The 72089-nt window shown below is 43.3% G+C and overlaps 3 protein-coding genes across 8 annotated transcripts; 2 read left to right on the top strand and 1 right to left on the bottom strand.

Annotated features, from left to right (window-relative positions):
- The first annotated feature begins 36203 nt into the window (after positions 1-36203).
- On the top strand, positions 36204-40057 carry LOC127322111 (NADPH-dependent aldo-keto reductase, chloroplastic). The gene is made up of 8 exons (XM_051351073.2): positions 36204-36397; positions 36630-36776; positions 37113-37163; positions 38355-38431; positions 38518-38605; positions 38942-39214; positions 39346-39597; positions 39710-40057. Exons 2-8 carry the CDS (start codon positions 36660-36662, stop codon positions 39791-39793), a joined length of 942 nt encoding a protein of 313 aa, XP_051207033.1. The 5' UTR covers positions 36204-36397; positions 36630-36659; the 3' UTR covers positions 39794-40057.
- A 526-nt stretch (positions 40058-40583) lies between these two features.
- LOC127322117 (NADPH-dependent aldo-keto reductase, chloroplastic) lies at positions 40584-44043 on the top strand. 2 transcript variants are annotated; one of them, XM_051351078.1, is made up of 8 exons: positions 40584-40800; positions 41087-41224; positions 41588-41638; positions 42381-42457; positions 42554-42641; positions 42899-43171; positions 43314-43565; positions 43810-44043. In XM_051351078.1, exons 2-8 carry the CDS (start codon positions 41114-41116, stop codon positions 43891-43893), a joined length of 936 nt encoding a protein of 311 aa, XP_051207038.1. In that variant the 5' UTR covers positions 40584-40800; positions 41087-41113; the 3' UTR covers positions 43894-44043. The 2 variants fall into 2 exon arrangements, with proteins under 2 accessions (XP_051207038.1, XP_051207048.1); XM_051351088.2 differs by lacking the exon at positions 41588-41638.
- Positions 41426-45885, bottom strand: LOC127322097 (uncharacterized). Of its 5 annotated transcripts, none has more exons than XM_071822960.1 (3): positions 44105-45885; positions 42862-42968; positions 41426-41696 (listed from the first exon to the last, which is right to left on the bottom strand). In XM_071822960.1, the coding sequence occupies exon 1, from the start codon at positions 45717-45719 to the stop codon at positions 44403-44405; it is 1317 nt and encodes a 438-aa protein (XP_071679061.1). In that variant the 5' UTR covers positions 45720-45885; the 3' UTR covers positions 41426-41696; positions 42862-42968; positions 44105-44402. The 5 variants fall into 5 exon arrangements, with proteins under 5 accessions (XP_071679061.1, XP_071679062.1, XP_071679063.1 ...); XM_071822961.1 differs by having other exon boundaries at positions 44298-45885; XM_071822962.1 differs by having other exon boundaries at positions 41426-41693; positions 44298-45885.
- Positions 45886-72089: the final 26204 nt, after the last annotated feature.

The raw sequence follows: 72089 nt of genomic DNA, 5'->3' as shown, positions 1-72089 counted from the left end.
AGATGGTAAACCTAGAGGGGGGGGTGAATAGGTTTCTACAAATTTTAATTCTTTCTTTGCAATATTAGGCTTTGCGGAATATAAAGATGAGCCTAATGCAAACTAGGTGAAGCAACCTATATGAGGATACAACTAACTCGAGCACGAAGGCTCTCACAGGCAGTTAAATCACAAGTAAGGAGTTCGGTTAGAGATAACCGATAGCACGCGGAGACGAGGATGTATTCCCGTGTTCCCTTGCTTTGCAACAAGGTACGTCACGTTTGGAGGAGTGGAGGTCCCACGAAGGATTCCCCGCGCCACGAAGGCTCACCCTATTCTCCGGAGCCTATCCCACGAAGGAATAGCTCACTCACTTGTGGTAGACTTTGAGGTAGCCTCCAAACCTTCACAATCTTGCCCGGAGCAAATCCACAGCCCGGATGCTTCCGGACTCCTCTTGCCTACCTAGGGTTTCCAAGAAACCCTAGGAAGCAAGCTTCTCAATGAATACAAGGGGGAATGAGATTTGGCTTGGTAGAACGGTAGATCGGGTCCTCCTCTAATGATTCCCCGGAGGGATTTGAGTTTGAGTGGAGGAGGAGGGAGATCTGAGGCTTTTGGTGTTTCTAGCAATGGAGTATGAGAGAGAGAGCTCAAGAACAGCTTGTAGTGTAGTGCCTAACTGTCTAGAGGTAGGAGAAGGGCTATTTATAGTGTTCTTCGAAATATGGCCGTTTGCCACTTGCCACCTCAGCTTTTCCTCGACAAACCCGGTCGACCGGGCCACAGACCGGACAGCCCGGCTGAGAGGCCGGTCTGATCGGGCCGATGGACCGGACGCCTTTTGCTGGTCCTGGAGCTCCTCCGGTTGGCGGCCGGTTGGCGCCCGGTTGCCGCCCGGTGGACCGGACGGAGCACCGGACACGCCGGTCGAGAGCCCGGTTGACCGGGCGCAAACCGGATCTGCTGGCTCCTCCTTTGGAGCCCGGTTGCCGCCCGGTTGGTAGCCACCACGCCGGACTGGCCGGTTGCTGGCAGTTGGACCGGCAGGTGACCGGATTTCTCCTGTAACCCCTTTTTGATTGTTGTTGAAATGGGGGGTCACCTTTAGCCTTCTTGTTCCTTTGATACACCATTTACGCCTCATTGCCTAATACCTGAGATTGTACTTATAAACATATTAGGCCAAATACTTTAGCACGGTGTCATCGTTACCAAAATAGTGGATAAGGGTGAAATACCCTTACAATCTCCCCCTTTTTGGTATACGATGACAAACCGAGCTAGAGTCACAAATAGATATTATGATAAGCTCTAAACCTTGATTCCATATAAGATATTACGAAAGCTCCCCCATAATGTGTGCACTTGGAGAATTTGCGTTTGAATGCAAAGTGCACCATTTGAGAAACATGAGAAGCTCCCCCAATATCTTTAGGAAACAAGCATGGTATGGAGATGTGCATATCAAGATATATAAGCATAGCATAATCATCCTAACATGGAGTAGCACACATAATAGTCATCCATACATATCCATACACGAATAGCAAATGGTTCTTGGAAAACTCAAAGTAATCTAGCACAAGCCATATAAAATCCAAATAAAGCAACTCCCATGGCTTGTGGCGATCAAAGAACCCCCGTGGTCTAGACTCTACTCTCTTCTCCCCCTTTGGCATCGGAACACCAAAAAGGCGAAGAAAAGAGGAGAGATGCTATCGCACCCATCAGTAGTGACCAAACCCAAGCGAGGAGGAGCTCTCGCGTGCATCATCATCACCGGCACCATCATCACCGGCACCATCATCACCCTCATCATCATCAGCAGAGTCAGCAGGAGGAGCACGAGCAGGCCTAGGGAGAGCACCATGAGCGTACACAGAGTAGTCGAAGTTCTGGAGCATCTCATCGGTAAGAGGAGGCATCTCCCACTGAGGTGCTATCACAGGCTCCATCTCAGGGCCAGGAGGAGGAACAGAGTGGTTCTTTGAGGCCATGAATTCATTCTGGCGCCTCCGTGTCTCTTGGACCATAGTAAGGGTCTGATGGGCAACATCATGGCTTCTCTTGCACATTTGGAACATGCATGTGAAGAAACGAGCGGCCCCATGCTGGGAGCGCCGAGAGTGGACCGGAGCTAGCATCATGATCATGGTGTGCCTTGGAGCGGCGCTCAGTGGTGGGCATCATGGAGGGAACGTCTGAACGAGTGGCCTCCTGAATGGGGAACCTGAATGGATCCATGATGACTTTCTCACCAATAACGTTCCGAGGAGCAGGAACAATGTAGTTGATGAGCCGCTGAACATATTGGGCGTAGTTGGGAGTCATGCGGTCCATAATTGCCCTCTTCAGTTCACAGTAGATAAGATCACAGCCATCAATCTTCCTCACCCTGTCAGGATGACAATAGTACATCAAGTTGAGGTGATAGTTCCGGACTTCACTGTGGTCTCCAGACTTGCTGATGAGGTTCTCCCGGAATAGCTTGGCAAGTACCAAATAGGAGTAGTACATCCCAGAGATGGTGGGAGGTCCAGGAGTAGGGTTTGGAGGATAGCAGAAAGAGATGTCACCCCTAGTGAGCCTGGACCGTGAATGAATCTTGTACCCTGGATCACATCATCACCACAACCCATGGCTGCACGGAATCGAGAGTAGGAGCATGAGTACTTTGTCTTGCCGGTCATCCAAGTGAGGGTGCGGTCTTCATCATCATGGAAGAAGACGGTGCGGTGGCGACGGACAAGGAGGGGACAAAAGATAGGATCATCTTGAGTATCATCAGGCTTGAGGCACACAAGGTCATACAATCCCAGACTCCTCAAGGTTTGAACCACAAACCGATACTTGGTGGCTTCATGCAAGGCCAGTTCTTCAGGATTGATAGCCTTGGGTGATACAATATTACCATGCTTCATAAACTCATGAGAATCATAGAAACCCTCCCAGAGGGCTGCCTGTGTGTTGGTCCAGAATGCCTTGTCCGAACGAGTGTAAGTTGGCTTCTCAAAGCGATACGGATTCAGTGTCCTCCACTCCTGCCACTCAAGACGATTTGCAGCCCCATCATTGATGGTTGGTACTACCTCATCATCCTCTTGGACAACATTCTTGTCCTTGCGCTTGGTAGCAACAGACTTGGTTTTGCCCCGAGCTGAGCTGCCAGTGTCAGTACCTTGCTGAGCTTGGGGGGGTGCACGGCTACTAGAACGGCGGGGAGGATCAGCCATCCTACCTCGCTTGGCAACATTGCCACGTGGTGGCTCACCACTCCAACTTCCCGAAGACATTGTCCTCCTTGATCAAGGGAACAAGAAGAACACAAGGTAGGGCTTGAAGACCAAGAACTCCAAAAAATCCCAAGCTAGTTGGAGAGGGACCAAATCCTTCGGTGGAGATGTTCCAATGGACCCGATCTATGGTGTGGTGAAGTTTGGGGAAGTTCTTGTGGTGGGAAGTGCCTAGATCTTGGTGGAGGTGTTGAGGGCGCCGGCCATGGAGGTTGGGAATTGGGGAACAATGGGGAAGATGACCCCAAGGGGTATCTCTTCCCAATATATAGTGGGCCGCGCGCCCGGTCAGATATCCGGTCGGACCGGGCTGGTGACCGGCTGACCCGGCCCAGTCCCCGGTTGCCGCCCGGTCCACCGGACCTTCCGGTCAGGGACCCGGTCCGACCGGGCCAGCGACCGGCCAGCCCAGAATTGTCTAATTTTGCCTCGTTTTTGCCCCTATGCTGTGTGTAAGTGTGTGTAAGTGCTCAAATGATGACATGTACATATAGATAGATAGATGATGATGAGATGAGCATAGACATGGGGTTGGAAAACACAAAGTTCTCTAGGCATACCCATTGGAGTGAAAATGCCAACAAGATACAAATAGCTACAATGGGCATGATTCGAAGTATATCAAGAATCATAAGAGCATTTTGGAATAGTTTTTGCAACAAGATCATTTGGCCTTATATAGTCAAATCAAGTTGTAATGAAGGCACAATGAGGGGCGGGGGATTACTCCCCCTATGTGAAAGCACAAATGTCATGTGACCGCGAAGAGACATGCTTGGGTCCATATAATGACATTGGGTCTATTTATGTTGCACACATAGGTATGCATCATACCAAGACATGGTAAGATGACTATCCCCATATGTGCTATACCTCTAAGCTAGATAGCAAGATAAATGCAAGAATATAGTGCAAGAAGGTAATCAATCCAAGTTTTTAGGATCAAGAGTACCAAGTTCTCCTCTCAAGTTAACAAAGCGGGCTTCATCCAAAGGCTTAGTGAAAATATCCGCCAATTGGTAGGTTGTTCCCACATGAGTGAGATCAATATCCTTATTGGCAACATGATCACGTAGGAAGTGATGGCGAATGTCAATATGTTTGGTGCGACAATGTTGAACCGGGTTGTTGGCGATCTTTATTGCACTTTCATTGTCACAAAGAAGAGGCACCGTACCAAGAGACACACCATAGTCTTTCAAGGTTTGCTTCATCCATAACAATTGAGTGCAACAAGATGCCGCGGATATGTATTCGGCTTCGGCGGTGGATAGGGCGGTGGAGTTTTGTTTCTTGGATGACCAACTCACCAATGACCGGCCAATAAATTGGCAAGCCCCGGAGGTAGACTTCCGATCAACCTTATCACCGGCCCAATCGGAATCCGAATAGCCAATGAGTTCAAAGGTTGACCCCTTTGGATACCATAGCCCGAGAGTAGGAGTGAGAACAAGGTATCTTAGTATCCGTTTGACCGCCACTAAATGGCTCTCCTTGGGAGCGGATTGAAAACGAGCACACATCCCTACACTTAGCATGATATCCGGCCTAGAGGCACAAAGGTAGAGCAAGGATCCTATCATGGAGCGGTATACCTTTATGTCCACATCCTTCTCACCGTCACATGAACCAAGTTGCCCCTTTACGGGCATGGGTGTCTTCATTGGACTTGCATTGGTCATGTTGAATTTCTTGAGCATGTCCTTCACATACTTTTCTTGAGAGATGAAGGTGCCTTTTGCAAGTTGCCTCACTTGGAAGCCTAGAAAGAACTTCAACTCTCCCATCATGGACATCTCAAATTTCCTAGTCATCAATAGCTCAAAAGCTTTGTTATGATTGGGGTTAGTTCCACCAAAAATAATATCATCAACATATATTTGACATATAAAGAGGCCACCCCCTTTAACCCGCTTGGTGAAAAGGGTGGAATCGACCGTACCCATGCAAAACCCATCATGTAGTAAGAAATCCCTAAGGAACTCATACCAAGCACGTGGAGCTTGCTTGAGACCGTAGAGTGCCTTATGGAGTAAATACACGTGGTTGGGTCGGCATGGGTCTTCGAAACCCGGGGTTGAGCCACATATGCGGTTTCTTTTAGGGGACCATTCAAAAATGCACTTTTCACATCCATTTGATATAATTTGAAATTGTGGAAAGATGCAAATGCAAGCAAAAGACGAATAGCTTCAAGACGGCTGCGGCGCAAAGGTATCCTCAAAATCCATACCTTCTATTTGGGCAAACCCTTGCGCCACTAACCTTGCTTTGTTTCATATAACAATGCCATTCTCATCTTGCTTGTTCTTGAATACCCATTTGGTCCCAATGACATTGATGCGATGATCCTTGGGTCTCTCAACTAGAGACCATACTTCATTCCGAGTGAAACACTCCAATTCTTCTTGCATGGCAATTACCCAATCCGGATCAACCAAGGCTTCATGTACCTTAAGTGGTTCAAAACTAGACACAAAAGCATGATGTTGACAATAAGTGATAAGTAATGCATGGTGTCTACGAGTTACCACTCCTCTTGAGATGCTACCAAGGACTTGATCCACTTTCATGTCACTTGCCCTTGTAGCGGCCTTGATCTTCCGAATGGTTCCTTCATGATCAATGAATTCATCTCTTGCTAGTACTTGATCATGAGGGACCACTTGAGCTTGATCATGAGTTGAGGATGTTTCTTGATCGTCATCATGATCTTGCTCCATGGAATGAGGATCTTCTTCTTGTTCTTCGGATTGAGACTCATCTTGAGTGGAGGGTGGTTCTTGAGTTGCACTTGATGGTTCGGCTTGAGTTGAGCTAGGCTCTACTTGTGGCGTGCTTGAGACATCTACTCCATCATCTTGATCATCATTATGAACCTCCATGGGCATGCCCATATGCTTGATGGCACTAGATGGATCAACATCATTACCTGCAACACATGGAACAACTTGCTCCACTTGGGAGCCATTATCCTCCAAGAACACCACGTCACAAGATACTTCAATAGTCCCGGAGGACCGGTTGTAGTATCTATAGGCGTGAGAGTTCTCCGCATATCCAACAAATATACCCTCTATGGTTCTAGTTTCAAATTTACCGAGCTTTCCTTTGTTGTTCTTAACAAGGCATTTGCATCCAAAGACACGAATATACATGACATTAGGCTTGTTACCGGTAAGTAGCTCGTATGGGGTTTTGTTGTGGAGGGGACGGAGGAAGAGCCGGTTGGAGTAGTGGACGGCCGTAGAGATGGCTTCTCCCCAAAAGTTGTGGGGTGAGTTGAATTCACTCAACATGGTTCTTGCCATCTCAATGATAGTCCGGTTCTTCCTTTCAACAACACCGTTTTGTTGAGGGGTGTATGGCGCCGAAAACTCATGCTTGATGCCCTCATCATCCACAAACTCTTGCATAGTGTAGTTCTTGAACTCGGTGCCATTGTCGGTCCTAATTGCCTTGATCTCGGATTCATACATACGTTGAGCTTTCTTGGCGAAGGTGATGAACTCTCTATGGGTCTCGTCCTTAGACTTAAGGAGAAAGACCCAAGAGTATCTTGAGTAATCATCAACAATGACAAGTCCATACTTGCTTCCACCAAGAGTATCATAGTGTGATGGCCCAAAGAGGTCCAAATGAAGGAGCTCCAAAGGCCTAGATGTGGTAACAATACTCTTGATGGGATGCTTCTTCTTGAGTTGCTTTCCGGCTACACATGCAATACAAACACGATCTTTCTCAAAAGAAACACCGGTTAGTCCCACAATATGCTCACCCTTTAGGAGTTGTTTAAGATTCCTCATGTTAACATGACCAAGGCGGCGATGCCACAACCATCCTTCGTCATGCTTGGCCGCCATTAGACATGTGGAGAAGGAGGGGCTCTCTTTCGAGAGGTCAACCACATAAAGGTTGTTCTCCACAAATCCAACAAGGACCAATTTGAGATTGTCACTCCTAAAGACTTGCACATAATATTTAGTGAAATATGAATTGTACCCGGCATCGGCAAGATGATATATAGAAAGTAAGTTATAGCCAAGGTGTTCAACAAGCATAACCGTCTCAAGGCACAAGTCCTTAGAGATTGCTACCTTGCCATACCCAAGTACCTTTCCCTTTGAGTTGTCACCAAAGGTAATGCTTGACTTCTTGTGGATATCTTCAATGAATTGATCAAGCACACCTTTTCCTCCGGTCATATGATTGGTGCATCCACTATCAAACACCCATTTTGTACCACCTAGAGGAATACCCCTACAAAATCAAGTAGAGGATTTAGGAACCCATCGATTAATGGGTTCCTTTGTAATGGCAACAATATCTTTTGGTACCCAAATTGAGTACTCTCTATAAGCATAGCCATTAGGAGGGCCAACATAGTTAGCATAGACATCACCATAATAATCAACAAATAATGCATAGTGATCATTTGGCCCCGTGCGGGCACCACTAGTGGCTTTGCCCTTTGAGGCTTTGCCATTGTTAGTGACCTTCTTGTTCTTATCTTGAGCGGGTTTCTCCTTCTTGTAGTTGTTCTTCTTGTGGGACTTGGGAGTATATCCAAGTCCATACTTTTGATTGTTTGACCTTTGCTTACTCAAGAGGTCATCCAATCCCATCTTGTTCTTGGCGGTGGTGAACTTTGCAAGTTCCTTTGTTAGCCTAACATTTTCCTCAAGAATAGATGCATGCTCACAAGAAGATTCATTAGGATGATAGTCAAGACCATATTTGGTCACCAAGGACTCAAGATATGCATTGGTCTCAACATGCAAAGAAAATTCCTCTTGTAAACGAACATGTTCCTCAACAAGTTTAGCATGCTCACTAGTAAAGGAAATGGAGGAACAAGCAAGCTTTTCAACATCAATGGGATCCCTCATTGATCCAAGAGCCTTTTTGTAGGATTCTTGAAGTAGATCATGATTCTCCCCAAGTTTCTTGAGCTCATCCTTGACAAGCTTGTTAGCTCTTTCAAGGTGGTCAAGATCCCTAGTGAGAGAAGCATGAGCAACTTCAAGTTCCTCCTTTGAAGCATTGAGCTCTTGGGTCAATAATTGAGCCCTATCAATAGTTTCTAGGTCCTTAACTTTATCAAGTTCATAAGTTTTCAATTTGTTGCTTAAGGCCTTGAGATATGCACCTTTCGGTTTTTAGCTCTTGTCTTAGGAGATTGAATCTCCGTTCCTTCTCATTCAATTGATATTCTAATTCCTCAATGGACTCATCCTTTTCTTTGAGTGAGTCCATCAAGAAATCAAACTTGACAAGAGCTTCACCACGAAGGGTGCATCTAACATCATATAGTTCCTTAAGCATAGTTAATTCTTCTTGATCTTCGTTTTCATCATCAAGAACACTAGATAGGGAAGGTGGAGGTTCCATTACCTTGGTTTCCCTTGCCATAAGACAAGAGCCAATGATTGGAGAGGAGGGAGAGTCATCGGAGTCATCATCTTGAGTTGTTCTTGCCATGAAGGAAGAGCCAACATCATTCTCCGTGGAGTAATCTTTGGAGTAGTCATATGTGAAGAGTGACCCGGGCTTAGAGTATGCTAAACCGGCCACTCCGGCCTCCTTCTCCTCATCTTCCTCTTCTTCATCGGACAAGTACTCGGCCCCAACAAAAGCTCTTCCCTTGTTCTTCTTGTACCGATCGTTGATTGGGTTCGGCTTCAATCTTGGCTTGACCCCTTTGATGAACTTTGGCTTGTCTACCCTTTTCTCATAAGGGCACTCATTTGCAAAGTGGTTATCTTCATCACAATTGTAGCAAGTTCTCTTCTTCTTCTTGTCATTGAGGAGCATTGGGAACTTTGCCTTGTACTTCTTGGCAAAGAAAGCAAAGTCGGTAGCAATGTCACTAGTTGAAGTCATCTCTTCATCTTCTTCAATCTCATAGTCTTCTTTGCTTTCATGGTCGGCTCTAGCTTTGAGAGCAAGGTTGTGTGACGCTTCATGGTTGTGTGAGGCTTCATCAACACGGTTCATTGCCTTGAGCCTCTTTCCGGCTTTGGCCATGCTTTCATTGGCGGCCACATAGGAGACTAGATCATCGGAGTTGAGATCGGCACTCTTGGTCATGATTTGCAAGTTGAGTCCAAGGTTGGTGTCTTCTTGTTTGACGGCAATCATAGCAATGACCTTGGATTTTATGAAGGCTTCGTTCATCTCAAATCCGTCATTGTACTTCTCAACACCAAGTCCCTTGACCCTTACTTTCAGAGCACCAAGCCTAGCATAGGCATCAAATATGGATTCTCCATCTCGAATCATAAATTGGTAGGCCTCTTGCTTTGCGGTCTCATAGAGAGCTGATTGGATCAAATCGGTTCCCTCTTGTAGTACTACGATCCGATCCCACAACTCTTTAGCGGAGACAATGTCATCGACTTGATCAAGAAGCTTGCGGTTGATGCCACTTCTAATCTTGTCACGTGCGGATGCATTGAGTTGACGGTTGTAGAACTCGGTGGAGGTCAACCGAGTGGGATCTTGTGGCTCCCGATGTCCATGAACAATGAGCTCCCATAGCTCCACACTGCAGCTGCGAATATGAGATTCCATAGCAGATTTCCAATGTGGAAAGTGAGTTCCATCGTAATGGGGAACGGTCCCACTATGGTTTATATGAGGCATGGGTGAAGTGTTTCTAGGATAGTTATAGTTAACATCATGGTAGGACTCCTTAGAGACCGAAGCCCCACTAGAAGTTCCACCCGCAGGTAGGTTCTTAAGCATGGCAGTCATTTCTGCCATTTGGTTTGTAGCTCATCCTCCTTTTTCTTCTTCTCGGCCTCATATGCCAAGAATCTAGATTTCATCTCTTTAACCGAAAGGTTAGAGTCTTCATCTAGACCCTCGAAGAGTTTATCCATCTCACTCTTAAGGCGGTGAAGCCCTTAATAAGAGTCCATGCTCTGATACCAATTGAAAGTATAGAGATGGTAAACCTAGAGGGGGTGAATAGGTTTCTACAAATTTTAATTCTTTCTTTGCAATATTAGGCTTTGCGGAATATAAAGATGAGCCTAATGCAAACTAGGTGAAGCAACCTATATGAGGATACAACTAACTCGAGCACGAAGGCTCTCACAGGCAGTTAAATCACAAGTAAGGAGTTCGGTTAGAGATAACCGATAGCACGCGGAGACGAGGATGTATTCCCGTGTTCCCTTGCTTTGCAACAAGGTACGTCACGTTTGGAGGAGTGGAGGTCCCACGAAGGATTCCCCGCGCCACGAAGGCTCACCCTATTCTCCGGAGCCTATCCCACGAAGGAATAGCTCACTCACTTGTGGTAGACTTTGAGGTAGCCTCCAAACCTTCACAATCTTGCCCGGAGCAAATCCACAGCCCGGATGCTTCCGGACTCCTCTTGCCTACCTAGGGTTTCCAAGAAACCCTAGGAAGCAAGCTTCTCAATGAATACAAGGGGGAATGAGATTTGGCTTGGTAGAACGGTAGATCGGGTCCTCCTCTAATGATTCCCCGGAGGGATTTGAGTTTGAGTGGAGGAGGAGGGAGATCTGAGGCTTTTGGTGTTTCTAGCAATGGAGTATGAGAGAGAGAGCTCAAGAACAGCTTGTAGTGTAGTGCCTAACTGTCTAGAGGTAGGAGAAGGGCTATTTATAGTGTTCTTCGAAATATGGCCGTTTGCCACTTGCCACCTCAGCTTTTCCTCGACAAACCCGGTCGACCGGGCCACAGACCGGACAGCCCGGCTGAGAGGCCGGTCTGACCGGGCCAGTGACCGGACGCCTTTTGCTGGTCCTGGAGCTCCTCCGGTTGGCGGCCGGTTGGCGCCCGGTTGCCGCCCGGTGGACCGGGCGGAGCACCGGACACGCCGGTCGAGAGCCCGGTTGACCGGGCGCAAACCGGATCTGCTGGCTCCTCCTTTGGAGCCCGGTTGCCGCCCGGTTGACCGGCCACCACGCCGGACTGGCCGGTTGCTGGCCCGGTTGGACCGGGCAGGTGACCGGATTTCTCCTGTAACCCCTTTTTGATTGTTGTTGAAATGGGGGGTCACCTTTAGCCTTCTTGTTCCTTTGATACACCATTTACGCCTCATTGCCTAATACCTGAGATTGTACTTATAAACATATTAGGCCAAATACTTTAGCACGGTGTCATCGTTACCAAAATAATGGATAAGGGTGAAATACCCTTACAGACATGCTACTTACATAACCTTGATCATACTATTACAAAGCATATGAAATGAATGAAGTGACTCAAGGCAATGATCTATAGTTGCTAACAAATAGATAACATATAGCAAAACTTTTCATGAATAATACTTTCAAGACAAGCATCAAAAGTCTTGCACAAGAGTTAACTCATAAAGCAATAAATTCAAAGTAAAGGCATCGAAGCAACACAAAGGAAGATTTAAGTTTCAGCGGTTGCTTTCAACTTTTAACATGTATATCTCATGGATAATTGTCAACATAAAGTAATATGATGAATGCAAATATGCAAGTATGTAAGAATCAATGCACAGTTGACACAAGTGTTTGCTTCTAAGATGGAAGGGAGTAGGTGAACTGACTCAACATAAAGTAAAAGAATGGCCCTTCTACGAGGGAAGCATCGATTGCTATATTTGTGCTAGAGCTTTTATTTTGAAAACATAGAGAGAGCATAAAAGTAAAGTTTTGAGAGGTGTTTGTTGTTGTCAACGAATGGTAGTGGGCACTCTAACCCCCTTGCCAGACAAACCTTCAAAGAGCGGCTCCCATGAATTATTTTTATTTTTGGGTGGCACTCCTTCCAACCTTTCTTTCACAAACCATGGCTAACTGAATCCTCGGGTGCCTGCCAACAATCTCATACCATGAAGGAGTGCCTTTTTATTTTAGTTTTATTATGATGACACTCCCCCCAACCTTTGCTTACACAATCGATCGATAACCGAATCCTTCGGGTGCCGTCCAACAATCACATACCATGGAGGAGTGTCTATTTAGTTTAATTAATTTGGGACTGGGAATCCCATTGCTAGCTCTTTTTGCAAAATTATTGGATAAGCGGATGAAGCCACTAGTCCATTGGTGAAAGTTGCCCAACAAGAATGAAAGATAAACACCACATACTTCCTCATGAGCTATAAAACATTAACACAAATTGAGAAGCATTTTGAATTGTTTAAAGGTAGCACTCAAGCAATTTACTTTGGAATGGCAGGAAATACCACATAGTAGGTAGGTATGGTGGACACAATTGGCATAGTGGTTGGCTCAAGGATTTTGGATGCATGAGAAGTATTCCCTCTCGATACAAGGCTTAGGCTAGCAAGGTTGTTTGAAGCAAACACAAGTATGAACCGGTACAGCAAAACTTACATAAGAACATATCGCAAGCATTATAATACTCTACACTGTCTTCCTTGTTGCTCAAACACTTTACCAGAAAATATCTAGACCTTAAGAGAGATCAATTATGCAAACCAATTTTAACAAGCTTTACGGTAGTTCTCCACTAATAGGTTTAAACTACATGCAAAAACTTATGATCTACTTGAGAGCTCAAAACAATTGCCAAGTGTCAAATTATCCAAGACATATGAGGCATTTTCTGTTTCCAACCAAATAATAATAAGTGCTATAGCTTCCAACTTTTATCATTGAACATTAAAGGTAAAACGAAGAACAAGTGTTCATATGAAAAAGCGAAGCGTGTCTCTCTCCCAAACAAGGATTGCTAGGATCCGAATTTATTCAAACACAACAAACAAAAAAGTAAACACACAGACGTTCCAAGTAAAGCACATATGATGTGACCGAATAAAAATATAGTTTCAGGGGAGGAAACCTGATAAGTTGATGAAGAAGGGGATGCCTTGGGCATCCCCAAGCTTAGACGCTTGAATCTTCTTGAAATATGCAGGGATGAACCACGGGGGCATCCCCAAGCTTAGACTTTTCACTCTTCTTGATCATATATCATCCTCCTCTCTTGACCCTTGAAAACTTCCTTCACAACAAACTTCTCATAAACTTCATTAGAGGGGTTAGTACTCAAAAAAATTTGAATCCACCTTGGTCCTGTAGTGGCACATTGCAAGAACTCAATAAAACATTAGCTACAGCTCTCTATGTCTAGAAAAGCTCGCTTAAAGCCCACAAGAGACAATGCAAAAAACAGAGACAGAATCTGCCAAAACAGAACAGCCAGTAAAGACGAATTTTAAATAAATACTTCCGTTGCTCAAATCAGAAAACTCAAAACTAATGAAAGTTGCGTACATATCTGAGGAACACGCACGTAAATTGGCATATTTTTTTGATTTTTCTACAGAGAAAACAGCCCAGATTCGTGACAGATAGAAATCTGTTTCTGCGCAGAAATCCAAATCTAGTATCAACCTTCGATTAGAGGCTTCACTTGGCACAACAAAACACAAAACTAAGATAAGGAGAGGTTGCTACAGTAGTAAACAACTTCCAAGACACAAATATAAAATAAAGTACTGTAGCAAAATAACACATGGGTTATCTCCCAAGAAGTTGCTTTCTTTATAGCCATTAAGATGGGCTCAGCAGTTTTAACGATGCACTCGCGAGAAATAGTATTTGAAGCAAAAGAGAGCATCAAGAAGCAATTTCAAAACACATTTAAGTCTAACATGCTTCCTATGCAAAGGAATCTTGTAAATAAACAAGTTCATGAAAAGCAAAGTAACAAGCATAGGAAGATAAAATAAGTGCAACTTCAAAATTTTGAGCACATAGAGAGGTGTTTTAGTACCATGCAAATTTCTACAACCATATTTTCCTCTCTCATAATAATTTTCAGTAGCTTCATGAATAAACTCAACAATATAACTATCACATGAAGCATACTTTTCATGATTTCCAAACACATAATTTTTATCAAGTTCAAGAATAGTGGAATTAAAACTTTCAAACTTACTTTTATTAATAATATAACAAGGTAGTTGATCAATCTCAAGAGATATGGGACTCATAGAATAAGTCAAGGACTCTCCAATCCCATTTTCATTAGTAGTACAATTAATAGTATCAAGTAACATAGGACCATCATCTAGAGCTTTATCATAAACATTTGCTAAGCAAAATTCTTTAGTACCATGCATTTCGACATCAGGCACAAACAAAGCATTATCATAAGATTTATCAAAGTAGCATGGATTATCATAGATAACAGTAGCATAATTATTCTCACAAGTTTTACTCATAGGTAATATTTCAAGAGAATCCACAGGAACATAACATTCAACCTCTTTCAGTAAGCATGGAGGACAATCAAATAGTGTAAGAGATAAAGAGTTACTCTCATTAGAAGGTTGGCATGGGTAACTTAATCCATTGTTCCTCCTTTTGTTCGTCGCTCTCCTCTTCTTTTTCATCCAATGAGCTTTCAGGTTCATCAATTTCCTCCTCTTTTTCATCCAATGAGCTTTCAGGTTCATCAATTTCTTCTTCCACCGGTTCCTGCAAATTGTGAGTGCATTCTTGTGCATTAATGAGTCTCTCTTTATAATCAATGATTTAAGGATTATCACCGAAGCATTCTATGCAACAATTAAGGATAGAAGAGACATAATCTTTAAGGTCCTTACAAACAACACAAGTTTCATAATTCTCAACCATGAAGGATTCGATCTCAGAAGCTCCCATAAATACGACAAATTGTTCTACCTCTTCGAACCCATAATGAATATAGCAATTCCGATTATAGTTCTTAATTAAAAATTCCTCACTAAAGCCACATTGAAATTTAAGATGTTTATCCTGTTGAGAGCAACAGTTTATATCATGGCGTTTAAGCAAGATTTTAGCAATTGTATTCACTTTTTCTATCATAGCACTCATTACTTCACCAGCTCTTGATTTTCTATAGTTATTATAACATTCTATAAGCTCCAAGTAGGTTGTTGGTTCTCCCATAACAGCAGTTTTTAATTTTTTTGGTTTTTCAAATTTTTATGCATTTTTGGGTATATGAGACAAATAAAACAAGACAAAAATAAACTAAGCAGAAGTAAACTACGCAAAACAAAATAAAACAAAATAAAAACAGAGAGAGAGGTAGAGTGTACTCCCCAGGTGAACTTATGAGTAGAGCTATGCCTCCCCGGCAACGGCGCCAGAAAACAGTCTTGATAACCCACAAGTATAGGGGATCGCGATAGTCTTCGAGGGTAGTATAACCCAAATTTATTGATTCGACACAAGGGGAGGTAAAGAATACTTATAAGCCTTAACAATTGAGTTGTCAATTCAGCTGCACCTGGAAAAGCACTAGCAACAGGGGTGATGTGAAAGTAGCAGTAATATGAGAGCAGTAGTAACAGTAACACAGTAGCAGTAATAGCAATATGAGAGCAATGGCACCAGAAAATAGTTGATACTACTTCCAATGACATATAGAACGAGTATATGATGATGAAAGATGGACCGGGGTTCCCAGCGATCTACACTAGTGGTAACTCTCCAATAAGTGACAAGTGTTGGGTGAACAAATTACAGTTGGGCAATTGATAGGAATCAAAGCATTAAGACAGAACATCCAGATTATTAATTATGTAGGCATGTTTTCCAATTATAGTCATACGTGCTCGCAATGAGAAACTTGCACAACATCTTTTGTCCTACCAGCCGGTGGCAGCCGGGCCTCAAGGGAAACTACTGGATATTAAGGTACTCCTTTTAATAGAGTACCGGAGCAAAGCATTAACACTCCGTGAAAACATGTGTCCCTCACATCACTACCATCCCCTCCGGTTGTCCCGATTTTTGTCACTTCGGGGCCTTTGGTTCCGGACAGTGACATGTGCATACAACTTGTAGATACAATCTAAGCAATAAGTATAGAGCTCAAATCTAAGATCATGCCACTCGGGCCCTAGTGACAAGCATTAAGCATAACAAGATTGCAGCAACAATAACTTCACAAACTTTATAGATAGACTAATCATAATGTATCATCCATCGGATCCCAACAAACACAACACCGATTACATCAGATGAATCTCAATCATGTAAGGCAGCTCATGAGACCATTGTATTGAAGTACATGGGGGAGAGTATACCGACATAGCTACTGCTAGAACCCGTAGTCCATGGGGGAACTACTCACGGAGCATGGCGGTGGCGGTGGCGTTGATGGAGATGGCTTCCGGGGGCACTTCCCTGTTCCGGCAGGGTGCCGGAACAGAGTTCTGTCCCCCGAATTGGAGTTTCGCGATGGTGGCGGCGCCCCTGGAGTCTTTCTGGAGTTTCGTCAATTGGTACGGTGTTTTTAGGTCGAAAGGGATTTTATAGGCGAAGAGGCGGCGCAGGGGGGCACCTGGGGGTGCCTCACCCTAGGCCGGCGCGGCCAGGGTCTGGCCCGCGCCGCCTTGTGGTGTGGTGGCCCCCTGGCCCCTCTCCGACTCTTCTTCGGTGTTCTGGAGCCTTCCGGGAAAAATAGGAGGTTTGGCGTTGATTTCGTCCAATTCCGAGAATATTGCCCGAACAGCCTTTCTGGAACCAAAAACAGCAGAAAACAGGAAGCGCCTTTGTGGCATCTCGTTAATAGGTTAGTTCCGGAAAATGCATGAAATCATCATAAAGTGCAAGCAAAACATGTAAGTATTGTCATAAAACAAGCATGGAACGACAGAAATTATGGATACGTCGGGGACGTATCAGTCACCACCCAGCTGGCCCATGGCCTCGTGCTTGTAGAGGTTTTCGGAAGATGGTGCCGGCACCATCGTCCTCACAGCAGCCTCATTAGCCTCATTTTGCATCCACTTGAGTAAAGGCGCAGCAGTTTCAGCCTGCATAAGAATGGGAACAGATCTCAGCAGTGATATTGAATGACTCTGAGACAGACTGATGCATATAGTGCTGGATGTAAGTGGAAGGGTATGGCCGTGTATGAACAACAGTTCACAACAATGCAAGGGTGTGTTTGGTTCTGAAACAGCGTGGAATGGAATGGAATGGTTCCATTTCAGAGGAATGGAATGGTTAAATTTTTGTTCGGTTGGGATAAATGGAGAGCAGAAGAGATCGAGGTTAAACTAACCATTTGTCTCAAAATTGTAACTAACAATTGCAAATGACATTTTAATCTCAAAGTCGTAATTAACAGCGCCTAATGGTGCTCTTTTAATCTAAAAATCGTAATTAACATCATTTTTTGTTGGGTTAGGGGAACTGAAGTAGATGAACATTACTGTATGATGATTGTAAGCAAACGAATTTGGTGTTTCTAAACTTTTGGCTTCGAGATCTTATGGGTTTCAACTCTAGCCTACCCCAACTTGTTTGGGACTGAAAGGCTTGGTTGTTGTTGTTGTTGTTGTTGTTGTAAACTTTTGGCAAGCATAGAAAAAACCGACAATAAACAGAGAAAAATCAAGGCATGTTTTGTGGATTAAGAAAATATACCATATTCATTAAAAGATCACCACCCAGCTGGCGCGTGGCCTTGTGCTTGTAGATGCATTTAGAAGATGGGGGCGGCATCAACATACTGGCAGCCTGATCAGCCGCAATTTTGATCTTCCTTTTGAGTAAAGGCCCTAAAGTTTCAGTCTGCATATGAATAGAAAAACAAAAGGCAGACCTCATCAGTGATATTGAATTACTGTATGAGATAGACTGATGCATATAGTGGATGCTCTTAGCCTTTTGCAGCGTGAACACTAGCTATGGACAGACAAAAAACTAGTTAACTCAGCTTTGTCTAGATATGAATGTACTACCACCATCCAAAAGCTTAAGCCTTATTTATTTTTGAGAAATCAAAACAAGCAAAGTTTGACCAAAATTTTAGAACATTCTATCAACAAATATAATACTGTGTAGATACCGTAGGAAAATATATTTTATTATCTATTTAATGATATTAATTTTGTATTTTGCATGTTACTGATTTTTGGTAAAAGCTTAGTCAAACATGGTATAGTTTGACTTTCTAAAAATAATATAAGCCCAAAGCTTTGGGATGGAGGCAGTAGTATCTAGAGCTAAAACACATCTAGATACATCCGTATCTACAGATAGTTGAGTCAATTAATTTGGATCTGAGGGATAATCATATTCAGACTACATCATGGTAAGTTGGTTAAAAAAAATTACCCACAGGCGGTCCTTGCCCAGCTCGGCGATGGCATTTCGCTTCTTGTGCTGCAGATCGGGCCATGCTCCTGCGGCGAGGTGGGCGCTATTCTCGTTCCCCATAGCCTCGGCCACGGAACACAGAGGTACCAACCTGATACGAGAGAATATAGAGCATGGTGTCCACAGAGGCTTTACGCATAAACACACGAAGACATGTGCTACTTTAGGCATATTCCGGAACAGGAGCAGATTGAGGATGCGAGAGAGACACTTAAAAGGTAAAGAGTGGATAAGCAAACGGAGTACACCCCGCAGGGCTGGGGACGCAGCTCGAGGCTCAGCCAACTGCCCACATGCGTGGTGGCCTTACGCTCCATTGCCCCCACCGCCGAGGTCTTACCTTTCTGTACAAGGCGACAAAAGATACGGTGAGGATCGGCGAAACTACAAAGGTTGCAAATGTCGACAAATAAAGGAAGAACACCACAATCCAAGCAAAGGTAGCTGCCGCCCCCCACCCCCCTCAATCACTCCCAGCTCGAGGGTGACCGAGAAAGACACCCCTTCGCCCGGAATAGGAAAGAGATGCGCAAGACACCGAGGAGAGGAAAAAAGAACCGACCTCGAGACAGGACAGAACATTACTAGTCCTACCTAATCCGCTTGGTCTAGATGCGGCTTGCCCCTCCAAGGCTGGATGCAGACGGTGGAGGCGAAAGGAGGATCGAGCTAGCGGCTTGCATCCGTCGGCAATCGGCACTCGATCGGGAAAGAAGGGGTGCCACATAAAGGGGAGGGGTAACATATTTTATTACACGGTGAACTTACTTGATGTGACTAGTCATTACATGTCTCCATGAAACTAGGGCCCATAGCGTGGCACCCCAAATTCACTTGAAGCTGCCGGCGGGACGCATTGGCGCGTCAAGAAACCCCGAATTGTAGCGGGAAATGAAACATTTCACAAAAAGTCGAAATTCAAGCACACCGCCACGCGCCAAGCACGCGGCTGTTCCTTCCTCTTCCTCGATTCCTCCTCCCCTATCCAGAAAAAACCCCAAATCCCAAGCTCAAACCAAAAAAAAAACAAATCCACAGCCGCCATGCATGTCCTCGTTAACCCGGGGAGATCGTTCCGGACGATGCGGACCCCACCATACAGAGATCCGAATTCCGTCCACCTCGAGGCACTGCGTCTTTGTCTCGCAGCAGCGGCTTGAGGCGGCGAAGAGGAAGTTCCACGGAAAGTGCTCATGGCAACCGTGCAAACTCACCGGCGTGCTGCATCCCGAGAGGAACTGGTCAAAGCTTTGCTATTCGCCACACCCAAAAAATTGCGGGCCAAGATCTGGTCAAAGCTTCGTCGATGGCTTGCCGCGAGAGGCTTGGAGTCCGAGTCAATAAACTAGCTGCTCGAGGGCGGGCGGTTTACACGGATTCATATTAAGCGACTCAAGTTTGTTAGTCTAGTTAACAAATGCATCTAGATACATCCATATCTAGACAGAATTGAGTCAATTAATATGAATCGGAGAAGTACTGAAAGTGTTTCATGCTACCAACTAATGCGCTGGTAGGAATCGCTGTAGAAGTAATTGTGCTACTACTCATACGATGAAGCGATTGTGTGGGTGTCGAATTTTGCAACGGGATCATCCTTGAATGCTTAATCTAGCGCCAAAGGCGTACAAATCATAACATACTACGGCACCAGAACATAAGAGTACGAATCATAAAGTAGCTCAACATTTTGCATCGGGGCTGGGTGGTCCTGAGACTACGGGACGCCCTGATGATCTCGGGTGTGCATCCTCTTCAACGCAAAGCTGTGTACTCGGTCCACGGCCTCCTTACGTAGGCTGGATAATCTCGAGTGCGGGACCTTCGTCTATGAGAGGCTCATCATCGGTACCATCCACGGGTGCATCGGGGCTGGGTGGTCTTGAGACTACCGGAAGCCACGATGATCTCGAGCGTGCATCCACTTCAACGCAAAGCTGTGTACTCGGTCCACGGCCTCCTTACGTAGGCTGGATAATCTCGGGTGCGGGACCTTCGTCTATGAAAGGCTGCGTCATCGGTACCATCCACGGGTGCATCAAGCTGAGATTCATCTTCAAATCTCCCATCAAAGCGAGAGACCTCTTCAACTCTATGTACGCAATTAGTACATCAACCGATTAGACAAACATCTAAGGGATGCAACACGAACAAATGCCGTTTTACATATTTACCTTCTCATACGGCACGGCACATGTCCCAGAGCTGAAACCCGTTTCTGAAGCAAGCGCTTTTTCTCTCCTTCCCGTCCATCCATACGCAACAAGTTAAATTTGAGTACGAACCTTGCACGACAATGCAAACTATTGATTGAAACAATGGCGGCATCAATATAAATAATTAACTACATATGCCGGCACACATACGGTGTGAGCAAGATGCGCTTCTCTGCTAAAGGATCATTATATGGTTCACCATGCTAAACCCGCCTAACATATGTGCGGTCCATCCCAAAAATGTGTAAATGATCTGCCACTACAGGGTGAGGCCTCTTCTCACCATTCATACATGTGCAGCATGGGCAATACACGTCCAGGTTGTGACCTTCATGAGCTCTAATAAACCCCATAAAGGGTTGAACACCATTTATATATGAAGGGGAACATAAGTGTCCATGCAGTATCCAAGTTCTGTCCATCTGTTTAATTATGAGATACAGTGGTTGGTGATTAATTTAAGGTGAAGTAGGAAATGTATATCCATCGAGTACAAAACTATACTACATGATTATGCATTTCAGCAATCATGTCGAGTACAAAACAAAAAATGCCCATCGACATTTTAGCAAACAGATCGTGTACAAAACTCTGCCATGGCATTTCAGCAAATTAACGGATCGAGTGCGAGCGACTCTATATGCCCACGCAAATGAACAAATTGATCGATGACAAATCGAGCGGAAAACTATAAAGTGCCAATTAGTTCGAGCATACTGACGAATTTTTTTAGCAGCATCAAGAAAATATAAATCGTTAGGCCGTCTTGCCCGATACATGATTGAGCTAGAGATAGCAGCCCTACCGTGGATCAACTTGACCGCCGGTGCGTCTCGAGAAGAACGACGGGGAGGGGAAGCTTCTTCTTCGCACGGACGGGACGGGGAGGGGAAGCTCTTCGCACGGACGGGGATAAGTTGTGTAGGGGTGGGTGGGGGGTCATGCGGCCGGACCGCCGGGGTGATAATTAAGGTCGGTAGGTGGTGTTTAATGGAGTTGCGTGTGTAATTTGCCGTGCACAAGGTTGAGGAATAGGCGGTTCCCTTTGCCGCGCGCACAACTCAAACTATCCCGCCCATGTAGTTTAAATTCGCCATATTTTCGTTAAATCGACATAAAGTCATGTGGGTGGGGGAAAATTAGCAAAGTTGCTTGAAAAATAGTAAAACTCTGGAATTATCCTTTAAATATGCTCTACTTCGTGTGGAAATCGGGGTGTGGAAGCATGTTGAGCTGTTTTATTTGTACTTTCTTCATTAAAACTCCCATTTTATGCACTTTGGATGGAAAGAAATCATTTGTACATACATTTTGACAACGCCATTTGCAAACACTAATTGTTTTACATGCCAAGATGCACCCATCCACCAAATATATATGGGGCAAAAGTTTATCACAATCTAGCAGATATGCACAATTAGTGAGGGACCCCTTTTGATTTTGTGCAATTTCCACTAATTAGGTAGAGAGAAGGGGTTAATTAATTAGGCCATGTTAGGGGTTATGTGTTTTAGATTAGGTTGTGTGGATTCAAATACAACTTCTTTATTTGTGTGCTATGATTAATCAAAACTAGATTGATCGACTACGCACGCATTATTAGAGGCGCATGCCTTTGCGCACAAAGTGCATGTGTGTGTTGTTGGCCACCAATTAACGAGAGAGAGAGAGACAGAGAGAGAGAGAGGTAGAGAGAGATCTACATACGAGAGAGCGATTGAAATCCCCAAATTAAACACATATATATGCATGGCACATTTAATTTAATTAGAGGACCGCGAGCTAAGGCACCCCTGGCCTGCTTGATGCACAATTAAGTGTCATTGGCCTATATATAGGGTTTAATTAGGGTTTAGGGTTTAGGGTTAGGAGGTTAGGGTTTAGGGTCTAGGGTCTAGGGTTTAATGTTTATGGTGTTTAGGGGTTTAGGGATTAGGGATTAGGGTTTATTTAATTAGGGTTTAAGGTTTATGGATCATCGATCGAGTGCGCACACACACATTATTAGAGGCACACGCGCCTTTGCGCATAAAGTGCATGTGTATATGTGTGTGTTTTTTGTAGAACAACGATATATAGATTATAGAGAGAGAGAGATTGAAATCCCCAAGAATATGTTCAAATATATATTAAAATATATGCACGAATGCATGCATGGTAGGCCATGCATGCACACTAATTATATATATATTATGAGGAAACTTAATCAAATGTGTTTTCATTCGAGAGAACTTGTCAAAATTCAAGTTAATTAATTTATCATCGATAATTATATAATTAATTAATGAATCTCAGGGAGATGTTATACAACATATGATCGATATAGGCCATGTCGTATATATTAATTGGTGTTAATCTACGTTTTAATTTGCTAGCTAGCTGCTATATATAGATCGAGCATGTTTTTATTAGATCGGGTTATAGCTAGCTAGTATAGTTTAGGGTTATGTGTTTTAATGAACTAGGGTTTGATTAGCTAGGGGTTAGTTATATATATGGTTTAGGGTTAATGCATGGCACATTTAATTTAACTAGAGGACCGCGATCTAGGCACCCCTGGCACATTGATGCACAATTAAGTGTCGTTGGCCTATATATAGGGTTTAATTAGGGTTTAGGGTTAGCTAGGGTTTAGGGTTTAGGGTTTAGTGTTTAGGGTGTTTAGCTAGGGTCTAGGGTTTAGTTTAGGGTGTTTAGGGTCTAGGGTTTAGGGTTTAATTAGTGTTTAGGGTGTTTAGGGTTTAGGGTTTAGTGTTTACGGTGTTTAGGGTCTAGGGTTTAGGGTTTAGTGTTTAGGGTGTTTAGGGTCTAGGGTTTAGTGTTTAGGGTGTTTAGGGTTTAGGGGAGTTTTAGGGTTGTTTAAGGTTTAGGGATCATCGATCGAGTGCGCACACACATTATTAGAGGCACCCCGCGCCTTTGCGCATAAAGTGCATGCGTATATATGTACGTGTGTGTTTTTTGCCACCAACAACGATATATAGATGATCGAGAGAGAGAGATTGAAATCCCCTAGAATATGTTCAAATATATATTAAAATTGATATAGGCCATGTATATTTTAATTGGTGTTAATCTACGGTTTGCTAGCTAGCTGCTATATATAGAGCATGTTTTTATTAGATCGGGTTATAGCTAGCTAGTACAGTTTAGGGTTATGTGTTTTAATTAAGTAGGGTTGATTAGCTAGGGTTAGTTACATATATATGGTTTAGGGTTAATGCATGGCACATTTAATTTAATTAGAGGACCGCGAGGCACCCCTGGCTTTGCTCGATGCACAATTAAGTGTCGTTGGCCTATACATAGGGTTTAATTAGGGTTTAGGGTTAGCTAGGGTTTAGGGTTAGGGTTAGGGTTAGGGTTAGGGTTTAGGGTCTAGGGTGGTTTAGGGTCTAGGGTTTAGGGTTTAGGGTTAGCTAGGGTTTAGGGTTAGGGTTAGGGTTAGGGTTTAGGGTCTAGGGTTTAGGGTTTAGTGTTTAGGGTGTTTAGGGTTTAGGGATTAGGGATTATTAGGGATTAGGGATTTAAGGTTTTAGGGGTTGTTTAAGGTTTAGGGATCATCGATCGAGTGTGCACACACATTATTAGAGGCACCCGCGCCTTTACGCATAAAGTGCATGCGTATATATGTGTGTTTTTTGGGCCACCAACGATATATAGATGATCGAGAGATAGAGATCAAGACTGAAATCTCCAAGAATATATATGTTCAAATATACATTAAAATATATGCACGAATGCATTGTAGGCCATGCATGCACACTAATTATATATATATATTATTAGGCAACTTAATCAAATGTGTTTTCATTCGAGAGAACTTGTCAAAATTCAAGTTAATTAATTTATCACGATAATTATATAATTAATTAATGAATCTCAGGGATATGTTATACAACATGATCGATATAGGCCATGTATATTTTAATTGGTGTTAATCTACGGTTTGCTAGCTAGCTGCTACATATAGAGCATGTTTTTATTAGATCGGGTTATAGCTAGCTAGTATAGTTTAGGGTTATGTGTTTTAATTAAGTAGGGTTGATTAGCTAGCTAGGGTTAGTTACATATATATGGTTTAGGGTTAATGCATGGCACATTTAATTTAATTAGAGGACCGCGAGGCACCCCCTGGCCTGCTCGATGCACGTACAATTAAGTGTCGTTGGCCTATACATAGGGTTTAATTAGGGTTTTAGGGTTAGCTAGGGTTTAGGGTTAGGGTTAGGGTTAGGGTTAGGGTTAGGGGTAGGGTTTAGGGTCTAGGGTCTAGGGTCTAGGGTTTAGGGTTAGCTAGGGTTTAGGGTTAGGGTTAGGGTTAGGGTTAGGGTTAGGGTTTAGGGTTTAGGGTTTAGTGTTTAGGGTGTTTAGGGTTTAGGGATTAGGGATTATTAGGGATTAGGGATTTAAGGTTTTAGGGGTTGTTTAAGGTTTAGGGATCATCGATCGAGTGCGCACACACATTATTAGAGGCACCCGCGCGCGCCTTTACGCATAAAGTGCATGCGTATATATGTGTGTTTTTGGGCCACCAACGATATATAGATGATCGAGAGAGAAAGATCGAGATTGAAATCCCCAAGAATATATATGTTCAAATATACATTAAAATATATGCACGAATGCATTGTAGGCCATGCATGCACACTAATTATATATATATATATATTATGAGGCAACTTAATCAAATGTGTTTTCATTCGAGAGAACTTGTCAAAATTCAAGTTAATTAATTTATCACGATAATTATATAATTAATTAATGAATCCCAGGGATATGTTATACAACATGATCGATATAGGCCATGTATATTTTAATTAGTGTTAATCTACGGTTTGCTAGCTAGCTGCTATATATAGAGCATGATTTTATTAGATCGGGTTATATCTAGTATAGTTTTGGGTTATGTGTTTTAATTAAGTAGGGTTGATTAGCTAGGGTTAGTTACATATATATGGTTTAGGGTTAATGCATGGCGCATTTAATTAATTTAATTAGAGGACCGCGAGGCACCCCTGGGCTGCTCGATGCACAATTAAGTGTCGTTGGCCTATACATAGGGTTTAATTAGGGTTTAGGGATAGCTAGGGCAGATGGTTAGGGTTAGGGTTAGGGTTTAGGGTCTAGGGTCTAGGGTTTAGTGTTTAGGGTGTTTAGGGTTTAGGGATTAGGGATTAGGGATTTAGGGTTTTAGGGTTGTTTAAGGTTTAGGGATCATCGATCGAGTGCGCACACACATTATTAGATCGAGGCACCCGCGCCTTTACGCATAAAGTGCATGCGTATATATGTGTGTTTTTTGGGCCACCAACGATATATAGATGATCGAGAGAGAGATTGAAATCCCCAAGAATATGTTCAAATATACATTAAAATATATGCACGAATGCATTGTAGGCCATGCATGCACACTAATTATATATATATTATGAGGCAACTTAATCAAATGTGTTTTCATTCGAGAGAACTTGTCAAAATTCAAGTTAATTAATTTATCACGATAATTATATAATTAATTAATGAATCTCAGGGATATGTTATACAACATGATCGATATAGGCCATGTATATTTTAATTGGTGTTAATCTACGGTTTGCTAGCTAGCTGCTATATATAGAGCATGTTTTTATTAGATCGGATTATAGCTAGCTAGTATAGTTTAGGGTTATGTGTTTTAATTAAGTAGGGTTGATTAGCTAGGGTTAGTTACATATATATGGTTTAGGGTTAATGCATGGCACATTTAATTTAATTAGAGGACCGCGAGGCACTTACGACTGCTCGATGCACGTACAATTAAGTGTCGTTGGCCTATACATAGGGTTTAATTAGGGTTTTAGGGTTAGCTAGGGTTTAGGGTTAGGGTTAGGGTTAGGGTTAGGGTTAGGGTTTAGGGTCTAGGGTTTAGGGTCTAGGGTTTAGGGTTTAGGGTTAGCTAGGGTTTAGGGTTAGGGTTAGGGTTAGGGCTAGGGTTAGGGTTAGGGTTAGGGTTAGGGTTTAGGGTTTAGGGTTTAGTGTTTACGGTGTTTAGGGTTTAGGGATTAGGGATTATTAGGGATTAGGGATTTAAGGTTTTAGGGGTTGTTTAAGGTTTAGGGATCATCGATCGAGTGCGCTTTACACATTATTAGAGGCACCGTGCGCGCCTTTACGCATAAAGTGCATGCGTATATATGTGTGTTTTTGGGCCACCAACGATATATAGATGATCGAGAGAGAGAGATCGAGATTGAAATCCCCAAGAATATATATGTTCAAATATACATTAAAATATATGCACGAATGCATTGTAGGCCATGCATGCACACTAATTATATATATATATATTATGAGGCAACTTAATCAAATGTGTTTTCATTCGAGAGAACTTGTCAAAATTCAAGTTAATTAATTTATCACGATAATTATATAATTAATTAATGAATCTCAGGGATATGTTATACAACATGATCGATATAGGCCATGTATATTTTAATTGGTGTTAATCTACGGTTTGCTAGCTAGCTGCTATATATAGAGCATGTTTTTATTAGATCGGGTTATATCTAGTATAGTTTAGGGTTATGTGTTTTAATTAAGTAGGGTTGATTAGCTAGGGTTAGTTACATATATATGGTTTAGGGTTAATGCATGGCGCATTTAATTAATTTAATTAGAGGACCGCGAGGCACCCCTGGGCTGCTCGATGCACAATTAAGTGTCGTTGGCCTATACATTGGGTTTAATTAGGGTTTAGGGTTAGCTAGGGCAGATGGTTAGGGTTAGGGTTAGGGTTAGGGCTTAGGGTCTAGGGTCTAGGGTTTAGTGTTTAGGGTGTTTAGGGTTTAGGGACTAGGGATTAGGGATTTAGGGTTTTAGGGTTGTTTAAGGTTTAGGGATCATCGGTCGAGTGCGCACACACATTATTAGATCGAGGCACCCGCGCCTTTACGCATAAAGTGCATGCGTATATATGTGTGTTTTTTGGGCCACCAACGATATATAGATGATCGAGAGAGAGATTGAAATCCCCAAAAATATGTTCAAATATACATTAAAATATATGCACGAATGCATTCTAGGCCATGCATGCACACTAATTATATATATATTATGAGGCAACTTAATCAAATGTGTTTTCATTCGAGAGAACTTGTCAAAATTCAAGTTAATTAATTTATCACGATAATTATATAATTAATTAATGAATCTCAGGGATATGTTATACAACATGATCGATATAGGCCATGTATATTTTAATTGGTGTTAATCTACGGTTTGCTAGCTAGCTGCTATATATAGAGCATGTTTTTATTAGATCGGGTTATAGCTAGCTAGTATAGTTTAGGGTTATGTGTTTTAATTAAGTAGGGTTGATTAGCTAGGGTTAGTTACATATATATGGTTTAGGGTTAATGCATGGCACATTTAATTTAATTAGAGGACCGCGAGGCACCCCTGGCCTGCTCGATGCACAATTAAGTGTCGTTGGCCTATACATAGGGTTTAATTAGGGTTTAGGGTTAGCTAGGGTTTAGGGTTAGGGTTAGGGTTAGGGTTAGGGTTAGGGTTTAGGGTCTAGGGTTTAGGGTTTAGTGTTTAGGGTGTTTAGGTTTAGGGATTAGGGATTAGAGATTTAAGGTTTTAGGGTTGTTTAAGGTTTAGGGATCATCGATCGTGTGCGCACACACATTATTAGAGGCACCCGCGCCTTTACGCATAAATTGCATGCATATATATGTGTGTTTTTTGGCCACCAACGATATATAGATGATCGAGAGAGAGAGATTGAAATCCCCAAGAATATGTTCAAATATACATTAAAATATATGCATGAATGCATGGTAGGCCATGCATGCACACTAATTATATATATATTATGAGGCAACTTAATCAAATGTGTTTTCATTCGAGAGAACTTGTCAAAATTAGAGTTAATTAATTTATCACGATAATTATATAATTAATTAATGAATCTCAGGGATATGTTATACAACATGATCGATATAGGCCATGTATATATTAATTGGTGTTAATCTAAGGTTTGCTAGCTAGCTGCTATATATAGAGCATGTTTTTATTAGATCGGGTTATAGCTAGTATACTTTAGGGTTATGTGTTTTCATTAAGTAGGGTTGATTAGCTATGGTTAGTTACATATATATGGTTTAGGGTTAATGCATGGCACATTTAATTTAATTAGAGGACCGCGAGGCACCCCTGGCCTGCTTGATGCACAATTAAGTGTCGTTGGCCTATATATAGGGTTTAATTAGGGTTTAGGGTTAGGGTTAGGTTTTATGGTATAGGGTTTAGTGTTTAGGGTGTTTAGGGTTTAGGGATTAGGGATTAGGGTTTCAGGGTTGTATAAGGTTTAGGGATCATAGATCGAGTGCGCACACACATTATTAGAGGCACCCGCGCCTTTGCGCATAAAGTGCATGCGTATAGTTTAGGGTTATTTTTTTTAATTAAGTAGGGTTTGATCAGCTAGGGTTAGTTACATATATATGGTTTAGGGTTAATGCATGGCACATTACATATAGTTTAAATCTCAAGAATGTTTATACATGATAGGCCATATGTGCAAAGGAATTTTTTTCCCTGTGAACTTGTCAAAATTCAAGTTTATCAGTGCCAATGGAAACTAGTCCAAAAAATTACATAGAGGACCAAAAGTACTAGACAATAACTAATAGAACCTGCAACTTTACAAAAAGGACCCCAAAACATATAGAAGAAAATCAATCGAGTCCTTCTCGACCGCACATCAGATCTCTGCTCCGCATCCTTTCCAGCAACTCCGTCGCCAGGGACGCACCACTTGGGACGGTGTCGCCGGTAGTCGCCAGGACGAAGGAGAAGAAGGGCCTCAGCAACGGCATATTGGCTCTGAGAAGGGCCGCTGAAAGGCCAAGATGTGCACGGGCAAGACGGATGACGCCGTCGTATGCCCCGAGCTTGTGAACTTTAGCAGCTTGACTTCCCCATTGGCCGGATCTCGAAGCACCGACCAAAGCAAGCCTCACCGTTAGCGCCATCACATTGATGGCACCGGATCGGGGTTTGGCCGGCAAGATCCGCCAGTTCACCATAGGCCGGATACGAAGCCGATGACGAGATCCCCGACTCCATTGCGCCATTACGCTCATGGGAAACACTTGGATCTAAGCTTACAACAACACTAACTCCCTCGGATCCAAATTAGCTGACTCAACTTTGCTTATCTAAATATGGATGTATCCACACATGTTTTTACTCTAGATACATACACGTCTAAGGAAAGTTGAATCAATTAATTTAGTTCGGAGGGTGTACAATATACGAGAGAGAAGTCGGCCTCGTCTCCGGCCGGCGAGGCGCCGGAGAGAAGGGGAGAGGAGCCGGGGAGTGGGAGAGACTCGAGAGAGAAAGAGAAGAGGAAGAAATGAGAGCTCCACAGGGAAGAACATTATTTTTGTCGTTACGCTCGTAGCTTGAAACTGAAAATTTCGGCCGCGCGCCAAATCATCCCGCCGCATCCATTCGAAAATCCCGTGACCAGTTTTACCCTTTTAACCCTGGTCCGGAAGCTACAACCCACCGACCATGGAGGGCTCATTCGGTAACAATGAAATATCTTGCCTAGATCCCGAACCCTCCCCACAGGCCCACACCCACCCACCAACCATTCGCCCCATTAGCTCAAAAATACTCTCACACGCCAAAGCTCGACTCTCTACGGTACTAGATCTGCTTCGCCGCCGACATACTCCTCCACGGCGTAGCCTTGATCGTGTTGGCTGTCCACCCACCTGATCCGCTCCCCGCCGCCCTCGTCACCGACGGATCTGCTTCACCGCCGACCTCGCCACCGACGGATCTGCTTCACCGCCGACCTCGCCACCGACGGATCTGCTTCACCACCGACCTCGCCACCAGGCTACGTCGGCGCGGCGGCTGTATCAACTTCACTGAATCCCTTGCCAGCCAACCAGATCTGCTTCACTAACGCTCGCTTCTGCGAAACAGGTCGATTCATCGTCTCCGCGTTCGCCGCCTGGAATGCAAGTTGCCGCCCCGTCCACCCCGCCGCAGCTTGGTTAGTACGGCGCCCGTTAGATCGCGGTGTTTCTTTAGCCATGTTTTGTGTAGTTATTTGCGGATCTCATATGCCGTTAACTTTCTTGATGTGTTGCTTCGCATGAAGTTTGTTTAAATATTGTACAGTACAAAAGCATTATCCGGTCGCTACCATCCTGTTCATTCTCGACACTGTGTGCATCCACATATTTATAGCCTTATACCCATTCATTTCTTTGCCAACTTGTTTTTGTCGCATGCTATTGTCATGCTTTGCTTTTATAGTCATGCTATGGGCATTTCCAATCTGCTTGTTCTTATACCACGTCATTAGCTCACCGCTAGTTGCTAGTTGTTTTCTCGTGTCTGCTATTCTCACCGCTTTTATAATCATGCTATGTGCATTTCCAATCTGCTTGCTCTTATACCTCGTCTTTAGCTTATATAGTTATTGCTGCGTGCATGTCTGGTCTTTGTATTATCGTAGGCGACTTGTCAATGTTATTTTTCCTAGGGATTGATCATGCGAACCACTTATTAGAACATCCAACATTAACGAGCGGGGACGCTAGGGAAGGTTGGAATCTGAGTTCTTGGTTGGTAATTTTGGCGGTTACTTAGTTATTATCTATAACCTATATGCATTGTTCCTTATGCAAGAGATTAACACTTGGAACCCTGCCATAGCAATGCCATTCATGCTTTACTATGTTTCTGTCTATTTGATATGCTTGTCTTGGAGAAGCTGCGAAGGTGATTTGAACACGACATTTGGTCATTCTTAATGCCGAGTTTACTTTATGTGGAAAACCTTGGCATTACCCTACTCTAAATCTGAATGTCTGAAATTCGTATCTCATGCAAAGCAACATCTAGTTGGTTTTAATCGATATCTGGTAAATATTGGCTTATTCATTTGGCAGCTCAAGTTTTTTGTTATTTGAAACCGGTGACTTGGTCTTAAATGTGATATCTAAACACGGATTAAGGACAATGGAGCGGGAGGATTAGCATTTCACTTGATGGCTGAACCTAAAATGACGGGCATGTTGACCACGACTAGTGCACGCAAGAGAAGGACCTGCGGCGAGCCAAGTATGTGCTTAGTACATGCATCTTATCTTATCTTGTGCTTATTTCTGCTACATCTTTGTTATCTGATCTCTACATTGCGTAACACATGTTTGAATAGTTAATTGTTGTAACTATGTTTGCAATGTTACCAGAATGCGGTTTAATGAAGCAGTCATCATTAGAAGATAGTCGCCAAAAAAGGATCTGTAGCGACCACTGTGCAACATTATGATGTAAGTTTGTGCTTAGTACAAGTTCCATACATTGTCTTATTTATGCAACTTGTTATTATCTTATATCTACATTGCATAATAAATGTTTGCATAGTTCATCGTTTAACTCTTTTTGCATTATTATCGAGAATGCGGTTGTGATGAAGCAATCTTCATTAGAAGTGAGGCCCACAAAAGTTCTGATATTTCTTCGATGCATCTTCTCATAGCCGTCAACCTAGACCATTGCTTTCATCAAAGCAAGAAATATCTCAAGGCTGTACTTTATAAAAGACATGGTATTCTTTGCTTTAAGATCTGTAGCTGATATGTTGACAAAGAGTACACAAGATTCAATCAAGGCGATTGCCAAATGTCAACGTGTTATTGATGATGCTAATAGAAGTCCTCAATGATTCTATGTAATTTTTTTATTTGGGCACATTAATTGCCTTGTAATTTTCCTACTTGTTTTATTTGTGTATGTAATTGTGTGTATCATTGATATCAGATTTTAGGCTCATGAAATTTAATGCAAGTTGACTAGTCAATCAAGTAGGGCACTACAACAGATTGGGCGGCCCACTTACGATAGTGTGGGACCCACTTTCATTTTGGGCCAGCCCACTTCTTTAGTAGGCCGGCCCGGTTACACGATAGTGGGATCCACATGCTTATTGGGCCGGCCCACTATCTTGTTGGGCTAGCCCATTTGCTATATGGTGGTCCCACATGGTAAATGGGCGGCCCTTTAACGGGAAGGTGGGACCCACTGTGTTTTTGGCCGTCCACTATCTTGTTGGGCCGGCCCACTTGCTATATGGTGGACCCCACATACTAAATGGGCCGGCCTTTTAAGCTGGAAAGTGGGACCCACTGTGTTTTTGGCCGGCCCACTATCTTGTTGGGCCGGCCCACTTGCTATATGGTGGACCCCACAGACTAAATGGGGCGGCCTGTTACCGGGAAGGTGGGACCCACTGTGCTTTTGGCCCGCCCACTATCTTGTTGGGCCGGCCCACTTGCTATATGGTGGACCCCACACACCAAATGGGCGGCCCTTTAACAGGAAAGTGGGACCCACCTGTGTTTTTGGCCCGGCCCACTATCTTGTTGGGCCGGCCCACTTGCTATATGGTGGACCCCACATACTAAATGGGCCGACCTTTTAACTAGAAAGTGGGACCCACCTGTGTTTTTGGCCCGGCCCACTTGCTATATGGTGGACCCCACACACTAAATGGGCCGACCCTTTAACAGGAAAGTGGGACCCACCTGTGTTTTGGCCCGGCCCACTTGCTTCTTGGGCCGGCCCGATTCTTTATGAGTGGACCCCACATGTTAAATGGGCGGCCCATTTAAGTTTTGACCGATCAACCTTAGAGGTTAGGCCGGCCCACGTAACTAATGGACCAGCCCAGCTATATAGTTGACCGGTCAAACTATGTCGATTGGCCGACCGCTTAAGACGTGGCGAGGCCTCGTGTGGGCCTACCATCTACCACGGGGTTTCGGCGGTTAACGCCGTAAAGCGCGATTAACGGCGTACGCACGTGTCGGTTGCATGACGTCAGCAGTCAACGGGCTCCCGGAAACACTTGCGCAACGGTCCGATTTTCCGTGGCGGAAGGGCGCCCAAGCGCGACGGACCGAAAAAAACGTCGTTGGACTTTGCCTGACGCAGTTTCCACAACAGAACCCATATCGTCGGGTTAGGTCCATAGGCGACGAAAAATACCCCTTAGCGGACGATTTTGAGACGTTGTCTATCAGAACTTTTCTTGTAGTGACAGCAAGACTCACATATGAACATATTGTAAGTATTATAAGACTTTACATCGTCTCCTTGTTGTTCAAACACCTCAACCAGAAAATATCTAGACTTAGAGAGACCAATCATGCAAACCAAATTTTAACAAGCTCTATGTAGTTCTTCATTAATAGGTGCAAAGTACATGATGCAAGAGCTTAAACATGATCTATATGAGCACAACAATTGCCAAGTATCAAATTATTCAAGACATTATACCATTTACCACATGCGGCATTTTCCGTTTCCAACCATATATCAATGAACGAGGTAGTTCAACCTTCGCAATGAACATTAAGAATAAAGCTAAGAACATATGTGTTCAACGAAACAGCGGAGCGTGTCTCTCTCCCACATAAAGAATGCTAGGATCCGATTTTATTCAAACAAAAACAAAAATAAACAAACAGACGCTCCAAGTAAAGCACATAAGATGTGACTGAATAAAAATATAGTTTCACTAGAGGTGACCTGATAAGTTGTCGATGAAGAAGGGGATGCCTTGGGCATCCCCAAGCTTAGATGCTTGAGTCTTCTTAAAATATGCAGGGATGAACCACGGGGGCATCCCCAAGCTTAGACTTTTCACTCTTCTTGATCATATTGTATCATCCTCCTCTCTTGACATATAATAATGACATATAATGTGTATAATAATGACATATAATGTGTATAAAACATGTGAGTATCATCATAAAAGTAGCATGGAACATAAGAAATTATAGATACGTTTGAGACGTATCAATGACTACAACCCTAATCTAATCTATTGAAAACAATGCTTTTACAAACGGTCGGAATATGTGGCCGGATTGATCTGAGCGTCAAATGAACAGATTCGACAGTCCAAGATGCCAAAGAGTTGTTAGTGTCCCTAAGTGGTCGAGTTTTCCCATTTCTTAATAGGGAATTTCACACGCAACAATGAAGTTGATTCTTTCTCTTAAGAGGGAAAACATGGATGCCCCTAGTTGTACAAGCTCATCCCCAAACACATGACCAAGCATAGAGCGAATTTTTAAACCCAATCACGCGTGCTATGAAGATCTCAACCGTGGACCGGCTCATCATTTGGGGAATGAGTTTTCCAACGTTACAAACTTACGTTATAGAAAGTTCTAAAAATGACTTGCCGATCAAAGAGGCACCCCTTAGATCGAGAGAGTGCTCAAGAGGTGATTAGGGTTTCTTTATCTCTCATCGGCTCTGCCGGTGATCTACCTCACTTTAGTGGCCTTCATGCCATGGAGGCGGGGTGGATCTCGGCCCCTATCGTCTGGAGGGCTCCTTTCCCTTAATTAGTTTTAGGGTTTTGGTTTGGTGGGTTGGGTGGTGGTGACGACGTCATCTCCAATAAAGTATCCCCGGCTTCAGCCCCATCTCGACGACAGCGACGAGAAACTTGTGGAAGTGGTGTGTTTTCTCCAAGACTTCTTCTAGATGTGGGGATCTCTGGATCACCAAGGAGCTTCATTGACGATTATTCCTTCTTCTTCGTCTTCAGGATGGTTGTGGTCTTCTTGATCCGTTCGGTGACTTCCTGTCTGCAACCAACAACGTCAGCTCGACTCAGGGAGGAGCGGCAGCGGTGGCATGCCGTTGACACAGTCTGGAGGTAGAAGACGAAGGGCATCTCAAGGATTTCATTGTAATGTTCGTTTTTGTTGAGGTATTTTGTACTGCCATGGTTCTATTCGCAGTTTTTTCTTCTAAAAATGACCTTATAAAAACTTAAAAAGACAATGTAAGTTTTGCATTCTGAAGAATACCTTCTCACTTTTATCATGTTCGGAAAACATAGAAAATGGCCGTGTTATTTGATGAAAGTTTACATGTGCAAGTTTCTTTTTCAATATTTATGTGTATGATTTTTTCAAGATTTTGTAAATCATACAAGTGTTTTTTTGCTTATATTTAAAATTTGCTACAAGACAGCGTTACTTTTCGGCGTTTGCTCAAACTCACCGCTGGATTGTATCACTATTACAATTTTATGTCATATTGGATAGAACACACCACATGGCCAAAAAACAAAATGTTTACCACACTGACTTCAAAACCGGTCATAGGATGCTCATTCCAGCCAAAAGTTTTAAAGTTTCCCTTTTTAACCACGGAGTATGTTTTGCTAAATGTGTTATAAAATTGTAACGATACAGACATAATTTGACAAGGTGTTTCATCAAAAGACACAAAATAATATTTTCATATAGTGCTCCCTCCGATCAAAATTAATTGATTTCATTTTATCTACATATGCATGCATATAATCTGAAAACTTAACTAGATAAACATAAATCTAGATAAAGTTGGATCAATTAATATGGGTGGGACGAGGGAGGAGCAATTTTTTGCCAGTTTTAATTGTAAGCGGCGCGACGGCAACGACACTGACATCGTCATCGTTCGAGCAGGCGTGACGACAGGGCTCGCCGGGGGCAAAAACAAACGGCAGACAGGAACAATACTCCACTCCACTGTACTCTCAACAGCCAACACTTTCCCCGCATTCTCCGCCTCTCTCACCTAGCTCCCTCTCAGACGCCCGTCCGCCGTCCTATCTCCTTCTCCGGCTCGCCGGCTCTGTGACCCTCGGCGAGAGACGGCCTAAAGGGAGGTTCGATCAGCTTCCCCATCCTGTAGTGCAGCGGCGGCGCGATTTCTTTCAGGCTGTGCTCTCTTCTGTTTTCTTTTCTTTTTTGTGAGGGAAGCTGTGCTCCTCTTTCCTTGGATGATTCGATAGCCTTCCGCCTGCTAGAGATCGAACTGACAGCTTGGATTGTGATCATCATTACCTGCTTTGTTCTTGCAATTTATCTTTGTCTGCTTCGTTCTTCAATCCCCCGCAGGTTGTAACTGAGAACCAGATATAATCTAAGATGGCTGAATTTTTTGTCCTCAACACCGGTGCGAGAATCCCATCGGTTGGCCTCGGCACCGCGACAGGGAAAGCTGAACCTGGCGTCATCGGAGCGGCCATCTATGCTGCTGTCAAGGTATCTTTGAGTAGAATCTGCAGAGCTTGCTCTGAGACACATGATCGAAAGCCCACCCTACCTGGAGTTTCAGTTTATTGGTTTGCCTTGAGATGAAAAATCTGTTCAGTCAGAAAAAAAAAAACAAGTTTTTTTCAGAAAAGGGGATATGCCTAGTTTCTGAATCTACTGGTGCATGCAACTGTATTAAAAATCAAGTGCTAATGTGCTAGCTACACGTTGTGTGGTTTAAACACGGAACATTGCTGCTTCTGAAGCTTATCGTAGTATTGAGTTTGAAATATCAAACTGTACTATTCTATCCAGGCCTAAAATTTTGATGTTTTTACGATACAGGCTGGATATCGGCATATCGACTGTGCTCCGCAATACCGCAATGAGAAGGAGGTAATTAGTAACTATTTGATCCATTCGTTTAGATCTGACCAGATGGATGTTCCTTGGATGTGCTTGAACTATTTAATTGTTTTGTAATTGCAGAAAACATGTGATGTTAGTTTAAAGTCACTGCAATAATAATTGTTTCCTTGCACAAGAATATTTGTATTTATAGTTCGCCAGTCAATTCTTGATCAAGTGCACTACCTGTACTACCGTGTCTTTTTTTTCCTGTTTTAATACATGTGTGGAATAAAATATGAACTTGCAATTTTTTCTGAAATCTATGTGGCCTGCACTAGAAAAAAAAGAGGGTGGAGGATATAAATATCAACTATTTGTGTACTGATATTTTTTTTTTGGCAATGATGCACCAAGTTTGCAGGTGCACATATTATTACAAATATTTTCCCATGTCAAGCTTTTAAGATTTTTTTTAGAAGCCGATAAATTTTCCTGTGGGATATTGGTTAGCTAGGACCATATAAAACTTTTCCGGTGCAAGGGAAATAAATGACAGAAGATTTACGCTTACCGGTCACTTTCTCACTGATTATTCTCTGATGGTCGTTTATTGTTCCTAAATATAGGATTTAATCAATCTCCCCTGACTAGTATTGGTGAGCTAGCACCACACTGAGTTTCCGGTGCAAAGGCTATAAATGGTAGAGCACTTGCGCCTATCTGTCTCTGTCTCACTGATCACGCTCTAAAGGTCACAGCTTAATACCTAAATATGGGATTTTATAATCTCCCCGCCGCGTATTGGTGAGGTAGGACCATATTGAGTTTCCAGTGCTAAGGCTATAAATGACAGAACATTTACGACTACCGGTTACTGTATCATTGATCATCCTCTGACAAGTATTGATGGGCTAGCACCATTCTTAGTTTCCAGTGCAATATAAATGACACAACATATCATGCCTATAAGTCACTGTCTCACTGATCATGCTCTAAAGGTTGCAGCTTGATACCTAAATATAGGATTTTATCTATCATTGTTGCCATCACTATATTATGTGTGATCGGTCAGTCATGATACTCATCGTACCATCCATTCACATTCGTTTGTCTGAAGTCATGATGTAAAACTGCCAACCTGAAAATCTCTGGTCTTGTTAGCTTTTATCAGGAGATATGTTATGTTATTTAAGTATAGATAACTAACCTAGCCGGATTGAAATATATTTTCTGTAGATTGGTCTCACTCTAAAGAAACTATTTGAGGATGGTGTTGTTAAGCGGGAAGATTTATTTATCACTTCTAAGTTGTGGTAAAGATTCATTTCCGACTGAGTGTAAATAAGTGGTTTATATAATTTACAGTACTGTCCCTCAAAAGGTATTTTGAATTTTGCAGGTCTGGTAACCATGCCCCAGAAGATGTGCCAGAGGGCATCGACACTACCCTTGAAGACTTGCAGCTGGAGTATTTAGACCTTTTCCTTGTAAACTTCTGTACTTAATTGTTAATCTATTTAATAGTGTATATAATGTCAAATTCCATGGCTCGAGGAATAATAAAAGTAGATGAATTATGTTCTCGTACTTATCGCTCCCTCTGAGCATGATTTTTGGTTTCAAAGCAATTTTACTCTTCTTTATTTGGCGGTGCATAGAGTATGCTGCAAAATACAACTTTCACTTAACAGTGAAGTGCATTCACAAACTGACTAAGATAAAGAATAATCCATTATCTAAAAAAAACTAAGAGAGAAAAATGGTTTTAGTCATATGCATATGTACCTGAGTTATTTTTATTGATAGTGTCCTGTATTTTGCAGATCCATACTCCAATTCGTTCTAAAAAAGGAGCCATCCCAACCCCTGAAAACTTTCTTCCTGTTGACATTCCTGCTACTTGGGGAGCAATGGAGAAGTTATATCACTCTGGCAAGGCTCGCGCGATTGGCGTGAGTAACTTTTCTTGTAAGAGGATGGAGGATTTGCTTGCCATTGCTAGTGTACCACCAGCAGTCAACCAGGTTGAGTCACATCCAGGTTGGCAGCAGATGAAACTCCGTGAACTTTGCAAGTCAAAGGGTGTCCATATTTCGGTAAGTTTCGATCATTACTTCCCCCGTTCCATATTAGTTGTGTCCAATAACCTTAATGGTGGCGTAGTTTTCTTGAAACTACTTCCCTGGTTTGTTGTTCATATTTTTTTTTTAACTTGTGTTTTTTTCAGGCATATTCACCCTTGGGTAAACCTGGATCGCCTGGGTCCATGGGTAAAGGCTTTCTTAGCAATCCTATTGTTGTCTCTGTTGCCGAGAAGTTGCAGAAAACACCTGCACAGGTTGCTCTACGCTGGGGTCTTCAAATGGGCCACAGTGTACTTCCGAAAAGCGTCAACGAAACAAGGATGAAGGAGAACCTAAGCGTATTTGGTTGGTCTATTCCTGAAGATTTGATGGCAAAGTTCTCTGAAATCCCACAGGCATGTCTCAACTTACCTTCTTATATTGAAAAAGATATCTTTTCTCAGAAGAACAATGCAGTTAACATTCTTATATTACTTATCTGAGATTGTTTTGGCTTGCCCAATGCAGGTTAAGACGCTAAGAGCTGAGTTCGTAGTTCACCCCCAAGGTATCTACAAAACCGTGGAGGATTTCTGGGATGGTGAAATCTGAAGCGTACGAAGTACTGCACTGAACGCATCACATCATATTCCAACATAGAGCCCTTGTTATTGTCATTGGTTCTGAATTTGTATGCAAATATTTTCATTTGAACCGCTAGCAGTAAATACCTTCTTTAGATGAGAGAAACTGGAATTATCTTGTTCGATTATGTATCTATACCGCAGTAAATGTTGTTCTCCTAAATATGTTTCACAGTAAGAATAGTTCTCATATACATAATGAGCCATTTAGTCCGTGCCTGGACTTGAAAAATGAACGTAGAGTGCTGTCTTGCGGAAACTCTTCTTTTTGGAACTTTTTGGCATTTCAAAATGCGTTTAAAATACATTTTAAATAAAGGGAGCATATTGCATCACGGAGAGCCATACCCTGCAATGCACACTTCAAGTTATTCAGAGTTGGTTCAAGCAACACCTTTAGCATGACTTATTTTCGGAGAACAAGATGCGTGTATGTGTGTACTTCAAGAAGCCGTGACAAGATTCTCTCAAGACAAAATACAGATAAGGAATTGTGACCTGAGCTTAGACGAGTTCATCAGCTACTGCACGGCACACTGTGGCAAAGTTATCTGCCACCCAAAAAGGCCCTAATCCTCACCGACCTGTCAAACTTCGGCGAAGATATCATGACAGGAATGCAGATACAGACAACGCCTAGCATGCTATCAGCAACAAACTGGAAGTTAGTGTCACCAACAAGCCCTCATGCAATGAATGAGCGTACGTGTTAAACGTGGCAGCAGAAAGAAGAAATAAAATCCTTGGCCGGCAAGGCCGTTTGGCACCAGGGCGGAAAGAACTCTACTGGAACAAGTCCACACTCACACTCCACGCTGCATACTATATTCTCAGCGCTTCTCCCCATTTTCTTCCTCGTCACTTCCCCCTTCCCTTTGCCGCGTCTTCATCTCTTGGCGCCAGTCCGCCTTCTCCAGCGAGCCAGCTCCGGGGCTCTTCCCGAAAGGATCGACCACCTTCAAGGCCTCCGGGAAAGTAACTAACCTATCTTGTGATTTCACTTTGTAGTAGTGCAGTAGTTCTATCCCCTTAACATGGTGATGTCCTAGAGATCTATCTCCGTCTGTGATATACAGCAGTGGATGCTGGGCAATTCCTTGCTCCTTTTTCCACCTTGTTTTTTACATCTTCCGTGGTAATCTTTTACCGGGAAAGTTCAAAGAATTTTAGCTCGACATATCCCTGGCATGTGGGTCCCAAATCAACAAATAATGGTTGAAGGGAGTAACATCTTTACCTTCTCTGTTCTTTGATCTTGCAGGTATTAGGTAGTACAAGATAACTGGAGATGGCTGACTCATTTGTGCTCAACACTGGAGCAAGAATACCATCACTCGGCCTCGGCACAGCAAAAACAGAACCTGGGACCGTCGGGGAGGCCGTCTACACTGCTGTCAAGGTCTTTTACTGGAACCTATGGATCTTGCTCTAACAGTCTGTTCAGAGCAAGAACCTACCCAAGTAAAGGCTGGAAATTTTTGTTGAATGATTCACTGCATTAATTAAAATATCGAATCTCTTATTAGGTGATTTTCTTTTGTTAAAATCTTATTTAACGATCTCTGCCAAACTAATATTCGCATCAAAGATGATACAACTGTTAAATTCAGCTTGACTTGTTGCGTGTTGAAGTGCTTCATATGCTACAATGTCAGTGATTCAAACTCACAAAAATGCTAGTGGAGATCCTTAAGTATGAAAAGTTAAACTGTACCATTTTATTCAAATCTAAGAATTTTATGCCATTACAATTACAATACAGGCTGGATACCGGCAGATTGATTGTGCTCCGGCATACCGCAATGAGAAGGAGGTAAATATTTGACCCGTAGCTTTCAATCACATCAGAGGATGCCCCTTTAATGTGCCTGCTGTTCAACAGAACTACTAAAATGTTTAGATTGACTGGTAGCTGTACTTGCAAAAAAAAAAATCTAAGTGCTGGTGTCACATTATTGAAACGAGCAAGTGGTGTCAGATTAATTATCACTAATTGTTTGCTCACATACAAATATCTATATGTCTTGGCTCAGTCTGTTCTTAATTTAGTGGAGTATATAGATGCTACCATATGCTTTTGTTTCTATTACAAGGATACATGGTCATTGTCCTTGTCAGGCAATTAAAATTAACTAAAGTTGGTGGGAATGGTGGTTAGTTTCAATTCGGTTAAGTGATAAGACAAAGGGAGCTACTTAGTCGTGATCTAAAAGATTGCAGGCAGAAGAAAGTACATCGGATACCTATAGACATCCTTAGTCGTGATCTAAAAGATTGCAGGCAGACACTTAAATGAGAGGCCCATTCAACTTTTGGCGGTAAAGTTGTGAGACTATAGTTAAGCTATATGTACTCGTTGATGCAGAGGCGGGGGCTACTGGAAGCTTCGATTTTCTAAAAGGGGGTTATGAGGGTATATATGACAACTCAAGATATGACCCGTATATGTTGTTTGGAGTCATATTGTACTACACAGAAACTGTAAACCTCTAATATTTAGTTTCTATTTGACTTTGTTTTATGTAACTAAGTGCTTACTTTACAACCTTTTATAGATTGGTCTGGCTCTGAAGAAACTATTTGAGGAGTCTGTGGTTAAGCGGGAAGACCTATTTATCTCTTCTAAGTTGTGGTTAGGCTTCATTTTTTTAAACTTGCACCATGTGTAGAGGAATAACTTATGTAATTTGCAGTGCTGTGTTATCAAAAGATACTTTGAATTTTGCAGGTCTGGAAATCACGCCCCAGAAGATGTACCAGAGGGCATCGACACTACTCTTGAAGATTTGCAACTGGACTACTTAGACCTGTTCCTTGTAAATTTCTAAACCTGACTCCATTTAATAGTGTTTGTACTGTGACATTGCCCGTGGTTCACTGAATACTAATGTAGATACATGAGTTATGCTTAATGTTTTCGGCCTAAAATCGCATGAACGCTCAATCAAAATAAACCTGATAACATGACTTTAGGAACTGTGCAGTGCATTCTCAAGATCATTGTGAGATAGAAATGGTATAACTTTATGCACGTACCTTAGTTTGTTTGTTGATGATGTCCTATACTTTGCAGATCCATGCTCCAGTTCGTACTGAGAAAGGCGCTGTCCGAACTGCTGAAAACTATATTCCTCTTGATGTTCCTGCTACGTGGGGAGCAATGGAGAAGTTATATGACTCTGGCAAGGCTCGTGCAATCGGTGTGAGTAACTTCTCTTGTAAGAGGATGGAGGATTTGCTTGCCATTGCTAGGGTAACTCCAGCAGTCAACCAGGTTGAGTCCCATCCAGGTTGGCAGCAAACAAAACTCCGTGCACTTTGCCAGTCAAAGGGTGTTCATATTTCTGTAAGTTGTGAATATCACAAATATACCGACTGTTTCCCCTGTTTTTTTTTTCAAGCAGCTACTGTCTAGTTTCTACAAAATCACTTCTACGATAGTTAGTTCACTTTAGTTTGTTCATATTTTTTTACTTCGGTTTTTGCAGGCATATTCACCACTAGGTAGACCCGGATCACCTGCTTTCAAGGGTCCAAGCTTTCTTAGCAACCCTATTGTCATCTCTGTTGCCGAGAAGTTACAGAAAACTCCTGCACAGGTTGCTCTACGCTGGGGTCTTCAAATGGGCCAGAGTGTAGTTCCAAAAAGCACCAATGAGACAAGGATAAAGGAGAACTTTGACATATTTGATTGGTCTATTCCTGACGATTTGATGTCAAAATTCTCTGAAATCCCACAGGCATGCCCCAACACCTCTGTTTTTTGATTCTCCATGCAAATGTTCCTACCTATCTTTGTTGTGTTGGTTATATTGCCATAAAGTGTACCCTGATAGTATTATGCAATGCTATGCCTTTGTCAGAAATTAACTTTAATTAACTCGTATTATGTATAATTATTGTTGAGAAACATATTGCATGTAGACCCATAGAATTACCCTCCGATATTGGTTATCTAAGATTGTTTTGGTCTTCAATATGCAGATTAAGACGCTAAGAGCTGAATTTGTAGTTCACCCCCAAGGTCTTTACAAAACCGTGGAGGATTTCTGGGATGGTGAAATCTGAAGCTCTACACTAAAGGCATAGCAGTATAGCATGCCAGCACGAATCCCCTACTTCTTGTCATTGGTTGTATGCAGATGCAGATATTTCCCTTGAACTGCTGGGAATAAATGTCTTCTTTGACAGAACAGAATTAAAATAATTGCTAGATCATATGTCCTGTCTTTTTTTTAGTGAGAGTGACACAAGTTACAATCAGAATTAAGGTACGTACCAACGACAGCATGACAACCTCATACAAAATTCTACCAGCCATGGTTGTTCAGTGTGCCTAGACCTGAAAACTAAGCCCGTGAAACAAAGCTTCAATCATCCTCTCTTCTGAGCATTGTGCCTGCTAATATACTGATGTCATTTTTTTTTTCACAACACACAAGCTCTACTAGTATCAGAATTAAGGTACGTACCAATGACAGCGCGCTTGATGACATTACACAAAATCCTACTACCAACCATAGTTGTTGATTTCGGGTAGAACTGAAAGCTGATCCTGGCCGTGAAACAAAAGCTTCTTAATCATCCTCTCTTCCGAGTAGCATTGGGCCTGCTATCTGAACATACGCCATCTGAGTGTACCCATTGAACACGGACGCGTCGAATCTCGCCAGACCAATCCTCTGGAACAGGCCATGGCGTCCGTCTTCGATGATAGGATCAGATGCGCGGGCTGGGTCATATCTCGTCTGGTGGGTCAAGGATGGACCAGCAACAGGAGGCAGCTCCCAGTACAGATCCAGCACGGACTCAACAAGCCTGCTGTTACGGAAATGCTCCTTGTAGGAGATGGCCTCGCTGCTCTTGTTGAAGTTGTCGCGCGCGTAGCCTCTGACGCCCCACCACGCATCATCCTTCCCACATAACTGGTCAGTCTCCACAGCCTTCTCCCAGAACTTGTTTCGCTTCGACCTTAGCCTCGCCTCGTCGCTGTCCCAGAAGCAGCTGTGTCCACCGCCCCTGATGTGCGGCTGATCGCATATCTGTCGCAGGGAGTAATGGTCGCCTGTGCCGGTGTCGTAGTTGTCCTCGAACACGAGATGCCTGAATCTGGCCTTGTGTGCCTGCTTCACCCTCTTCAGCTCGCTCTGGTGATCATCGAAGAAAACAAGCACCCTGCTGAGATCAGAAACGCCGTGCTTCCTCAGCAGTTTCTCCCAATCCACACTTCCAAAGTCGATGAACTTCTTCCCGGCTAGATAAGTGCAGTTTCCATCGACATACGCAGGCCCCTTCTTGAGATATCTCTCAGGGTGTCTGGGCGAGAGCGATATGATCCTGGTGTTTGGCATGGCCTGACGCAGAACCCAAGTGGAGTGCCCCTTGTGCGCGCCGCTCTCGATCATCAGGTCTGGCTTGAGCCAGCGAGCCATGAACCAGAGCCCGAAACTGTGGTCGAATCCCATCCCGTACATGTTGTTCTTGATAGGGCGCCTCTCATAGATCGGCACGAATTCTTCCAGCCCGCTAAGCAAATCTTTGGAAGTCCACTCCACTGCCTTACCAGACTTTGATCTGCACCAGGGGACGCCGAGGGATCCGAAGTCGGAGGCCGCAGCGGCGCCCGGGAGGGCGAGGAAGCGCGCGTCGAGGCCCAGCGGCGGGCAGTCGGCCCGGGGGCGAGCTCGGCCGGCGAGGAAGGCGGCGGAGGCGACGGCGAGGAGGAGGAGGAGCGAGGCGGCCGCGCGGTAGGAGCAGTGGAGGCGGGCGGCGGCGAGGAAGAAGGCGGGGTGCGCCTTCCGGGTCTTGGACTCGTCGTCGCCGTCCCCGGCGTTGGTTGCCGCGGAGGACGAGGAGGCGCCGGCGACGCGGGCGGAGAGGCCCGTGTCGTGCATGTCGGCGGTGGTGGAATGGAGAGAGTGGTGGGAGTGTGAAGACCTAGATTTGGAATGTGGAGTTGTACTGCAGTGTTCTTCCGCAAGAAATGAATGAACTAATCTGAACCCAGTCGCTCCAGTTCTTGGGCTACCTGCTCCAGGACTCCCGTCCGGTATACATCTCCACCGGAGTCCGGGCAGGTGCGCCGGTGCTCCATTGTTGGGCCGTCGGATTTCATTTGAATTTCTGTAAAGTTTGTCAAATTTAAACTACAAGACGGGAAAAAAAACCTAATCTCGGGTTGGTACAGCAGACGGCTAGATTCATACACACGATGAAGGAACAACGGGTGATCAAGCTCGACATTGCTAGGGCTTTGACTCAATCTCCTGGGTTCCTGGTGGAGATCCTACGCAAGATAGGCTTTGGGCTTAGGTTTCTGTGAGCTGGTGGCCATTCTTTTGTCCATAGTAATTTTCAGAGTGATGCTCAATGGCGAGTCAGGTCCCCCCATCTGGCACATAAGGGACATGAGATAGGGTGATCCCCTGTCGTCGTCGTTTTTTGTGTTGATCATGAACACACTCAACGGGCGCTGGTCAAGGCAATCGAGCTGGGTATTCTTAGGCGCCTGGCGCGACGGGAGTTGGCCACAACGGTGTCTCTTTATGCGGGCGATGTGGTCATCTTATACCACCCGAACGAGACGGAACTGCGCACAATCCGCGGCATTCTTGAGCTCTTCGAACATGTGACAGACCTACATGTCAACTTCGTGATACGTCTCAAACGTATCTATAATTTCTTATGTTCCATGCTACTTTTATGATGATACTCACATGTTTTATACACACTTTATATCATTTATATGCATTTTCCGGCACTAACCTATTGACGAGATGCCGAAGAGCCAGTTGTTGTTTTCTGCTGTTTTTGGTTTCAGAAATCCTACAAAGGAAATATTCTCGGAATTGGACGAAATCAACGCCCAGGGTCTTATTTTTCCACGGAGCTTCCAGAAGACCGAAGAGGATACGAAGTGGGGCAACGAGGTGGCGACACACCAAGGCGGCGCGGCCAAGGAGGGGCCCGCGCCGCCCTAGTGTGTGGGCCCCTCGTGACGCATCCAACCCTACCCTTCCGCCTACTTAAAGCCTCCGTCGCGAAAACCTCTGTACCGAGAGCCACGATACGGAAAACCTTCCAGAGACGCAGCCGCCGCCAATCCCATCACGGGGTATTCAGGAGATCGCCTCTGGTACCCTGCCGGAGAGGGGAATCATCTCCCGGAGGACTCTTCATCACCATGATCGCCTCCGGACTGATGTGTGAGTAGTTCATCCTTGGACTATGGGTCCATAGCAGTAGCTAGATGGTTGTCTTCTCCTCATTGTGCTATCATGTTAGATCTTGTGAGCTGCCTATCATGATCAAGATCATCTATTTGTAATGCTACATGTTGTGTTTGTTGGGATCCGATGAATATGGAATACTATGTCAAGTTGATTATCAATCTATCATATATGTGTTATTTATGTTCTTGCATGCTCTCCGTTGCTAGTATAGGCTCTGGCCAAGTTGATACTTGTGACTCCAAGAGGGAGTATTTATGCTCGATAGTGGGTTCATGTCTCCATTGAATCTGGGACAGTGACAGAAAGTTCTAAGGTTGTGGATGTGCTGTTGCCACTAGGGATAAAACATCGATGCTTTGTCTAAGGATATTTGTGTTGATTACATTACGCACCATACTTAATGCAATTGTCTGTTGTTTGCAACTTAATACTGGAAGGGGTGCGGATGCTAACCCGAAGGTGGACTTTTTAGGCATAGATGCATGCTGGATAGCGGTCTATGTACTTTGTCGTAATGCCCTGATTAAATCTCATAGTAGTCATCGTGATATGTATGTGCATTGTTATGCCCTCTTTATTTGTCAATTGCCCAACTGTAATTTGTTCACCCAACATGCTATTTCTTATTGGAGAGACACCACTAGTGAACTGTGGACCCCGGTCCATTCTTTTACATCTAAATACAATCTACTGCAAACATTGTTCTTTACTGTTCTTCGCAAATAAACATCATCTTCCACATTATACATTTAATCCTTTGTTTACAGCAAGCCGGTGAGATTGACAACCTCACTGTTACGTTGGGGCAAAGTATTTTGATTGTGTTGTGCAGGTTCCACGTTGGCGCCGGAATCCCTGGTGTTGCGCCGCACTACACTCCTCCGCCAACAACCTTCACGTGGCCCTTGACTCCTACTGGTTCGATAACCTTGGTTTCTTACTGAGGGAAAACTTGCTGCTGTACGCATCACACCTTCCTCTTGGGGTTCCCAACGGACGTGTGCTTCACGCGTATCAAGCTCTTTTTCTGGCGCCATTGTCGGGTGATAAGGGATTAACTTGTCAATGCCTACGGGTTGTAGACTAGGGTTTAGTTGAAAGTAGAGGGCAAGTAGATCTCGAAGGTTTCAGCCAAAAAGTACTCGACGATATGAAAACTAGGGTTTGTGAGACAATGATTCGATGCTTTCTTTGTCCCTCGACTCCCCCTTATATAGGAGGTGGAGTCGAGGGATTCGTATTGTACAAGTTACAGAGTCCGGGAGAGTTTCCAACTCATCCCGCAAGATTACAAATATTATCTCCTAATACAACTCTAGCTTTCCTTAATAACAACTTGGGCTTCCGATTCTTCTTATTCTTCGAGTCGTGGGCCTTCAGTAAACCCCGGATACTATCTTCGGCAGGCCCATTGGGGATTCCTATGTCACCGGGGATCTGAAGAAAAGTTACACCACAAAGATCTCTAACTCCCACGTCAACTACACGCCAGCAACTGTTTTCTGGCGCCGTTGCCGGGGAGATCAAGACACGCTGCAAGGGGAGTCTTCCACATCCAATCTCTTTACTTTGTTTTTGTCTTGCTTTACTTTATTTTATTTACTGCTTTGTTTGTTCTCTATATCAAAATACAAAAAAATTAGTTACTTGCTTTATTTTATTTACTGTCTTGTTTGCGTTCTCTATATTAAAAACACAAAAAAATTAGTTACTTGCATTTACTTTATTTTGTTATCATGACTAGTCCTGTAGCTGCTACTCTATCACCTGAGGAATCGATCTTTACTTTTAAACAAGGGGGTGAGGAGAGTTTTAAAGAAGCTTGGTCTAGAATTTTTGATTCTTATAGTAAAACTGAACCTAAAATGACTCTAAGTTTGCTTCTTAGTAACTTTTATTTTGGGCTTATTCTTCGCTATAGATATGCCTTAGATGCTGTAGTAGGAGGAGATTTCCTTCACTGTGATGGGGATCAAGCTTTTAATGCCATAAAAAATTGATTACATCATCCAGTTCCGCTAATAATTTTGATTCATCTCTTGCTAGCATTCATAATAGATTAAACACTCTCGAAACAAATATATCTTGTTTAAAAGAAGGGTACAACCAGATTCGCGAATATTATGATTATGTTCCAGTAAGCTTTGAACCTTCAATGTGGGTGCTTACTACTAAAGTTGCTATTTGTGGTGAAATTTTTTATGCCCGTTGTGATATTATGTCTGAGTTTTGCCTTATGCCTAAAAGTATTTACGAATCTTTGACACTTTGGGAACTTACTGAAGGAGGAGAAGGAATAACTCTTACTGATAACTCTGTTATAATTCCTAAGAGAATAGCTGAAGGTGTGTTCACAACCTTTCTTGGAAGAACGGTATCCACTGATTATCTCGTTGTTGAATGTGTAGGGACAGGACAAATCACACTTGGAAGATCCCTGCTGAAACTCGTTGGAGCAATCATAGATGTGGGGAAAGGCACTCTAAATTTTACCTCTACACCCGGATGCGGTCATATATTCCCTAAACCAAAGAGTAAGAATAAGAGTAAGAAGGGTAGGCGCAAAGCCCCTGGTAAGAATGCTAATGCTTCATCTCTTGATAATACTTGATTCACACTTTCTGCGCCTAGCTGAAAGGCGTTAAAGAAAAGCGCTTATGGGAGACAACCCATTATTTTACTTCTGCACTTTTGCTTTATATTTGAGTCTTGGAAGTTGTTACTACTGTAGCAACCTCTCCTTATCTTTATTTTATTGCATTGTTGTGCCAAGTAAAGTCTTTGATAGTAGGGTTGATACTAGATTTAGATTACTGCGCAGAAACAGATTTCTTACTGTCACGAAATTGAGCAGCCCCTTCTGTAGGTAGAGAGAGGATTTAGTGACTAGGTGTATACGTGAGCACCCTCTAGATGCCGCACGATCTGCATTGAGATTCGGTTCTCGTCAATTCGGTCTGTTGCCTTGATGTTGTCTTATGCATCGCTAATCGTACTTGGCATGGTCTACGGGTCCCGCGTTTCAATGATTGGTAACAGGGGATTGTTAAATGTGATTTGCGTGTGTTGTTAGTGCTGATGTGGTTTGCTAACCCAACAAATGATGGTAACAGAGGATTGCTAAATGTGACACGTGTCAGCCAATGGATGCGTGCTCACGTATACACCCGGTCACCAGGCTTCTTTTGTCTGTAGGTAATTTAGAAAAATCTGCCAATTTACGTGCGTGATACTCAGATATGTACGCAACTTTCATTCAATTTGAGCTTTTTCATCTGAGCAAGTTAAGTGCCCCAGAAAAATTTGTCTTTACGGACTGTTCTGTTTTGACAGATTCTGCCTTTTATTTCGCATTGCATGTTTTGCTATGTTTGATGGATTTCTTTGTTCCATTAACTTTCAGTAGCTTTGTGCAATGTCCAGAAGTGTTAAGAATGATTATGTCACCTCTGAATATGTGAATTTTTGATTATGCACTAACCCTCTAATGAGTTTGTTTTGAGTTTGGTGTGGAGGAAGTTTTTAAGGGTCAAGAGAGGAGGATGATACAATATGATCAAGAAGAGTGAAAAGTCTAAGCTTGGGGATGCCCCCGTGGTTCATCCCTGCATATTTTAAGAAGACTCAAGCATCTAAGCTTGGGGATGCCCAAGGCATCCCTTCTTCATCGACAACTTATCAGGTCACCTCTAGTGAAACTATATTTTTATTCCGTCACATCTTATGTGCTTTACTTGGAGCGTCTGTTTGTTTTTATTTTTGTTTTTGTTTGAATAAAATCGGATCCTAGCATTCTTTGTTTGGGAGAGAGACACGCTCCGCTATTGCATATGAACACATGTGTTCTTAGCATTACTTTTAGTGTTCATGGCGAAGGTTGAAACTGCTTCGTTCATTATTATGGTTGGAAACGAAAAATGCTTCATGTGGCAATTGGTATAATGTCTTGAATAATTTGATACTTGGCAATTGTTGTGCTCATATAAGATCATGTTTAAGCTCTTGCATCATGTATTTTGCACCTATTAATGAAGAACTACATAGAGCTTGTTAAAATTTGGTTTGCATGATTGGTCTCTCTAGAGTCTAGATATTTTCTGGTGAGGTGTTTGAACAACAAGGAAGACAATGTAGAGTCTTATAATGCTTGCAATATGTTCTTATGTAAGTTTTGCTGTACCGGTTCATACTTGAGTTTTCTTCAAACAACCTTGCTAGCCTAAGCCTTGTATTGAGAGGGATTACTTCTCGTGCATCCAAAATCCTTGAGCCAAAAACTATGCCATTTGTGTCCACCATACCTACCTACTACATGGTATTTCTCTGCCATTCCAAAGTAAATTACTTGAGTGCTACCTTTAAAATTTCATTCCTTGTCTTTGCAATATATAGCTCATGGGAAAATAGCTTAAAAACTATTGTGGTATTGAATATGTAGCTTATGTATCTTATTTCTTATAAGTTGCTTGTTGAGCGGTAACCATGTTTCTGGGGACTCCATCAACTATTACACTTTGTTGAATATCATGTGAGTTTCTATGCATGTTCGTCTTGTCTGAAGTAAGGGTGATTTATCATGATCAAATGGTTTGAGTATGCATATTGTTAGAGAAGAACATTGGGCCGCTAAGTAAAGCCATGAATCATGGTGGAAGTTTCAGTTTGGACACTAATCCTCAATGTCTTATGAGAATATTATCTGTTGTTGAATGCTTATGCATTAAAAGGAGTCCATTATCTGTTTTCTATGTTGTCCCGGTATGGATGTCTAAGTTGAGAATAATCAAAAGCGAGAAATCCAATGCGAACCTTCTCCTTAGACCTTTGTACAGGCGGCATAGAGGTACCCCTTTGTGACACTTGGTTGAAACATATGTTATGCAATGATAATCCATGTAAATCCAAACTAATTAGGACAAGGTGCGAGCACTAATGGTAATCTATGCATGAGGCTTGCAACTTATAGGATGTCTTATGCATAACACATATGCTTTATTACTACCGTTGACAAAATTGTTTCTATGTTTTCAAATGAAAAGCTCTAGCACAAAAATAGTAATCCATGCTTCCCTCTGCGAAGGGCCTTTCTTTTACTTTTATGTTGAGTCAGTTTACCTACTTCTTTCTATCTTAGAAGCAAACACTTGTGTCAACTGTGTGCATTGATTCCTACATACTTGCTTATTTGCATTCATCATATTACTTTGTGTTGACAATTATCCATGAGATAAACATGTTGAAGTTGAAAGCAACCGCTGAAACTTATATCTTCCTTTGTGTTGCTTCAAAGCTTTCTACTAAGAATTTATTGCTTTATGAGTTAACTCTTATGCAAGTCTTATTGATGCTTGTCTTGAAAGTACTATTCATGAAAAGTCTTTGTTATATGATTCAGTTGTTTAAATCATTGTCTTTACCATTGCTTCGAATCACTGCATTCATCTCATATGCTTTACAATAGTATTGATCAAGATTATGATAGCATGTCACTTCAGAAATTATCTTTGTTATCGTTTACCTACTCGAGGGCGAGTAGGAACTAAGCTTGGGGATGCTTGATACGTCTCAAACGTATCTATAATTTCTTATGTTCCATGCTACTTTTATGATGATACTCACATGTTTTATACACACTTTATATCATTTATATGCATTTTCCGGCACTAACCTATTGACGAGATGCCGAAGAGCCAGTTGTTGTTTTCTGCTGTTTTTGGTTTCAGAAATCCTACAAAGGAAATATTCTCGGAATTGGACGAAATCAACGCCCAGGGTCTTCTTTTTCCACGGAGCTTCCAGAAGACCGAAGAGGATACGAAGTGGGGCCACGAGGTGGCAACACACCAAGGCGGCGCGGCCAAGGAGGGGCCCGCACCGCCCTAGTGTGTGGGCCCCTCGTGACGCCTCCAACCCTACCCTTCCGCCTACTTAAAGCCTACGTCGCGAAAACCTCTGTACCGAGAGCCACGATACGGAAAACCTTCCAGAGACGCAGCCGCCGCCAATTCCATCTCGGGGGATTCAGGAGATCGCCTCCGGCACCCTGCCGGATAGGGGAATCATCTCCCGGAGGACTCTTCATCACCATGATCGCCTCCGGACTGATGTGTGAGTAGTTCATCCTTGGACTATGGGTCCATAGCAGTAGCTAGATGGTTGTCTTCTCCTCATTGTGCTATCATGTTAGATCTTGTGAGCTGCCTATCATGATCAAGATCATCTATTTGTAATGCTACATGTTGTGTTTGTTGGGATCCGATGAATATGGAATACTATGTCAAGTTGATTATCAATCTATCATATATGTGTTGTTTATGTTCTTGCATGCTCTCCGTTGCTAGTAGAGGCTCTGGCCAAGTTTATACTTGTGACTCCAAGAGGGAGTATTTATGCTCGATAGTGGGTTCATGCCTCCATTGAATCTGAGACAGTGACAGAAAGTTCTAAGGTTGTGGATGTGCTGTTGCCACTAGGGATAAAACATCGATGCTTTGTCTAAGGATATTTGTGTTGATTACATTACGCACCATACTTAATGCAATTGTCTGTTGTTTGCAACTTAATACTGGAAGGGGTGCGGATGCTAACCCGAAGGTTGACTTTTTAGGCATAGATGCATGCTGGATAGCGGTCTATGTACTTTGTCGTAATGCCCTGATTAAATCTCATAGTAGTCATCGTGATATGTATGTGCATTGTTATGTGATGACCCACAAGTATAGGGGATCGCAACAGTCTTCGCGGGAAGTAAAACCCAATTTATTGATTCGACACAAGGGGAGACAAAAAATACTTGAAAGCCTTAACAACGGAGTTGTCAATTCAGCTGCACCTGGAAACAGACTTGCTCGCAAGAGTTTATCGATAAGATGTGATTTATAGCAGTAGCAGTAGTGAAATAACAACAGCAGTGTAACAAAGACAGCAGTAGTGATTATAGTAAACAGCAGGATTAAAATACTGTAGGCACATGGATGGATGACGGGCGTTGCATGGATGAGAGAAACTCATGTAACAATCAAAGCAGGGCATTTGCAGATAATAATAAAGCGGTGTCCAAGTACTAAGCAATCCATAGGCATGTGTTCCGTATATAGTCGTACGTGCTCGCAATGAGAAACTTGCACAACATCTTTTGTCCTACCAACCGGTGGCAGCCGGGCCTCTAGGGAATCTACTGGAAATTAAGGTACTCCTTTTAATAGAGCACCGGAGCAAAGCATTATCACTCTGTGAACACATGTGATCCTCACATCACTGCCTTCCCCTCCGGTTGTCCCAATTTCTGTCACTTTGGGGCCTCGGGTTCCGGACAGCGACATGTGTATACAACTTGCAGGTAAGATCATAAAACAATGAATATCATCATGAAACAATAACATGTTCAGATCTGAGATCATGGCACTCGGGCCCTAGTGACAAGCATTAAGCATAACAAGTTGCAACAATATCATCGAAGTACCAATTACGGACACTAGGCACTTTGCCCTAACAATCTTATGCTATTACATGACCAATCTCATCCAATCCCTACCATCCCCTTCAGCCTACAGCGGGGGAATTACTCACACATGGATGGGGGAAACATGGCTGGTCGATGGAGAGGCGTCGGTGATGATGATGGCGATGATCTCCTCCAATTCCCCGTCCCGGCGGAGTGCCAGAACGGAGTTTCTGGTCCCGAGACGGAGTTTCGCGATGGTGGCGGCGTACTGGATGGTTTCTGGCGACTCCGACTTCTCGTCTCGCGTTTTTAGATCGAAACCCTTAAGTAGTCCAGAGGGGGGTGTCAGAGGCTGGCCGAGGTGGCCACACAGTAGGGCGGCGCGCCCCCCCTCCAGGCCGCGCCGGCCTAGTGTGTGGGGGCCCTGGGCCTCCCCCAGGCCTGCCCTTCTGGCTCCGTGAATCTTCTGGAAAAATAAGCCCTTCGACATAAATTCCGGGGATTTTCCTGAAAGTTGAATTTCTGCACAAAAACGAAACACCAGGGCAATTCTGCTGAAAACTGCGTTAGCCCGTGTTAGTTGTATCCAAAATACACAAATTAGAGGCAAAACAATAGCAAAAGTGTTCGGGAAAGTAGATACGTTTTGGACGTATCATTATGCCCTCTTTATTTGTCAATTGCCCAACTGTAATTTGTTCACCTAACATGCTATTTCTTATTGGAGAGACACCACTAGTGAACTGTGGACCCCGGTCCATTCTTTTACATCTAAATACAATCTACTGCAAACATTGTTCTTTACTGTTCTTCGCAAACAAACATCATCTTCCACACTGTACATTTAATCTTTTGTTTACAGCAAGCCGGTGAGATTGACAACCTCACTGTTACGTTGGGGCAAAGTATTTTGATTGTGTTGTGCAGGTTCCACGTTGGCGCCGAAATCCCTGGTGTTGCACCGCACTACACTCCTCCGCCAACAACCTTCACGTGGCCCTTGACTCCTACTGGTTCGATAACCTTGGTTTCTTACTGAGGGAAAACTTGCTGATGTACGCATCACACCTTCCTCTTGGGGTTCCCAACGGACGTGTGCTTCACGCGTATCACTTCGCCAAGTGTTCGGTGTCTGCGATAGCCTGCACAGAGGAAGATGTGAATGCCGCGGCGGCGGTGATGGAGTGCCAGTTGGCACCCTTCCCCGTCAAGTACCTTGGCATCCCCCTTTTCGTTTGTCGGCTGCCGGGGGAGGCGTTCCAGCCTGTGGTTGACCGTTTAGCTGACAAGCTACCCACCAGGAAGGCGTCGATGATGCCCCAGGTTGGGCGCTTAGCGCTGGTCAGGTCGGTGCTGGCGGAAATCCCGCTACACCAACTCATGGTGCTCAGCTTCTGCAAGAAGGCGCTGAAGCAGGTCAACAAGATTCTGCGGAGCTTCCTATGGGTTGGGAGGGCAGAGGCCAACGGCGGTCACTGCCATGTCAATTGGTCGAGGGTGTGCCGCCCGATGCGGTTTGGGGGCTTGGGGATTCCAGATCTCGCACGCACGGTGACGAGGGATTAACTCGTCAATGCCTACGGATTGTAGACTTAGGGTTTCGTAAGAAGTAGAGGGCAAGTAGATCTCGAAGGTTTCAGCCGACAATGGTGCTCGACTAAAGATTACGGTGGTTCTGTTGGCCAAGATTCGGTTCCTCGGCTCCCCTTTATATAGGAGACGGAGCCGAGGCTTTTCGTGTCATACAAGTTACAAAATACCCGAGACGTATCGGGCCTTTCCTATTTTGATACAATATTCCTACTACAACTATACCTTCTGTCAAGGGTACTCCCCGGCAATGCCCTCCGTATGGGGCTTAGGGTTGATGGAATCATGTAGGCTGACACGAGACATCGATTATCAAACAAGCGGGGAGAGTGATTTACCCAGGTTCGGGGCCCTTTATGAGGTAAAACCCTTACGTCCTGCCTGTCTGATCTTGATTATGAAAATATCGGTTTACAATGGGGTGCCGAAGGTTTCGGCTATGATCTCGTCGAGAGTCTAAGTTATGTAATGACCTAGCTCTAGACTTGTGGTGGCTATGATTACTATGATTGCGTGTGTCCCTCGGCAGCCCCTCTCCTGGCCCTTATATTGGGAACCAGGTCTCGAGAGGTCTGTCCGGGTACAACTAGGTTACTAAGAGCCCTAGATCTAAACTTTCCTTGTATTCTCCGTCTTCCTGCCTTTTCCTTCAAGAATCCTTCTTCGGAACCGACGTAACGGCCCACCTGGTCGTCGAGTGCCTTCATGGGCCCCTGGCCGGGCCGTAAGAGGTAGTGCAATACTAGTTACCCGAAGGGTAATGCCCACATTAGTAGCCCCCGAGTGACTGGCCGAAGAAACTTCGGGCAGGGACTAAAAACGTGTCTTCTGTCGAATCTTCGTATTTGCCAGAAAAATCATGACTTTCTTGCAATAGTAGCATCTTCTTTATCGGGTGCGCGTTCAGCGCTCCCGATGGGAGTAGCCCCCGAGTCTAGGCACGGATGCTTGCAACCATGTGTATACTCAAGTTGTACTACTCGAATGTTTTCCTCTATCGAAGCTTTCTGCAAATTATTATGGTCATCCGATATATCTCCTTATACAGGGTCTTTAATACTTTCAAGCAAGATTTAGTACATGAAGGATATCAAGTAGCGTGCCCGGTTTTACCGGTTAACTGCCGACGGCAAAACAATGTTACCCTACATAGAATCAAGTCCCCGAGCATGAATCTGGATTTGAAAAAGTCTTCGAGCCCAAATTTCATCGGGTGCACGTTCAGCGCTCCTGATGGGAGTAGCCCCCGAGTCTAGGTGCGGATGCAGGCAACCGCGCATAGACTTAGATCGAACCACTCGAATGTTTCAATTTCCTTCGGATGCTTCATGCGGAGTCGATGCTTTTCATGACATCATTGATGACGTAACCACTACTGCGGTCTGATTGACTGGACATGACCTGACGGGGCCTACCCTACTCATGCACGGTCAGTTATGAAATGACTACTGCTTGTGCATTGACCGAGGCGCCTCCTCGATTTCCGCGCATAGTGGGCGTAATGGGCCACCGGTTCCATCTCTCCTGCTTGGACACGTGTATAATTGGATCCTCGTCCACCTCTCCATGATCATCAGCATTACGGCCACAATTTTCCACCAGTCCTTACTATAAATAAAGAACCTTTTACCGTTTTCACTTTTTACACCTCCATACTACTCGCCTTCGTCCTCAGTTCTTTTCTCGCCATTGTTCCTGCTTTCAAGAGCTTGAGCATCATGGGCAAGAAGAAGGGAACCGCTGTTTCAAGTGCTTATGCGGGCGCGGCCAAGACTGGCCCTGATTGGTGCGCCTCCACCATTTCCAACCGCGAGGTGAACAGGCTGCGCACGCTCGGCTTCATCCCATCTGCCGATTCTGACATCCGCCTCCCAGGTTCATCCTCTCGCCCAAAGCCTCCTAAAGGATTTACTGTTATGTTTGTCGCCTTCTTGTTTCGTGGGCTTTCTCTCCCTGCCCACGAATTCCTTCGCTCTCTTCTTTTCTTCTACGGGATCCAGCTTTGGCAGCTGACCCCCAATTCCATTCTTCATCTCTCCATCTTCATCACTCTGTGCGAGGCTTTCCTTAGCATCGACCCCCACTGGGGCTTGTGGAGAAAGATCTTCTACGTCAAACACCACAACGGCAATGACGGTCCCCCCGTCGTTGGCGGCGGTGGTTTTGTCGTCAAAAAGGAGGTCAACTATTTCGACTACTCGATGAAGGAATCGGTCCAGGGCTGGCGACAGAAATGGTTCTATCTGCGAGACATCCCAGCATCTGGACGGTGCTCCAACATGCCTCCGTTCGAAGATGTCTCCTTGGCTACGCCGAAGAAATCCTAGCGGAACACTTTGACTGCCGAAGAAAGTTGATACGTCTCCGACGTATCGATAATTTCTTATGTTCCATGCCACATTATTGATGATATCTACATGTTTTATGCACACTTTATGTCATATTCGTGCATTTTCTGGAACTAACCTATTAACAAGATGCCGAAGTGCCGATTCTTTGTTTTCTGCTGTTTTTGGTTTCAGAAATCCTAGTAAAGAAATATTCTCGGAATTGGACGAAATCAACGCCCAGGGTCCTATTTTGCCACGAAGCTTCCAGAAGACCGAAGAGGAGACGAAGTGGGGCCACGAGGTGGCCACACCCTAGGGCGGCGCGGCCCAAGCCCTGGCCGCGCCGACCTGTAGTGTGGGGCCCTCGTGTGGCCCCTTGACCTGCCCTTCCGCCTACAAATAGCCTTCGTCGCGAAATCCCCAGTACCGAGAGCCACGATACGGAAAACCTTCCAGAGACGCCGCCGCCGCCAATCCCATCTCGGGGGATTCAGGAGATCGCCTCCGGCACCCTGCCGGAGAGGGGAATCATCTCCCGGAGGATTCTACGCCGCCATGGTCGCCTCCAGAGTGATGTGTGAGTAGTCTACCCCTGGACTATGGGTCCATAGCAGTAGCTAGATGGTTGTCTTCTCCCCATTGTGCTTAATTGTCGGGTCTTGTGAGCTGCCGAACATGATCAAGATCATCTATCTGTAATTCTATATGTTGCGTTTGTTGGGATCTGATGAATAGAGAATACTATGTTATGTTGATTATCAATTTATATCTATGTGTTATTTATGATCTTGCATGCTCTCCGTTACTAGTAGATGCTCTGGCCAAGTAGATGCTTGTAACTCCAAGAGGGAGTATTTATGCTCGATAGTGGGTTCATGTCTCCGTGAATCTGGGGAAGTGACAGAAATCTCTAAGATTATGGATGTGCTGTTGCCACTAGGGATAAAACATTGGTGCTATGTTCGAGGATGTAGTTACTGATTACATTACGCGCAATACTTAATGCAATTGTTTGTTGTTAGCAACTTAATACTGGAGGGGGTTCGGATGATAACCTGAAGGTGGACTTTTTAGGCATAGATGCATGCTGGATAGCGGTCTATGTACTTTGTCGTAATGCCCAATTAAATCTCACTATACTCATCATAATATGTATGTGCATGGTCATGCCCTCTTTATTTGTCAATTGCCCAACTGTAATTTGTTCACCCAACATGCTGTTTATCTTATGGGAGAGACACCTCTAGTGAACTGTGGACCCCGGTCCAATTCTCTATACTGAAATACAATCTACTGCAATATTGTTCTACTGTTTTCTGCAAACAATCATCATCCACACTATACATCTAATCCTTTGTTACAGCAAGCCGGTGAGATTGACAACCTCGCTGTTTCGGTGGGGCAAAGTACTTGGTTTGTGTTGTGCAGGTTCCACGTTGGCGCCGGAATCCCTGGTGTTGCGCCGCACTACATCTCGCCGCCATCAACCTTCAACGTGCTTCTTGACTCCTACTGGTTCGATAAACCTTGGTTTCTAACTGAGGGAAACTTACTATTGTACACATCACACCTTCCACTTGGGGTTCCCAATGGTCGCGTGCTGTACGCGTGTCAAGCTAAATTTCTGGCGCCGTTGCCGGGGAGATCAAGACACGCTGCAAGGGGAGTCTCCACATCGCAATCTCTTTACTTTTTTTTTGTCTTGCTTAGTTTTATTTACTACTTTGTTTGCTGCACTAAATCAAAATACAAAAAAATTAGTTGCTAGTTTTACTTTATTTGCTATCTTGTTTGCTATATCAAAAACACAAAAAAATTAGTTACTTGCATTTACTTTATCTAGTTTGCTTTATTTACTACTGCTAAAATGAGTAATCCTGAAGTTGAAGTTCGTACATTTAAGCAACGAGGGGGAGAATGTTTAAGAGATGCTTGGTATAGAATTAGTGATGCCCACAATAGGTGCACTAAGAAACACTCCACCACTATCTTACTCAGGAATTTTTATGTTGGTATCTCTAGCTGGAATAGGTATGTTCTTGATAGTCTCGCGAAAGGTAACTTCCTAAGTACTCCTGCATTAGAAGCTAGTTGCATTATTGAGAGTCTATTTGGGATACCCCCTGTTGATGAAGTTAAAACTGAAATCTCTCTCGAAGATGTTATGAAAAAATTGGAAACCATAGAGAAAATTTTTCCAAGTGTTGCAACTAAATTGGAAATGTTACTTGATAGAACTGATGAACTTGATAAATCCTTAGGAGGAATTGATGAAAGAATTAGTGTCCTAGGAACTTGTGCTGTCCATGATGATCAAATCAATAGGATTGACGAACTTGAAAAAGCTATGGGAACCTTGGGTTCAACATTTTCTTCTCTTAAATATAAGGAGAAAGCTTATGTGGGTAAGGAGCAAAAGTTTATGTATGTCTCTAAAGTGCCTAAACCAAAGAAGTATTATTATAGACCTAAAATTGACAAAGCCCTTAGTACCACTACGGATGGGGGAGCTCATGATAACGATGCACCACCCTCCGATAATACTTGATACACACTTTCTGCGCCTAGCTGAAAGGCGTTAAAGAAAAGCGCTTATGGGAGACAACCCATGGTTTTTACTACAGTACTTTGTTTTTATTTTGTGTCTTGGAAGTTGTTTACTACTGTAGCAACCTCTCCTTATCTTAGTTTAGTGTTTTGTTGTGCCAAGTAAAGTCGTTGATAGTAAAGTTCATACTAGATTTGGATTACTGCGCAGAAATAGATTTCTTTGCTGTCACGAATCTGGGCTGTTTTCTCTGTAGGTAACTCAGAAAATTATGCCAATTTACGTGTGTGATCCTCAGATATGTACGCAACTTTCATTCAATTTGAGAATTTTCATTTGAGCAAGTCTGGTGCCTTGATAAAATTCGTCAATACGAACTGTTCTGTTTTGACAGATTCTGCCTTTTATTTCGCATTGCCTGTTTTGTTATGTTCGATGGATATTTCGATTCCATTGACTTTCAGTAGCTTTGTGCAATGTCCAGAAGTGTTAAGAATGATTATGTCACCTCTGAACATGTATATTTTGATTGTGCACTAACCCTCTAATGAGTTGTTCTAAGTTTGGTGTGGAGGAAGTTTTCAAGGATCAAGAGAGGGAGATGATACAACATGATCAAGGAGAGTGAAAGCTCTAAGCTTGGGGATGCCCCGGTGGTTCACCCCTACATATATCAATAAGACTCAAGCGTCTAAGCTTGGGGATGCCCAAGGCATCCCCTTCTTCATCGACAACATTATCAGGTTCCTCCCCTGAAACTATATTTTTATTCCATCACATTTTATGTGCTTTTCTTGGAGCGTCGGTTTGTTTTTGTTTTTGTTTTGTTTGAATAAAATGGATCCTAGCATTCACTTTGTGGGAGAGAGACACGCTCCACTGTAGCATATGGACAAGTATGTCCTTAGGTTCTACTCATAATATTCATGGCGAAGTTTCTTCTTCTTTAAATTGTTATATGGTTGGAATTGGAAAATGATACATGTAGTAAATTGCTATAATATCTTGGATAATGTGATACTTGGCAATTGTTGTGCTCATGTTTAAGCTCTTGCATCATATACTTTGCACCCATTAATGAAGAAATACATAGAGAATACTAAAATTTGGTTTGCATATTTGGTCTCTCTAAGGTCTAGATAATTTCTAGTATTGAGTTTGAACAACAAGGAAGACGGTGTAGAGTCTTATAATGTTTTCAATATGTCTTTTATGTGAGTCTTGCTGCACCGGTTCATCCTTGTGTTTGTTTCAAATAGCCTTGCTAGCCTAAACCTTGTATCGAGAGGGATTACCTCTCATGCATCCAAAATACTTGAGCCAACCACTATGCCATTTGTGTCCACCATACCTACCTACTACATGGTATTTCTCTGCCATTCCAAAGTAAATTGCTTGAGTGCTACCTTTAAATTTCCATTCTCTACCTTTACAATATATAGCTCATGGGACAAATAGCTTAAAAACTATTGTGGTATTGAATATGTACTTATGCACTTTATCTCTTATTAAGTTGCTTGTTGTGCGATAACCATGTTCACTGGGGACGCCATCAACTACTCTTTGTTGAATTTCATGTGAGTTGCTATGCATGTTTGTCTTGTCTGAAGTAAGAGCGATCTACCACCTTATGGTTAGAGCGTGCATATTGTTAGAGAAGAACATTGGGCCGCTAACTAAAGCCATGATCCATGGTGGAAGTTTCAGTTTTGGACAATATCCTCAATCTCATATGAGAAAATTAATTGTTGTTACATGCTTATGCATAAAAGAGGAGTCCATTATCTGTTATCTATGTTGTCCCGGTATGGATGTCTAAGTTGAGAATAATCAATAGCGAGAAATCCGATGCGAGCTTTCTCCTTAGACCTTTGTACAGGCGGCATAGAGGTACCCCTTTGTGACACTTGGTTAAAACATGTGCATTGCGATGATCCCGGTAGTCCAAGCTAATTAGGACAAGGTGCGGGCACTATTAGTATACTATGCATGAGGCTTGCAACTTGTAAGATATAATTTACATGATACATATGCTTTATTACTACCGTTGACAAAATCGTTTCTTGTTTTCAAAATCAAAGCTCTAGCACAAATATAGCAATCGATGCTTTTCCTCTATGGAGGACCATTCTTTTACTTTTATTGTTGATTCAGTTCACCTATTTCTCTCCATCTCAAGAAGCAAACACTTGTGTGAACTGTGCATTGATTCCTACATATTTGCATATTGCACTTATTATATTACTCTATGTTGACAATATCAATGAGATATCCATGTTACAAGTTGAAAGCAACCGCTGAAACTTAATCTTCCTTTGTGTTGCTTCAATGCTTTTACTTTGAATTATTGCTTTATGAGTTAACTCTTATGCAAGACTTATTGATGCTTGTCTTGAAGTACTATTCATGAAAAGTCTTTGCTATATGATTCACTTGTTTACTCATGTCATATACATTGTTTTGATCGCTGCATTCACTACATATGCTTTACAAATAGTATGATCAAGGTTATGATGGCATGTCACTCCAGAAATTATCTTTGTTTATCGTTTACCTGCTCGGGACGAGCAGAAACTAAGCTTGGGGATGCTGATACGTCTCCGACGTATCGATAATTTCTTATGTTCCATGCCACATTATTGATGATATCTACATGTTTTATGCACACTTTATGTCATATTCGTGCATTTTCTGGAACTAACCTATTAACAAGATGCCGAAGTGCCGATTCTTTGTTTTCTGCTGTTTTTGGTTTCGAAACCCTAGTAAAGAAATATTCTCGGAATTGGACGAAATCAACGCCCGGGGTCCTATTTTGCCACGAAGCTTCCGAGAAGACCGAAGAGGAGACGAAGTGGGGCCACGAGGTGGCCACACCCTAGGCGGCGCGGCCCAAGCCCTGGCCGCGCCGACCTGTAGTGTGGGGCCCTCGTGTGGCCCCGACCTGCCCTTCCGCCTACAAATAGCCTTCGTCGCGAAACCCCCGATGAGAGCCACGATATGGAAAACCTTCCAGAGACGCCGCCGCCGCCAATCCCATCTCGGGGGATTCAGGAGATCGCCTCCGGCACCCTGCCGGAGAGGGGAATCATCTCCCGGAGGATTCTACGCCGCCATGGTCGCCTCCGGAGTGATGTGTGAGTAGTCTACCCCTGGACTATGGGTCCATAGCAGTAGCTAGATGGTTGTCTTCTCCCCATTGTGCTTAATTGTCGGGTCTTGTGAGCTGCCGAGCATGATCAAGATCATCTATCTGTAATTCTATATGTTGCGTTTGTTGGGATCCGATGAATAGAGAATACTATGTTATGTTGATTATCAATTTATATCTATGTGTTGTTTATGATCTTGCATGCTCTCCGTTACTAGTAGATGCTCTGGCCAAGTAGATGCTTGTAACTCCAAGAGGGAGTATTTATGCTCGATAGTGGGTTCATGTCTCCGTGAATGCAGGGAAGTGACAGAAATCTCTAAGATTATGGATGTGCTGTTGCCACTAGGGATAAAACATTGGTGCTATGTTCGAGGATGTAGTTACTGATTACATTACGCGCAATACTTAATGCAATTGTCTGTTGTTAGCAACTTAATACTGGAGGGGGTTCGGATGATAACCTGAAGGTGGACTTTTTAGGCATAGATGCATGCTGGATAGCGGTCTATGTACTTTGTCGTAATGCCCAATTAAATCTCACTATACTCATCATAATATGTATGTGCATGGTCATGCCCTCTTTATTTGTCAATTGCCCAACTGTAATTTGTTCACCCAACATGCTGTTTAACTTATGGGAGAGACACCTCTAGTGAACTGTGGAGCCCGGTCCAATTCTCTATACTGAAATACAATCTACTGCAATACTGTTCTACTGTTTTCTGCAAACAATCATCATCCACACTATACATCTAATCCTTTGTTACAGCAAGCCGGTGAGATTGACAACCTCGCTGTTTCGTTGGGGCAAAGTACTTGGTTTGTGTTGTGCAGGTTCCACGTTGGCGCCGGAATCCCTGGTGTTGCGCCGCACTACATCTCGCCGCCATCAACCTTCAACGTGCTTCTTGACTCCTACTGGTTCGATAAACCTTGGTTTCTAACTGAGGGAAACTTACTGCTGTACGCATCACACCTTCCACTTGGGGTTCCCAACGGTCGCGTGCTGTACGCGTGTCAAAAGTACCATAGCCGACCAACTGTATGAAAAGGTCATGGACCTGAAGAATGCAGAAGGTCTAACGATGTGTGGTACTGAGGTGGTCTCAGTATTTCTAAGGCGTCGGGTGCAACCACTAATGTCTCGGCCTCACCAGATGTGGATGTATACCGACGAAAACGATAAGTCAAGGGTCAGCTTAATTGATCTATTTGATGAAAAACTTCGTGATGAGGTGCGGCGCCTGACTCGTCTCAGCCAGAAGGACAATATTGTCCTGACTTCGGCTCGCCCTCCTCTTGATCTTAAGCATTTTCCAGCCGAGGTACTTTTCCTTGCATTTGCTTCGAGGGTCATTTCTATTTCTGCGTCCGAACTCGATAGTTTCTTTATTTGTCGACAGGCTTCCACCGTTGCTCAATGTTATCCTCCTACACCCAAAAGTTGGGTAGAGCCAGAGGATGATGATGATTCGGAGGAGACTGAAGATGGGCAGCATGCCCTCGAGGACAGTGATGTCCAAGGTGACGAAGTCCCCGAGGACGATGCTCGCACTAAGGCCATGCAGCGCAGGAGGATCAATGAAGACTTAATGACAACTGCTGAATCGAGTCCAAGCGGACAAGATGATGATGCTAATGTAACTGCGTCGCCTCCTCCAGCTGCAAAGAGCTCAACAGGCCTCTTCGCTGTCGAAGATGACTTGGATCTGTAAGTTCCCACTTTTCCTTTGCAGCCAACTTCCTTCAATTCATCTGATACGCGTTCTTGTTTTCAAGCAGCTCTGATGACGATGATGAAGTCCCTCTCAACTGGAAGAACATAATCAGCAAAGGAGTCAAATCCTTCAACTGCCGAGGTAACGCCACCTCCAAGAACAGTTGTGGCCAAGGTTCCTGTGTCGAAGGTTAACCCTTATGCCGGCGCCTTCCTCCCTCCAATTGCTCGTGATCATGTAAGTATAACTTTCGGCACAATATCCTTTTGGCTTCTGAGCCGATGACTGATTCTTGAATTAATTGAAATTTGTTTTCCACGCAACCTGTCATAACTTTTCATTTTCTTTCTCGCAGCCAATTTTTGCCACAGTTGACGCTGTGGCAGATTTTGCTGACCAATTCACCCGCCTGGAATCCGAGAACGTCCAGCTTCGCAAGGCCATAAAGACTTCGGCTGACCAGGTGTTAGAAGCCAATATGCTCACAGCCGAAGCTCAGACCGAGAATACACTGTTGAAGGATGATCTGAAGAAGCTAAAGAAGAAGATGAAAGATGAACAAGAAGCCAGACGCGAAGCTGTGATGACCCACAAGTATAGGGGGTGTATCGTAGTATCTTCGATAAGTAAGAATGTCGATCCCAACGAGAAGCAGAAGGTGTTGACAAGCAGTTTCGATGAAGGATTCACTGTAAATGCTCACAGACAAGTATTCAGGGGGTTTTGATGTAGCAGATGAATAAAGTACGAATAAGTAAAGTGCGAGAGTAACAATTGCAGCGAGTGGCCCAAACCTTTTTAGCACAAAGGACAAGCCGGTTTGTTTACTTATAATGACCAAACGTTCTCGAGGACACACGGGATTTTAGTCTAGTGCTTTCGCTACATACGGCTAATTAATCTTCATTGTTTTGATAAGTGTTGTGTGGGTGAACCTGTGCTAATGTACCACCCTTCCTAGGACTAATACATACTTGTGATTATACCCCTTGCAAGCATCCGCAACAACAAGAAAGTAATTAAGATAAATCTAACCACAGCCTTAAACTCTGAGATCCTGCTATCCCTCCTGCATCGATATACCAACGGGGGCTTAGGTTTCTGTCACTCCGGCAACCCCGCAATTGGCAAACGAGTACAAGGTGCATTCCCCTAGGCCCATAAAGGTGAAGTGTCATGTAGTCGACGTTCACACAACACCACTAGAAGAATAACACCACAACTTAAATATCATAACATTGAATATTACTCAACCATACTTCACTACTAACATTTAGACTTCACCCATGTCCTCAAGAACTAAACGAACTACTCACGAGAAATCATATGGAACATGATCAGAGGTGATATGATGATGAATAACAATCTGAACATAAACCTTGGTCCAACGGTTTCACTCAATAGCATCAATAACAAGTAGAAATCAATATCGGGAGAGTTTCCCCTATCAAACAATCAAGATCAAACCCAAATTGCTACAGCGGTGACGATGTGCAGCGGTGGAGACGGCGGTGATGATGATGAAGATGATGATGATGGTGATGGAGATGATGTCCAGCTCGATGACGGTGACGATGGCGTCGATTTCCCCCTCCCGGAGGGAATTTCCCCGGCGGATCTCAGCCCGCCGGAGAGCTCTTTTCTCTCTGGTGTTCTCCGCCCCGCAGAGGCGGCTGTAACTCTTCGTGAGGTACCCTCTGAAGCTTAGGTTTTCGGGACGAAGGAGTTCGCGAAGAAAAGGAGGCGAGAGGGGCTGTGGGCCCCCCTCCTCATAGGGCGGCGTGGCCAGGCCTTGGGCCGCGCCGGCCTATGGGGTGGGCCCACCTCGGGTCCCCTCAGCTCCCCCTTCTGGCTCACTTCGTCATCTGGAAAAATAGGATTTTTGGTATAATTTCCGTCAACTGTTGATCTTCCGAAATATTGCATTCTGACGGTGCTTTTTCCAGCAGAATCCTGGCTCCGGTGCTCGATCCTCCAATAATCATGAAACATGCAAAATAGATGAAATAACATAAGTATTATGTCCAAATATGAAATATATCAATGAATAGCAGCAAATTATGATATAAAATAGTGATGCAAATTGGACGTATCAAGCTGCCATCGTAGCCGATGAAAAAGAAGGCACTCTTCGAGAGTCCATCACGAACTTGTTAGGTAAGTTTCTTTTCATACATTGCTCGGTATTCTTCCAATACTATCTTCTGGATTGCTTACTTGTAATTTTCCCAGATGCTGCCGATATGCCTATCAATCGTGCTCGCAGCTTCGAGAGGATTCGATTTCTGATGCCCTTTCGCTTGCCACTGATTCCAATAACCAAGTCCAAGGTCTTTTGCAAAAAACCAAGGGGGCTTTGTCGAAGTTATTTTCGATGATGTTCCCAAGGTTGAGCCAAAACAAGACCCTTGGCGAGATGGCAGACGCCTTCTTCATCGAATCTTCTGAAGCTATAGAGGTACTAAAGCGGCGCTCTGATACGTCTCCAACGTATCTATAATTTCTGATGTTCCATGCTAGTTTTATGACAATACTTACATGTTTTATTCACATTTTATATCGTTTTGATGCATTTTCCGGAACTAACCTATTAACAAGATGCCGAAGTGCCAGTTCCTGTTTTCTACTGTTTTTGGTTTCAGAAATCTTACACAGGAAATATTCTCAGAATTGGACGAAATCAACGCCCGGTATCTTATATTTCACGGAAGCTTCCAGAGCACCGAAGAGGGGCCAGAGGGGAGCCAGGGAGGCCCCACACGCCAGGGCGGCGCGGCCAGAGGGGGGTGCCCCCCTACTGTGTGGGCCCCCCAGGCCTCTTCCGACTCCGTCTCTTCGCCTATTTAAGCCCTGGTGACCTAAAACTTCGATACGAAAAAGCCACGATACGAGAAAAGTTCCAGAGCCGCCGCCATCGCGAAGCCAAGATTCAGGGGATAGAAGTCTCTGTTCCGGCACGCCGCCCGGACGGGGAATTGCCCCCGGAAGGCATCTCCATCGACACCACCGCCATCTTCATCACCGCTGCTGTCTTCTATGATGAGGAGGGAGTAGTTCTCCCTCGAGGCTAAGGGCTGTACCGGTAGCTATGTGGTTCATCTCTCTCCCATGTACTTCAATACAATGATCTCATGAGCTGCTTTACATGATTGAGATTCATATGATGAGCTTTGTATCACTATTAATCTATGTGCTACTCTAGTGATGTTATTAAAGTAGTCTATTCCTCCTCCATGATGTAATGTTGACAGTGTGTGCATCATGTAGTACTTGGCGTAGGTTATGATTGTGATCTCTTGTAGATTATGAAGTTAACTATTACTATGATAGTATTGATGCGATCTATTCCCCCTTTCATAGCCTGATGGTGACAATGTGCATGCTATGTTAGTACTCGGTATAATTGCAATGATCTATTATGCACTCTAAGGTTACTTAAATATGAACACCGAATGTTGTGGCGCTTGTTTACTCCGGCTTGTGGGAGCTCTTGTAGCCCTACACAATGAATGGTATTTGTCATCCAACAAGAGAGTGTAGAGTAGTTTTATTATGTGATCAATGTTGAGAGTGTCCACTAGTGAAAGTATGATCCCTAGGCCTTGTTTCCAAACATCGAATCTCCGCTTATTTACTGTTCTGTTGCATGTTTAATCGCTGCCATATTTATTTCAGATTGCTATTACCACTCATATTCATCCATATCACTTGCATCTTACTATCTCTTCGCCGAACTAGTGCACCTATACATCTGACAAGTGTATTAGGTGTGTTGGGGACACAAGAGACTTCTTGTATCGTGATTGCAGGGTTGCTTGAGAGGGATATCTTTGACCTCTTTCTCCCTGAGTTCGATAAACCTTGGGTGATTCACTTAAGGGAAAACTTGCTGCTGTTCTACAAACCTCTGCTCTTGGAGGCCCAACACTGTCTACAGGAAAAGAAGCCAACAGTAGACAGCAAGCTATTTTCTGGCGCCGTTGCCGGGGAGGTAAGGTAAAAGGTATTCACATCCTCCGACTAGTAAGCTATTTTCTAGCACTGTTGCCGGTGTGTGAGTGCTCGAAGCTATTTCCTTTAGATCCTGCAATTGCATCTTTTTGTTTCTTGTTTTTCACTAGTTAGGCATAATGGAAAATAACAGTGAGCTTTTTAATCTATTTCCTGAGTTAAGACATGGATTGTTTGATGCGAAAATTAAAAAACCTATGGAACCTTATTTGCATGCCAGTAGCAAAGCTATTAGTACAAACGCTTCGAACACCATTGTTGCTAATGCTATGGAAAATTCTAAGCTTAGGGAAGCTGGTTTTGATGAGCATGATATTTTTAGTCCCCCAAGCATGGAGGAGAAAATTTACTTTGATGATACTTTACCTCCGATATATGATGATTACAATGGTGACTATCATCCACCTACTATTGAGGAGAAAATTAATTATGATTATACTATGCCTCCTATATTTGATGATTATGGTGATAATGATAGCTACCTTGTTGAATTTGCTCCCACTACAATTAATAAGAATGACTATGCTTATGTTGGGAGTAGTAATTATTTTATGCATGAGACTCATGATAAGAATGCTTTATGTGATAGTTATATTGTTGAGTTTGTTCATGATACTACTGAAAGTTATTATGAGAAAGGGAAACATGGTTATATGCATCTTAATAATATTAAGTTTCCCCTCTTTATGTTGAGAATCTTGAAGTTACTCGTGTTTTATCTTCCTATGCTTGTAACTTTGTTCTTCATGAATTTGTTTATTTAAAAGATTCCTTTTCATAGGAAGTGGGTTAGGCTTAAATGTGTTTTGAATTTTCTTTTTGATGCTCTCTTTTGCTTCAACTCTTATTTCTTGCGAGTGCATCATTAAAATTGCTGAGCCCATCTTAATGGCTATAAAGAAAGCATTTCTTGGGAGATAACCCATGTTTTTATTTTGCTACTATTTTGTTGTGTCTTGAAAGTTGTTACTACTGTAGCAACCTCTTCTTATCTTTATTTTATTGCATTTTTATGCGAAGTAAAGTCTTTGATAGTAGGGTTGATACTAGATTTGGATTACTGCGCAGAAACAGATTTCTTGCTGTCATGAATTTGGGCAGGGTTCTCTATAGGTAACTCAGAAAAATCTGCCAATTTACGTGCGTGATCTACAGATATGTACGCAACTTTCATTCAATTTGAGCTTTTTCATCTGAGCAAGTTAAGTGCCTCTAAAAAATTCGTCTTTACGGACTGTTCTGTTTTGACAGATTCTGCCTTTTATTTCGCATTGCCTGTTTTGCTATGTTTGATGGATTTCTTTATTCCATTAAATTGCAGTAGCTTTGTGCAATGTCCAGAAGTGTTAAGAATGATTGTGTCACCTCTGAACATGTGAATTTTTGATTATGCACTAACCCTCTAATGAGATTGTTTTGAGTTTGGTGTGGAGGAAGTTTTCAAGGGTCAAGAGAGGAGGATGATACAACATGATCAAGAAGAATGAAAAGTCTAAACTTGGGGATGCCCCCGTGGTTCATCCCTGCATATTTCAAGAAGACTCAAGCATCTAACCTTGGGGATGCCCAAGGCATCCCCTTCTTCATCGACAAATTATCAGGTCACCTCTAGTGAAACTATATTTTTATTCCGTCACATCTTATGTGCTTTACTTGGAGCGTCATTATGTTTTTATTTTCGTTTTGTTTGAATAAAATTGGATCCTAGCATTCATTGTGTGGGAGAGAGACACGCCCCGCTGTTGCATATGAACACATGTGTTCTTAGCTTTACTTTTAATGTTCATGGCGAAGGTTGAAAACTGCTTCGTTCATTGTTATTTGGTTGGTTCAGGAAATGTTGCATGTGGTAGTGGTATAATGAAACACTTGCATAATCTTGTAGATCATTGAGCTTTGATAACTTGATTCTTTGCAAGAGTTTTGAGGTATTTAGATGGTAAGGCTTGTTGTTTTAGTAAGTTAAAATTAGTAGTGGATTGTTGTCTTTAAGCTTGTGCCGTACTACAAACTCTACTTAAATGGTTGAAGGTGTAGTTGTACTTGATAGCTTTCCATGTCTAATAGTTCATCGTAATAACTAAGTTGTGCTGAAGGTCGAGGGAGCTAGCGGGGTACTTGTGCCACCGTGAACGGCCCTCCTTGGAGTGAATTTTAATCATGCTCTTAATGATGAACCTGCTAGTTGTTTGCAATAAGCCTGTGAGTTCTTTTTGACTAACTAGCAGCGTGGCCCT

Source organism: Lolium perenne, chromosome 1, assembly GCF_019359855.2.
Source record: "Lolium perenne isolate Kyuss_39 chromosome 1, Kyuss_2.0, whole genome shotgun sequence".
In the NCBI taxonomy this organism is placed as follows: domain Eukaryota; kingdom Viridiplantae; phylum Streptophyta; class Magnoliopsida; order Poales; family Poaceae; genus Lolium; species Lolium perenne.
Note: the sequence above shows the minus strand (reverse complement) of the source record. Positions and strands in the feature narration are given on the sequence as shown.

Bases quoted from the DNA above. Each gene is read 5' to 3' on its own strand.
- LOC127322111 (XM_051351073.2), top strand. From the start codon at position 36,660: ATGGCTGAATTTTTTGTCCTCAACACCGGTGCGAGAATCCCATCGGTT. The intron at 38,432-38,517 runs GTAAAGATTCAT...TGAATTTTGCAG, and splicing joins TTTATCACTTCTAAGTTGTG to GTCTGGTAACCATGCCCCAG. The intron at 39,215-39,345 runs GTAAGTTTCGAT...TGTTTTTTTCAG, and splicing joins CAAAGGGTGTCCATATTTCG to GCATATTCACCCTTGGGTAA.
- LOC127322117 (XM_051351078.1), top strand. From the start codon at position 41,114: ATGGCTGACTCATTTGTGCTCAACACTGGAGCAAGAATACCATCACTC. The intron at 41,225-41,587 runs GTCTTTTACTGG...ATTACAATACAG, and splicing joins CCGTCTACACTGCTGTCAAG to GCTGGATACCGGCAGATTGA. The intron at 41,639-42,380 runs GTAAATATTTGA...AACCTTTTATAG, and splicing joins CATACCGCAATGAGAAGGAG to ATTGGTCTGGCTCTGAAGAA.
- LOC127322097 (XM_071822960.1), bottom strand. From the start codon at position 45,719: ATGCACGACACGGGCCTCTCCGCCCGCGTCGCCGGCGCCTCCTCGTCC.